Source organism: Copadichromis virginalis, linkage group LG1 (genome assembly GCF_057382275.1).
Source record: "Copadichromis virginalis isolate Kocher_CV1m ecotype Utaka linkage group LG1, C_Virginalis_male_GT1.1, whole genome shotgun sequence".
NCBI lineage: Eukaryota > Metazoa > Chordata > Actinopteri > Cichliformes > Cichlidae > Copadichromis > Copadichromis virginalis.
This window is the reverse complement of record NC_140618.1, coordinates 28,928,517-29,000,605: the sequence shown is the minus strand read 5'-3', so window position 1 is coordinate 29,000,605 and position 72,089 is coordinate 28,928,517. Positions and strand designations below refer to the sequence as shown.

The 72,089-nt window shown below is 40.4% G+C and overlaps 1 protein-coding gene and 1 long non-coding RNA gene across 2 annotated transcripts; both read right to left on the bottom strand.

The window, feature by feature from the left end:
- Positions 1 to 31,450: 31,450 nt before the first annotated feature.
- On the bottom strand, positions 31,451 to 32,864 carry LOC146718971 (uncharacterized). Its single transcript, XM_085458137.1, has 4 exons — positions 32,763 to 32,864; positions 32,507 to 32,664; positions 32,001 to 32,091; positions 31,451 to 31,795 (listed from the first exon to the last, which is right to left on the bottom strand). Exons 1-4 carry the CDS (start codon positions 32,862 to 32,864, stop codon positions 31,451 to 31,453), a joined length of 696 nt encoding a protein of 231 aa, XP_085314263.1.
- A 3,231-nt stretch (positions 32,865 to 36,095) lies between these two features.
- On the bottom strand, positions 36,096 to 36,527 carry LOC146718970 (uncharacterized). Its single transcript, XR_014919521.1, has 2 exons — positions 36,310 to 36,527; positions 36,096 to 36,230 (listed from the first exon to the last, which is right to left on the bottom strand). It is a non-coding gene; the product is annotated as an uncharacterized LOC146718970 (long non-coding RNA).
- Positions 36,528 to 72,089: the final 35,562 nt, after the last annotated feature.

Genomic DNA, 72,089 nt, shown 5'->3' with positions numbered 1-72,089 from the left:
ATATGGCTGCACCCTGCCAGCAGGAACAAAAATGGTAAGAGGTGGGGGGGGGGGGGGGGGATGGGGATGGAAGAATGAGGAAATATCAGTGGCAGAGGCCATCGAGAGAAACTGCCAAACAGACTGGAGGAATAACGCCGCGATCAGAAATTTTCCTTTGGAGATGAAACAAAGCAAAGGAGTATATTTGTACTGGACATAGGGGAAAACTGAAGAGGTTGAATAAGGAGAGGAGTAAAGCACGGCTTATCAGGCAGACTGGCAGGAGAAGTTTCCAGCCCTCCACCCATCAGAGATCTCGGCTGTTCAGATGTTTGGTTGGCGTTAAAGGCAGACAGACAGATTGCAGCCAATGATATGTGTTGGGATTCATCGCAGAGATGGGCTAATGACAGGAGGGGAGAAGCCGGCAGATGGCTCCCGTCAGGGAAATGCGCTTGCAGCACTGTCCCAGTGGTCTTCACTGAGACTGCATGAACGTTTGGGATTGAAGGGAATAAGTAATGGTTAGTAAAAAGGAAGAAACTTTTCAGACGAGGTGGAGAGAGACTGTCCTCTGCTCGACCTCCTGTTTTAGAGAAGGAAAAGATGCTGGGAATTAATGACGCTCATACCGTGCTCTTCTTGTTTGTATTGGAACATATTAGCGAATAACAAAGAGAACCTCTCCTGGGTCTCTGCACGGAGAAGTTGAATGCCTCTGAAGTTAATGATATTACCTGATATTGGAAGCTAAAAAATGACCCAATATCTTTAATTTCACCATAGAGCATAGTCTCCTCTTTTGGCAGAGGGCAGGGATTATACTTGAAACAAACTAGTTCACAGTTGTTGAATATGTTCGACTGCAGATCTATTTACAGCTGTTTCAAACTGCCACACGCAGCTGGTGATAAATATTGTTGAAACAGGTATAACAGCCTGCAGTGCTTCATTACCAGTATCTTAAGGGTGTTTGGTCACACCTGGCCACATTTAAAAAAGCAAAATAATTACAAGTCAGTAAATTAATAAATGGCTAATTTAAAAGAAATTTTTACACTCCCTAGACACTTTATTAGGTACACCTTGCTTGTTCTGGGTTGGACCCCTCGTTTGTCTTCAAGACACCTTTAATTCTTTGTGGCACAGATTAGGTGAGGTGCTGGATCTCACAGTTGCTGCAGATTTGTCGGCTGAACATCCATGATGCGAATCTCCCATTTCACCACAACCCAAAGGTGCTCTATTGGTTGAGAGGCCGTTTGAATACAATAAACTCATTGTCATAGAAATGAGTTTGAAATGATACGCACTTTGTGACATGGCAGATTATCCTGCTGGAAACAGTCATAATAGAATAAGATATGCATGTTTGAAACAAGTGGTTTTTTGAGTCAGTTTGCCTTCCTATCAGTTCGAATCAGTCTGCCCTTTCTCCTCTGACCTCTAACATGAATAAGGCATTTTCACACAGAGGAACTGCTGCTCACTGGGTATTTTTTTCTCTGTAAACTCTAGATCAGAAATTTCTAAAACATTTGTTTCGGGCGTACCTAACAAAGTGGCCATTGAGTGTATATGTGTAATGTGTTGAATGATTCTTTGACCTCTATCCAGCTTAGAATTAACTCTCTGAAGTGGGCGTGTCTTTCTGAGTATGACTTTTTGGAAGTTACAAAAGCTTCCCCTCCACTGTTCCGAAAATGTGGAAGAGTTTTGGGTGAGCTTGGCCGATTGTAAACTGATTTCTCCACTGAATCCACAAAGATAAAGTTATTTGTTTCCTCCGCTCAACTCCCAGTGAGACATATTATCACTCTACAGATACATAAAATGGTACTTGCTACTCTGGAACAAACTGATCAGCAATGAATCATTCCTGAGTAACTCAGGTCCAATGACTAAATAATAGATAGCCATGAAACAGAGAACAGACTGGGAGCTGCTATTAATGAACTAATAACTTTTTATTATTATTAATTTGATTTTATTAATTAGATCATAGACATCAGCCCTGTGTCAGGCTGTCCAAGATGTACCCCTGCCTCTCGCCCTATGACTGCTGAGTTTTCTGTGCCTCTCTGTCACTCCCTGCCCTTCTCTCCCCAGTCTCTGACTGCCACGGTATAAAGGGTTGCAAGTGGCAGCTTTTGTCAACAATTCCTTAGTATTCGAGTATGTGTCATCTTCTCATGTGGGCCCACAGTCCCCTGAGTAGAGGCTAAACAGATCAAAACGGACTAATCTGGTTGCGGTTCCGCTTGTTCTGACAATCTGGGATGCTTCAGTTCAACGTGTTGTTCAGCTCTGTTGAAGAGTTCTGGATGAGTTGGTTTCAGATCAGCTGTCAATATGGCAAGTGAGCTGAAATTCCAGCAACAGATTGACAGTGACAGTGCTTCTCCTGGGCAGATCAGATGCACAAATCACAAACAGACTGAAACTGAATCTTTTGTTTATTTATGGAGCAAATGTGATATTATGTTTTACAAAGGACACGCCACCATGTCTGTCTTCTTCAGTTTGCCAGAGTAATATGAAGAGTGATATCTTCTTCCTCTATTTACATTTCTTTTCTTTGCTCTGCATCAGATCATACAGCATCGTTCACGCAAACCAAGAGGTCTGCAGAGCAGGATATTCGGTAAGATGCGAGAATGGCTAATGTTCGCTACATTTCAATTATCCTGAGTGAGTCATTGTGAGTGGCCCTCTACTACATCCTGCTAGTCTGTGTGGGCGAATATATCTGAGTGTGTCAGACTCAGCTGATGCTGGCTTATGAATTTAGCTAACGCCATTGCACCACAATGAGGGGAAGCACTTTTTAATGCAGTCGGGAAATGGTCTTTAGTTTGGCAGCTTCATCATCATTAGGAGTCTTAAATAGGTCAGCCGCTGACTTCAGGAGGGTGAACATGCTCTCGTTCACAAGAGAAAAAGGGAGACTTGGTCTGTGTATTCAGTAAACCCTGCGGTCTATGAATATTCATATGCATTAAAGTGAAACTGAATTTGTTAATTAAACTTGTGTTAGCAGTTTAATACGTAGACATGCAGCACTTTTTATTTTCAACGTCATTCAAAACAAAGTTGCCAACAATGTATAACAGCTTGTGCCCAGACATTTGTAACCTGCAGCTTGTTCCTTCATGACAAAGTAGCATCAGGCAGCTACAGTGTAAAACTTATACCCCTCAGGAATATACTATGCTGTGCTCCCAGAGTGAGCAAACATGCATTCACACACACCAGCCACAGCTTTAATTCACTCCACCTGTTTGATAATGCTCACACAGTGGCTCATATTGTGATTTTTTTTTTCAGGCCTGAATTGGACTATTTATGGCCTGAACAATAATGGAGACAAAATATGGATTACATAGAAATTCATCATACACTGCAAAAGAGCGTGCAGCAATGTGCATATAAATATGTATTTTCCTCAGCCATAGGGATAAACAGGGCTGTATATTTAGAAAAATATGCTTATTATTATTCAGGCATGAGATTCATCTCAGGGTGCTTCACCCAGATGAAAGCAGTGTTCTTTGATGTTCAGAGTTAAGCTAAGAGTCATTGTTTTATGTTTTTGCCCATGAATATCTGTAATTCACAGTATGCCAATTGTGCATTTAGCTTTATATTCTAAAGGTTGATGTTTCGAGCTTTTCCAGTATACGGAAGAACAATAAGCAGAGCAGAAGAGAGAAAAAGCATCCAGTTAAATCTTTGTTTTATTTTGGTGAATGTTAGAATATTAAGTGAGCGCTAAGAAAGTCTCATATTAAATCACTACTTTTTAAGTTAAGCAGTAAAATAATAGTTTGCAACCTTTTCCAGCATGCCTTCCAGAGACGGAATATTTTTCCAACTATGTATTAATAGTCCTCTTCACCTTCTGATGGTAAATTAATTCCACTTACTCAGTGCTGTTGTTTTTGTATGCTCTTTTCAATCTTTTAGGATTCACCATTTTCTTCCTAAAAAAACTAAACTAAAAAAAAGTTTGGACATTTCTAACCAACTTGAAAGTCAATATTTGGTATGACCACCTTTATCCTTGAACACAGCCTGAACCCTTGTAGGGAAGCTTTCTTGTCATTTATTGAAGAAGTCTTAAAGAAAAGTTCTCCAGGCTTCTTGAAGCTTTCACAGCTCTTCTTTGGATGTTGGCTTTCTGTTCCGTTCTCTGTCAAGATGACCTGTCACCACTCCATAAGACCTGTTGTCACTGATTTTCAATCCAGTTCTTGTCTAATTTGGCATGTTTCAGACTTCTCCCTATTTCCTTTCCCTAACAATGGCTTCTTGACAGCCACCCTTCCACTGCGACCATTTCTGATGAGGCTTCAGTGAACACTAGATGCATCAGCTGAAGGGTAACGTGTGTCTCTCAGGTCCTCTGGCAGGTCTTTGCTGGATTTATTTCTTAAAGACTTTAAGATACTGCTCATCAGACACTTTTTGTAGGCCTACCCCTTCTTTTGTCCTTGTGTCCTTCTGTGAGAGGCTGTTTGCAAGAAAGTGCCTAAAGATACAATTTAAAATTGTTCTATGTTGTCTGTTGTATGCAGACACAACACCGATTCATCCCCGGATTGAGGTCCCTTTTTATGCTTTAATGATTTATAACTCAGCATTAAATGGCTTAAAAAGAGGTGGCTCAAGTGTGTGTGTGTGTGTGTGTGTGTGTGTGTGTGTATTTGACAGAAGAGGCAGCATATATTGTATGGATGTACACATGCAGAGACAGGAAAAGCTGACCTTGTGGTTTTAGTTTCAAGGACACTGCCATCGATCTTCTGGTGAAGGGGGGTCACTCTGCAGGTGTATACTGGATTAGTCTGAGAGGGCTGGGAAGGGAAAAAATACAGCTTTAGCATTTGTGTGTGTGTGTGCGTGTATGGTGTGGCTACATATATATATGTACAGTACAGCCTCTTTGTTCCATCAAAAGTCTTTGTCTTCGTTACAGAAGAGAATTTGAGACCTTATTACACGAGAGTGCACACTTGGGACACACACAGACCTACTTCAGCACAAATTACCTAATGAACATAAATATGCAGAAGTCTTGTGCTGCAGTGTCTGCTTTTTGATATTAGTGTTGCCTTCGGGGGCAAAGAGAATCTCCTTTTGTTTGAGCAATAGGACATTTCCTCATGTAAAATGCAGCAGAGTAGAATATTGAGCGGTAGCATTTCTTCTGCCACAGAACGAACAGTAAGTCAGCGAGCATTGATTACATATCACTTCATCAAAGTGTTTATGATAGAAAACAGTTGCAGTGCAGGGTGTGGCATCACACTTCAATTTGCCATCTAAAAGAATACAGTGTGGTAAGCGAATGTCACTTTGCCCCGCTGGCTGCGGAGCTGGCAAGTAGTGGCTCGGGGCAAACTCTTTGAAATATCTCTCTGTGACAGTGCAAACCTTCACCTCAGCTCAGATCTGCCTAAATGATTTTAGGTGAGAAATCCCAGCTTTTGATTTAGCAAGGGAGCATGCAAGTAAAGATTTCCCAGTGGAGGGCAAGTTCACAGATATATATCCAGAGAGGTAAATGTCTAGCTCATTTCCAATTATGGTTTAACGAGACGGATTGAGGTCAGAGCCAGAGAGCACGGCCACGGGAACCAGCCATGAGATATACTTGTGGGAATGCCAAGGGGGAAAAGGGGGCACAAGGGGTGGTGAGAAAAATTGGAAGTCCTAGCACGCCACCCTGAGTGAGAGGAATGATTTTTCTCTCTTTTGCCCTCCTTTTCTTTCATATACGCACTCAAGGAGCAGTCGGAGGCAGGGGCCTGAGATGGTGCCAGCCGCCCATAAAGGCTCCAGTGATTCTGTGTGGAGAATTAACCTAGCAACCAAAGAGAGAAAGTGAAGCAGCCGGCTCCTTTCTCTGAGGTCCACTTTAAGACTGTGTTTCAGGAGAATATTGTCCTCTATGATAACTCCTCCAGCACAATGCATTATTTCAAAGGGGCTTGGCAGAAACTGCTCTCAAGTCAGTCGAAAGTCAATGATATGGAGAGGAGGGAGGTGACAGCGTAGTTCAGACTGACAGCTCAGTGACTAACTGAGAGAGGTGTCACTGCCACTCTTTTCGAAAGGCTGACTGTTGTCTTAGCTTGTTTGTTCGCTCGCTCTTTTCACCGTGGCTTCCTGCAGACAAGGCAAGAGAAAGCCTCAGTCCTGCTACAAATCCCTGTTTAAACATCTTGTAATAGTTTGGGATTCTACCTCGAAACAAACATGCATCTTTGTTTCTCAGCAGATGTAATCCCTGCGGTGGGGTTCTAATTGAGAAATGCATAAAAGATTAAACACCTACAAGTTTAAAGGATTTACAAGCCATACAAGTAAGTACCATTAACACATACGAGGAGAGCTGCGGTCACACGCTTTCTTTGAACAGATGCTTATGAAAGCATCAGTAGTAGCAGCTGTAAAAGCAAACTTTTTTTCATCATGATTTGAAATCTGTCACCTAACGCACACAACAGCTGGGTTTATGGCGTGATATTGCACAGCACGTCGCCTCTTTATTAAAAAAAAACTTTTACAAAGTAAATATATTGTTCAGTTTGCAAGCTGCACTTGCAGCAGGTGTTTAGCTGGTAATCTCATTGTCAATATAGTAACTCCTTGATTTGATCTGCCAGTCATATGGAAAGCAGGGCCTGTATTTGGGCTTCAGATTTCCCCTACTGTATTTTTTCTTCGTCTTGCCAAATGGAATGGAAAATGGAGAAGATACAAAAGTGCTTCGAGGACAAAAGATATATCTTTGCAAAGGTCAGGGTGTTTGTTCCTCCAAGATATTGCTCATGATTTTGCATACGGTCGTCTGGGACAGAGTCATGTGTATGTGTGAGCAATTGTGCATGTGTGTGCCTGTAGGTGAGGGAATATATGTGTGCACATAAAGCATGTCCGTCTTCAAGAGAGTGTGTTTCTTCAAGGCCTGCTGCTTGTATCAGTTTACGACAGCCCCGGAGCTAATGCGATTCAGAGCAGAGAATAAGGCTGTGCATTTTAACAGCTTGGCCAGTGGCGCACAGCGGCCAGCAAAGCGCGAAGGAGCAACAGTAGCCGAGCTATATGTTTGTGCCAGATAGTCTACCAGGGCTGCTTAGTAAGGAGCTGCAGTTCCAGCCTGTCTCTCCAAGGGACCAGGCCAGGCTGAGAGATGAGATGAGGAAACAATCTGAGAGGGAACAGAAAATCATTCACCTGTTTATATCTAGTAGCTCACAGGTTGCTTTCTGCTCCAATCTCCTTTGCTTTTCGTCCTTCTCCCAATTCCATACTTCCTCGCAAGCTCACCCATCACTCCAGCTGTCAGTGTGTGTGTGTGTGTGTGTGCGTGCGAGTGTGTGTCCATGCATGTATGCTCGTAAATCACCAGGAAAGCTACTATCTTGAGTAAAACCATTTTATCCATCAGGGAGTAGAGACAATTCTGCATGATCTACATGTGTGCAACCTTCGACACGCACATACACATACATGCAAAAAGGACACTGCATGACAGACACCTCACACAGCACAAAGTAACATGATAGACAGTCGGGGTAATTAATGTAGACAAAAGGACAGATATTTTCAGTCGGGACAAACCATGTGAGAGCAGGGGAATGGGAAGTCGTACATCATGTCTGAACAGTATCTGTCAGTCTAAACCTGTATGTTGGACACTAAATACAAACCTGCTCAGGGCTTACATTTTCCCATCATACGGCCAGAATTGGATGGACTAATCGTGATACTGTGATGTATTAACACAATGAAATTGCTTATATTGTCCTTACAGTAGTAGTTGAAGACGTACTCAGATTACCTTTTACTTGTACTAGAGATATAAGTGCTGTTCAGTCTCCCCCAGCTGGTCATGGCAGACGGCTGCCCCTACCTGAACTTTGTTTTGCCGAACTTTCTTTCTTTCAAAAGGGAGTTTTTCCTTCCCACTGTCCCCAGGTGCCTGCTCACAGAGGGTCGCCTGATTGTTGGGGTTTCTCTCTATTATTGCAGGGTCTTCATATTACAATATTACTGTATGTGCCTCAAGGTGACTGTTGTGATTTAGCACAATATATGTGAATAAGCTGGAACAACACAAGCAGGTTGTGCATTTAAAACAAATTCTGAACACATTTTAATGACCACTAAATGATTTTTACTTTCCACAATAATTAGTTAACACAACAAAACACAACTTTCAATGTGACATACAGTAGTGAATTTCCCCCCAAAAAATTCAGTGGGCTACATAACTCAGGTAGAGGATAGAAATAAATGATCAGTCCTTTTGTACAAATATTGATCCATTATCAAAACCAGCATTTAGATCAGGACATCCACATTTATTACTCACAAGGGGTCATCACAGAATGTAGCTCCACATGTTGGATCTGGCAGATTTTTAACCCACCTGTCCTTTTCTGATGCAGCCCCAGAAGGATTTGTGTTGCTTCTTAGGATTGAACCAGGGATCCTGGTACAGTACAGACCCATTTGACTATGTTTGGATATTTGGATAATGTTTACTGGAAAAATATTTCTAGGTGTGTCTGTGACATATTCAACCACTTTGTCTATCCAAATAAATGTAGTCCATTATCAGAAGAAACTCACTTATTTATTATTTATTTGGTTCTCACAATAATAAACCTTATTCGTGTATTTTTTCATGGAATAAATCAGCTGAAACAGACTACCTCACATTGTAAAATCATTACCTTATTGGCCTCATAAACTGCACTGACAGTAAAAATTGTACAGGTCTAGCTTAAATGTTTAAACATCATTACAACACAACTGAAAGTTGTCATATTTGCTACTAGAAATACATAAGTTTTCTCAAATTTAAATACTAAAGCAAACTTGAATATAAGTAAAATGGACCTGCACTTGATTGCCACTCTACTTTCAAATCTGCACCAATGGTACTGCCCGAATAAAAAGAATGATACTTTATATATTATTTTAATGTTGCACAGTGAAACAAACTTAATTTTTTTTTAAACGCTGCAGTGAAAAAGGAAGCACATAATAAGAGAAGGGATAGAGAAGAGGACGGGAAAGTGTGTAGGAGAAGATTGCACAATAAAAGAACGATTAGGCACAGCAGATCAGAAAAAAGGGTTGAGAGTACATTGCAGCAGGGAGATGAAAAATAGAGAGGGAGAGCCGGGAGAACAGCGAGAGGAAATAGCTGAGAATCAGGGATGGAGAAGGTTGTATTAGCAAGCTCAAAATAATGCAACAGCAAAGGGGATTGTCGAGAGAGCCTTTCATCATAGGAGGCGGCGATGGCAGCGTGACCGCTCGCTCCTTCTCAGATCCTGACCCCGTGTTATTACAGAGCAGCTCTCACCAGATCGCAGGCTAAATGAAGCTATTGTGCTCACTGTGACTGGCTTGATGTTGTTCTAATGAAGACAGAGACACATGTCATATGCCAACCTGCAATGTTACATGTCAGCATGTCATAAACACCAAATTTACAATGTTTCCAGACAGATGCAAGACCAGTTGCTGTGCATTTATTTAACCTGCAGCTGATGTAGCCTGACATCAGATTTTGAAACTAGAAACAGAAAACGTGAGCAGAGACTGAAGTTACACTACATTAATATCACAAATTAAGGACATGTGGTCTGTAATATAATGTGTGGTTGTTCTGCCAGTTGCAATCATCAACAATAAGAAATTTATATTATATTTAGTTTATAGTTTGACTCTTCCGCTCTTTAAATTATTTCCGCCTTCCTCTGAATTGCCCAACTCCACTGTTCCCCTCTGTTATTTTTTTCAAACTGATGCTTAAGTAGCAGAGTAGGTTCTTACAGCAACTTTACTCTGTAAATTAGAAACTGCATTTTAAAAGGTTAATGAATACACATCCTTCATACTGATACAGATCCTCCACACCCTATTTTCCCCAAACAGAGGCCAGAAATGTTTGAAAAAGGTCCAGTGGGTTCCTCTGGTTATGTTGACTCATCCATGTGTGAAGAGGAGACCAAATATTTGCTCTGCGTGGCTTCAGCTTCTCAGCACACCTGCTGCATCGGAACCCCACGGCCATCAGCACCACAATAACAGACATATTCATTAGATTTTTGCTCATCATGCCGAGCATCTGGACTGTGAGGGGAAAAAAAGAGAAAACTGAGCCAGGTAGGCACAAAACAGGCTGGCAAGTAAAACTACATGTAGACCTTGGAATGACAACAGAACTAATGAAGTGTTCCAGCTTTTTAAAGCTGATATAGTTCTGTCTTTTGATCAATGTGAAAAAGAAAATTTCGATAACCTCGTTTTTCTTTTCTTTTTTAGGATATTTTTTAAATCCATTAGAAACCAGCCAAGACAGAAGGTTTATTATAAATCAGAAAAATTATAAACTAATTTTATAATGTTATTGAACTGCATCTCTTAATTATAAAATATATAAATGGTTGTCAGAGGTTTTGCATAACTAATACCAAACATCTATCAATCCATTTTCTTAAGAGCTTGTCCAGTTCATGGTCATGGAGAGTTTGGCATGGATCCCAGATATCACAGGGTGGGGGAGATGACTGTAGCTCCTGGACATGATTCCAGTCCACAGCACGACTTATAGTAAACAACAGTGGTAAAATAAATCCAAGTCAAATGGCTTTCTTTAGCAAAAATACATTGATATGTACTGGGCTAATGAACTGTGCCAATGAGGAAGTGCTTAATTACTCACTGGAGAAAGTACAAACGTACGAAGTTCATTACACTACTTGTTACTTTGTTTTGCGTTAATCTATAATAAGACCTGGAATGCGCTGTCGCATTATCAGCTATCAATATAAACACGAGGCTACAGTCCCGCACACCAACACAAATCCCTATCCTAATGAAGACGCACTTAGGATCGTGAACACAAAGCCGACAACCCGAAGCTAATCTGAAAAACAGCCCTGTCTGAAAAAGTTGCTGAAACATAGCTGAAGCTGTGTTTGCAGTATAACACAGTTGTTTCTGCCTAGGACACAGTTTGCACTTTACCATTGGACTCTTATTCTTTTATGCAATAAAAATAAAAGTAAGGTCCATACCTCCACTCCTCAAAAGTTGTCGACCATGCCACCATTTTTCTCTTTTCTCCATTAAACCTTACATCAGCTGATTGCAGCACAAGTGCAAGCACACGTCTGATGATTATTTTTCATTCTATCCAATCATCATGCAGTAAACTGAAGAACTTTTGTAAAGCAAGTGACAATAGTTGTAGCTAAAATTGCAAAGTATTGAATTTTGTAAGGATATTACAGTATGTGTGTTACATTACCGCCTTTTTGAGAAATGTAGTATAATTACAGTATGTATGTATATATACTTTAACCTAATTCCTTAAATTTAAACAAGCTTGAAGTGTACTTATGGTTTAGTGCCTTAAAACATGGTGAAAATCATGAATATTACCTGCTAAACATGAGCATGACAGAATTGTCATTGCCTAGCTCAGTCTCTGTTTTGTCTATTTACTGCCTCACAGAGCTGCGGGTGTGGCTGTAGCCTTGCTTGTGTGAGTAGTGACAACACCTACATGTGCCCTGAGCTCGAAGTTGGATGTGTGTCGCTAAGTGATCCAGCCGTGATACAAGGGGGCTCAGTGAAGCTGTCAGACACACTTTGCGTGGCAGCATGGCTCCCAGGTCAAACACAGGGCATCTGTGCCTGTCACTTCTCCACACCGTGTGTGTGTTTTTGTGTGTATGCATGTCAGAAGTGCTAAACCCAAGGTAGCTTCATCCATGAACCAGCGTGACAAACCTTTGGGAAAAAGTATGGGCTGAACTGGTCCTCTTTCAAAACCCACAGAGCAGCCATGAAGACAGATGCAGTCAAGAGAGGTGACCTCAGCCAACCTTCTATCAGACAAAAGGAGAAAAGGGATAAGCACCAACTCAAAAATCTGCTTTTCTTTCATCTGCCAACACTGTCTTCACTTTCAACACTTTCCTTTGGTCTGTGAGAATACTGCAGTGTAAACAGCTGTGTTAACCATTCCACTATGATTAAACTGGATTACAGTAGCAAGCAAACGCAACACGATGTAGTGTTAGAGCCGAAAGGGTTTAACATGCAGCGTTAACGACAACATTATTTTTTCACTGGTTAGATATAAATGTTTAATCACCCTGTGGTGAGATTTTTTTAAATAATACATTGGGACTTTTTCAATCATAAAATGCAAGATGCTTAATTTAAAAGGGTGTTGTTCCAATTGTAATTATTTATGAGAAAGTAAAAGCTTACTCTGAGGAAAAATGAGTAACCGATTATATGCACACGCTATTTGCTTTGGGCCAAAAATAAGCATGGGAGGCCATAAAATGAAATTAGTCCCATCATACACATTGCAGCAGAGAGTGAGAGTGCTTCATAGTCGACTCTGTGGGACATAGAATGAGAGGGTACTGGTCAAACAGACACAGACACACATATTTGTGCTGTATTCACTTCAGAAGGTCTTTCCTTAAGAACTGTGAATGGTAAATGGACTGATTCTTATATAGTGCTTATCTACTCTCCTGGAGCACTCAAAGCACTTCATGCAAGCAAGTACTTTCCTCAAAATGAAAAGATTTGTCACTTTTTATCCAAAAATGGAAGCAGAGTCAAGCACACACAGACTAATATCCTCAAAACACGAGTAATGGATGTGCACAGACACGCACACCCAGGCCCATCAGCTGCAGTGTTATTCTTTAATGCCCTCTTTCTCTTTTCATCTCGGCTATGTAAGAACTTTGAATCAGAGATTTCCTGGACAATAAAGTTTTCCCAGATTCCACAGACTGTAAAAAAAACAAAACAAAACAAAACTTCAAGATTCTTGTTGATCTCGCATTATTTTATTGAGTCAGTGTGCTTCATGAAGCTGTAGCAACTTGTGATATATATAAGTTTTGGTTTTCATTGTTTGAAAATGGATTCCACCGTGTGTTTTGTCTTGAAATAAACTGCATACATTATAAGAATGCAAATATTTTATGGGTGATGTCACCATCTTCATTAGGGAATAAGCATAGCATTTAATGATTCATGATGGGATGTTATATTATGCTATTTTTTTCCAAAATTAAAATGACTACTTTTTGCCTAAAAGTGTGTAAATAATTAATTTAGCCATTTAGCTCCATTAATTAATTTTCACTGGGGAATATCTTGTGACCTCCAGTTAAACCGTAGCCAGTTTCAGTACTATGACATTCACAGGAAATGCTCAAAGCCTCCTTACACAGGCTTTGGCAAGACTGTTGTTTGTTTTTTAGGGCACATATAACTAACTCTTAATACAAACTTGCTCCGTCACACAAACATTAAGTTTTGAACCAGTATATAAGGGAAAAACAACTGTATAATTCTACACAGATTGAAAGTTAATATTTGGTATAACCACCTTTACTCTCCTACATGTAGGCAGCTTTCTCGCCACCTCTTTGCGTAGTTTTCAAGAATATTTCTCCAGGCTTCTTAAAAGGACATTAAAAGCTCTTCTTTGTATGTTGGCTGCCTTTTGTTTTGTTCTCTGTCAAGATGATCCCACAGTGCTTCAATAATGGTGAAGTCCGGGCTCTGGGGAGGCCAACCTGTGACTGATAGTGTTAATGATTGTGTGTTTTTCTATCCAGTATGCTTTTACTGCACTGACAGTGTGTTTGGGATCATTGTCATGCTGAAAAAAAATTCCAGATGGTATTGGATCTGGAAATATTGCATCCAAAACTGGCAGCACGTTTCTGCCTTCATGATTCCATGAATTTCCACAAGATCTCCAACACCACTGGCTAAAATGTAGATCCAAACCATGACAGAGCCTCCACCGTTTTTTACAGATGGCTGTAAACACTCTAAACACTGTTGTACATCTTTCCTGACCTCCTCCATATATGCTAATAATAGCTAGCATGTATGCAGGGAGACACCTTTGTCTCCCTGGAGTTTCCCTTCCTTAAGAACGCATTCTTGACAGCCACCCTTCTTCTGAGACCATTTCTGATGAGGCTTCAGTGATCACTAAAAGGATCAACTGAAGGGTAACATGCATCTCAGATACTGTTATTCTGCTGAAGATAGATTTTTAGGCGCATTTCTCCTTCTTTTATCCCCCACTTGTTCCACTTCTTTAATTTCTTTAAGGACACACTGCACCCCATACTGAGATATGCAAGGTTTTTGGCAAATAACACTTTGGGAATCACCTTGTTTTTGCAAAACTCTGTTATTGTTGATATTTTTTGTAGATTGAAAGAAATGGGAACAAAGTTAATTAGACTGAAAATAAGTGAAATAGTACCAATAATGAGAGATTAACTGTGAAAGACCTTCAGTTACTACGGCTCAACATCACTTTAAAAAGTTAAAGTGAAGTTGGAAGTGAAATATAAAGACATTGGGGTGGCTCAAAACTGTTTACAAAGTTACAACTTTGAGAGTAATGAACATTGCTCTTGCTTCTACAATGTGCTATGTGTTCTGTTTCCCCTATAGGATGCATTTCACATCACTTCCTTAGAGACATCATTGCTGTAATACATCTTTTTTTTTTTATCAGCTATGGAGCGCCTCCCCTTTGCTGACTCAAAAACTTCTTTCTGCTGACTTTGTCTCCTTCTTCTCATTTGCTTAAAATGGAAGTAGCAATGCATATGTTGTAGCTGCCAAGCACCCAGCTAGGTGACATTCGATGGAGTTTTATGTACCCGAGGCCGAAGTTGTGCTCTCATCATCTGCTCATCAGCATGTTTACCCTGAGTGAACAATGTGCCTCCCAGCTTTTTATATTCAGACTGTCACTCTTCCGGTATACACACTCAGGTCCAGGAGCAGAGGCTTTAAAAGTTTGTAGGATTGGCTGGGTTTCATACTTTTTGGCAACTTGCTGTCACTCTTGAGAAAACAATAAAGTCTTTGCAGACCACTTTTTTTTTGAGATACAGAAGAACGGATGGATGAATGGATAGATGTGTAGATGGGGGGGGGGTAAACAGGAGAAGCAGGAGGCTGTTTGGCTGAAGCAGATGGAGGAGCAGCAGGTGTTGGAGCGGGGAGGGACTAAGGTTCCCATCGTCAGCGTTCCACCATGATGCTCCTTGACAGGATGGGGAATGGATGTGTGGGAGCATATACTCTCTCCCCATTAGCACAACTTCAACTCAAACCCGTTTCTACTCCCGTCTCCACTCACTCTTCTGCTTCCAACAAGTAGGAACAGGTGGAGGAGGTGGTGGTGATGGATGAGTGGTAAGGCTAGCGATGTGTCACAGGGGTCACCGGCTATGCCAGCGATTGTCTCAATTATCATCGGATCACCCAGGGGTACATTACGTGACAGGTGTGAAAATGAAATTGCGTGCATGATGTCGTACTCTTTACTGACTTGCTGCCACAAAAACACAAGAAATGACAGCATCGTCTTTTAAACAGTGTTGTTTTGATGCTCCTATGACTGTACCCTTTGCTTTTTGAATCATATAGTCAATAAAAACAAACGGAAAGAAAGCCATATATGGCATTTCCAGAGGCAAGCCTGCAGTGTTCCTTATTTCCTTATTGAAACTAAACGAGACCTGTTTCTGCTTTACAATAAGTATATTTAAACTAAAATGTGAAAAAAGCATGTTTGTGTGTTTAATGTATCTCTTCTAGTATTTCTCAGAATGATTTTCACCTAAAAATTTGTCCCTGAACAGTGAAACATCTGGGTCAGCAGAATGTGATTAAGCAATATTTAATTCAGAGTCAGCACTAAGGAAACACAGTTGAGTTACAGCTGTTCTCATAATCAGGGTGAGTAAATGAGAAGAAATATATGAGTGGTGTGAGTTCATTTATGCAATCATTTCAGGAAGGGTTTTAAAAGGAAAGCCATTAAGGCCAAAATGCATGCATGGAAACACTGAGCATACTGAGAGTGACTGATTAGTGACATCTCCATAAACAACATGGCATGGCAATCACTGTACTGATATACAGAATTAACCTCAATAAGAAAAAATCTGTACACCGCTTTAACTCTCGTCTCTGTTTCTTTCTCTGTGTCTTTCTTACTCCCGCTCTCTTGCTGTATTTTTCACTCAAATATTCCTGTGTTTGTATTCATATCTCATCCTATATTCATGAGATATTACTGAACCAAAGCATGAGATCCAAATGAATGGACAATTTATTCAATATTCAGTGAGACCAGGCGTCATTAATGAAAATTACCATTCTAACTGATGAATGACTATCTTCCTCTAATGAAATTATGGGGTGAAAGCTAAAGAGTTATTTTAGGAGAGGAGGATAAGGTGCTTTTGTGGTAATACCCTTTTTTTTTTATCATGAAAGATAATGGGCAAGCTCTAATTGGAGTGTTGACGAGGACACTACAATAGGTCTTCCCTTGAGGAGGGATTTCTGGGGGTCTATCGTTTAAAGATAGGCCCACCAGTTTGCATAGCTTTTAATTGAAATCCTGCAAAAAAAAAAACGAAAGAAAAACTTAATAGCTTTTGCCTGAGCACTCAACCAATCAGAGAGATAGTGGCACCCATTGACTTGGGTAATTATTTCGCAGTTTAACTCTTGTGTGCAGTGAGCGATTGTACTCGTTCTTTACTAAGGAGCTATCACTAAATAGTAACTATACTTAATACCAAATAATATGTCATGTTTGGAAGCTTCAAGCAGGGGGGCTGTGCCAGATGGAATTGTTTTTAATGGACGCTAAGTTGCTAATTTGCATTGATATTTCAGACGATTTGATTGGAGATTTTCCACCAAGCTGAGACCAGAGAATACGATAAGCTGCACAGCGATGCTAGCGCTCCACTGACAGGGTTTGTTTAAGATGGATGGCAGTGATATATGTCTGGATGTGTAATTTAATCAGAGGTCTTCTCTGGCGCTGGGTGTATAGTGTAACCAATATGGTGATATTAATGTATGCCGATTATTGGCCAGATGTCAGCAGCTGGTTGCTTTGACAAAAGCCACCAGGATATTTAGCCAACTGTAATCTATGAGCTCTGAGGGACTGTGCCACTCACAGAAAGGTGATGTGCAGTGAAAAGGACATTTTATGTTACTGTAAGAGAGATATAAAAGCTCATGGACCAGTTCTAGGCTTACAGGAGCGGTGGAGCAAAGCGCAGTGAAGAGACCAGAACCAGAAAAACCTTTAAATGACAATTCACCATCTTTAATAAAACAAAAACATATGAACAAAACAAAAATAAGTGACAGTTAAATAGGTCACACTTAACTTTTCACAGTTCAAGATAATTTTAGTTAACTCAACCTTTTTCCAAATTACACACTTAGGTTATTCTTTAAGCTTTAGTTCTTGATTCCAGACTGTGGCGTGGGTGTGGTCCTTGGCCAGCTGCAGAGGAGGCGTGACGCAGTGAGCTCCCGGGGCGGCGCAGGGGCGGGGTGAACAGGTGTGCTGGGATCTGACAGTGATTGTGTCTCTTTATATGTTGGCAGTGACAGACGGAGACGGGGGTGACAGCAGAGAAAGAGAGCGCGGAGTATATGTGTCCACGTACAACCCCGAGTTCAATAAAAAGTTCTGCACTGTCAAAGTCGCTCCGGCTGGTATTTCTTGGGTCCACCGTTACACAGACTTTATATAAAACCTTTAGTTTCAGAATCTACTATTTAAAAGAATCTTAGAATTTACGGATTTAAGACCAGTCCGATCTGTGCATGGCTAATAAAGCCAACTTAGTTGTATGAGCTCATTTAACTTATGCCCATTACTAATCACTCTGAGTAGTTTCAGTCTTTCATTTTATGAGCAATAAATTGTTATCAAAATCTCATGGGTGTGTGAGTGTGTGCCTCACCACACATGCAGAGGGGGAGAGAGGGAAGTTCAGTCTGAGGGCTGGAAAGCTCTTCTGCGGGGAAAAAAACAAAAACTGGCCTGCTCAACAGGCCATACAGAAAACGTCCTTTATATTCGTAACAAACTTCATTTCCAACACAAAAATCACAATAAAGAAACAAAATTAATGGTTTCTGCCTCTGGGTGAAAAAAAGAAAATTGTTGCAGTTTTATGCATTTTTTAAATAAAGCCATTTTAATCAATGTGACCATTAAATATATATTTCAGTTCTGTATGTGCTTTACTTTGCCTCACGTGGTTTCTGTCATGTAATACTTCAAACAGGTACACTATGCTCCTTACTCTTGGATCTACAATATCATGCTAACATGGTCCTAGTTTATATATCTTTTGATCTATTTCTTTTTCTTGAACTGTAAAATGTCTTCAAGGGGTGGCACAGGTGGCTACTTGGACTGTTGCTTAACGGCAAGAAGGTCTGGAGTTTTGAGCCAGGCTGGAGCCTTTCTGTGTGGCGTTGGCATGTTCTTCCTTTGTCTGTGTGGATTCTCTCCAGGTAATTTGACTTAATCCCACAGTCTAAAAATATGCAACTGCAACAGGCTCCAGCACCCCCAGGTTCAACACTGACTTCTGCTTTATTAATCTGAGACAGCTAAGGGAGAGCACTGAGCACACATGATTTGAAGTATGGCACCTACTATCATGCTATCATGTGACGGTACACCATCAAAGAATAACTAATGTGGATGCAGGCTTTTAGTCTGGTTTCTAATCATATTTGAACATGCACTCTTGTACTTAATTCTGATCCATTCCCAGCTAAAATGCATCTAGAAAAGGAATTTGAGTTCCATCACGACACCTGAAAACAACAACTGTCACATGTGCTCTATATAATGAGCTCCCCAACAACAGGGGACCTTTAAAGCAATATAATAAAAAAAGAAATAACTTCTTTTGCTATTAAGCTTTATTTTCCTCCGAAACACTCCCCACACCCCATCTCCATCCCTCACCCTGCTCCGGCTTACTTTCTCATTACTTACTAGAAGAGAAATCATAGTTATATTTAGCCTGCTGCTGAGAATATCACAGAATGTCATTCTCAAGTGAATTTGATGAGAACCTTAATATAGGATAGTAGGTGAATGCCGTTCATTTCTCGCTCAGCTGAATACTTATAGCCTCTGAAGGCTAACAGGCTGTATAATACAAGTCTGGTATAACAGGAACAAGTCGAGGCTGACAGAATGCATTCTTAGTCAGCCAACTCCCTGCAGTGAGAAGGTCTAAAATACAACACATCAAACAGAAGAAAAAGCAAAATAGTTTCTTTTTTTTTGTCTCAAGAGGCAACCAACAACATTAAAACTACTTCAGCGTGAAAAAAGCTATGTTCTTTCTGGCTAATTTAAATGTAAAAGTATTATGGAATATTTTTAAGTAGCAGTGTAATGCTGTTCCCCTCGGCAGGTGTTCAATAAAAGACGGGGACGCGTATACATCAAATTCTTATTATAATCTTCAGTCCATTATCACACACTTGGGAAAACGATACCGGTGCATCTCTTCGTTATCTCCTCTCAACCTGCTCTCGTTCCCGCTGCCAACAGCTTCAACAGATCTTCCTTTTCACTTCTTCTCCAACCGTGAGATCAGTTTGTGTCTCACTGACTGACAAACACAACTCCCGGTTTTTACAGAGAAGATTATTTTTCCGGGTGGCCCTCCCAACAGTGGGGTTAGAGCACAGCTACACACACACACACACACATACACACACAGATAAAAAGGAATCTACCTCACAGATAGACACACAGCACATTGACTGCATTCATAATTAGAAGTATTGATGTCCCAATTAATCTGGATAACCTTATCGTTAATACAGCTAATTGCATCTACTTTTGATAGATGGGTGACTCCTGCATTAAAAATAACACGTTTCATTTGTGAATGAGAATTTTATGTTGTTGTTGTTGTTGTTATTTTTTGTGAACAGATGCTTTATTCATTCCTTTTCTACAGATTACCCCCAACATAATAGTAATGCCCAGCAGGACACGGTGGTCTTTCGGGTTCCTTCTTGGTGGTTGGCTAAGTAGCTGTGCATTTACTCATACAGTCTGCCCACTGTACACATAATGATTGTGTATTTCTTTCAGAAAGGGCCAATTAAGCCTTCATGTGTCTCTGCTCTGTTAGCTTCTCTCCATGCAGTTTATATTTGGTGCTTATTGTTCCATTCTCCTCTCTTCTGCTCTCTTCAGGCCTTTTTGCATGCAGTTTTTCAAGGCAGCATCCAGTTATTTATCTGCTTTTGTCTAGGGGTAGGAGTTTGTCTTTTTCTGTCACCTCTTCCTGTCGAGGGGGTTGGGGGGGACTTGTCTCAATTGGGCTGCTCACCTGAGACTGAAAAAACACAATAATTCTCTCAGAGGAAGCGCTCTCGCAGCCAAGACTGCCTAGTTGTCCAGTTTCTCTTCCTGTCAGACAGAGAAAGACTTAAAAATTGACATTTTGTCACTTGGGAATCATCATCACAGAAGCATCGCGCAATTTTAAGTAGTGATAATTTGTCACTTTTCTTTACCCTTGTGAACTCTTTCACCACACACTTTGACTTTACACTTTGAGTCATCCTTTGATGCAAAGAGCCATTATGCACCTGTATTGATCATGCTAATGAAGCAAAAGAGCAAAGTAAGTATGCAGATGTGTAGGTCAAGCAATTACACGATTGGCAGATATGTGACAAGGACAGGAGACACTATGTGTGTGTGTGTGTGTGTGTGTGTGTGTGTGTGTGCGTGTGTGTGTGTGTGTGTTACCATATTACATTGCATACATTAAGGATGGTACACAGCAAATCCAGCATGTCCAAATTAACACTGTCGGATTTGATTTCAACACTATTAAAGTGTCTATATGGGTCCACACCAGAGAGTGTTAATTTAACTCTTTTTGGAGAGTTGGTACGTTAACTCTGATTTTGTGTTAAACACCAAATCTGTCTGGAGTTGATAATTTAACACTTGGAGTTAAGAGTTTATATATTAACTCTCAAAGAGTATTTTAGTTTAACTACGTAAGAGTTATCTTCTAATTCATTCTAAAAAGCGGGAATTTTACTGTTCTGAACTTCTAGAAATTTCTTTTGGAAATAAACATTTACTAAAAAGATGCAATGGTTTTTGAAAAACATTTATTCTGAACTGTGCACCACAATTTCAAAACATTTTCTGAAAGATGTAACAGTGTACATGTTCTCACTTTCATTAGAGTTTTGTTTATCAAAAGGTCTGACATGGTAAATTTGACCAAAAATTTGACTGAAAATTCACATGCAAGCTTTTTTCAAGGCTGTGGTATTTGCCCGCAAACAATACCTTTCAGCTAGCTAAAACAGAATATTATGCTATCACCGAGCAACATGGCTAATGCCTTTCACACAGCTTTGTCTCAACTCCAAAGAGCCACAGAAGTAAAAGCTAATAACAATTGAAACAATCTTTGAAAAAATGACTTACCAAGCATGGCAAACAACTCAAATATGTAGAGCAAAATGTTCTGAAACGGCTTCACTTCAGCTTCGATTGGAGCCGTGCTGGGGGCGGAGTCTGTGAATTTACTCTGTTGGTGTCATAGCCCCTCTAGGAGTTCAGAGTTAAGAGGTCATGTAGATAACCTGCTGTTAGTTTGGTATTTTGTCCTAATCCGCTTTCCGTACCTCCGTGTAGGTGTGTGTATGTTTTGAGTGGTATAGGCGCCATTCCGTTATTGAATCCAAGCATGTAAGTTCTCTGCTGCTGTGCTGGTTAATAAAACCACGTTAACTGAGATTACTGCTTCATCATTATCATACTGGTGAACATACAACATGGTGTCAGAAGCGACGGAACACGTACGTCGTAGTTGACGGTGTTTTTTTTTTCCCCGTCTCAAGTCTATTTTGTGGGTGCGTTTTTTGTATCCGGACTGCAGACAACATGGCGGAAGGATTCAGGAGGCCCGACCCGCTTGTTTTCGATGGTAAATTTGCTGAAAATTGGCGCATTTTTGAGCAAGAGTATGACATTTTTATAGCGGCGGCACACTCTGACAAGCCAGCGCGCACACAAGCCTACATATTGCTCAACTTAGCAGGTCCCGAAGCTATAGAACGGGAGCGGTCTTTTGTTTACGCGCCAGAAGTGAGAGAGCCCGGCGAGGGAGGACGAGTCCTCATTCCTGCAGAATCGAAGGAGGATCCTGAGTGCCTCAAAAGGAAATTCAGAGAAACGTGCAGCCCTCAAACCAATGTCACGATGGAAAGACACAAGTTCAACACGCGGAATCAGAGGACTGGCGAGACTGTTGAATCCTATGTAAGTGATTTACGGATTAAAGCAAACAGCTGCAGATTTGGTGATCTGAGTGAAGAACTAATAAGAGACAGACTAGTTTGTGGCATCAACAATGACAATTTAAGGAAAGTGCTACTGCGTGATAGTGATTTAACGCTAGCAAAAGCCATATCTGTCTGCCAGATTCATGAAATGACTGAAGAGCATAATAAAACACTTGCTTTTCCTCAACAATCTGCATCAAATGTTGATGTGCTCCAGCCCACATTTACGAGAAAGCACAGAGGAGATAAAAAGAAAATACAAGGAGACAGGTCTGAAACACAGCATGTCACTAACTGTACTAACTGTGGGGGTGCTCATGCTGCAAAAAAGAGCAAATGTCCAGCTTTTGGGCAGCAGTGTCATGCATGCAAAAAGTGGAATCACTTTAAGAAACGGTGCAGAGCTGTTCGGCCTACCCAAAACGTAGCAAGACACAGAAAGTCAGTTCATCATGTGGAACCAGACCAAGCTGATGACAGCGGAGACGACACATTCTACGTTGATGGTGTAAATCTGCAATATGCAATCCATGCGACTGATGTGGATGTGGAACACAAAGAGGAAGTTTTTGTCACCGTACAGATTAATGGGATTCCTGTTGAAATGAAGGTGGACACAGGTGCTAAATGTAATGTGCTTCCCAAGAAAACGGTTAACATTATAAGAGCAGATAAACAAATGAAAGCACACCCCAAGTCCGTTAACCTAGTAGCATTTGGAGGCAGCAAGATTCAAACCTCAGGTGTAATTAAGCTGCAGTGTTTTCTGCATGGGCAGCCACATGTGCTATCATTCTTTGTTATTAATGAAGATGTTCAGCCAATACTTGGACTATGTGCATGCAGAGAAATGGGACTTGTATCATTCAGCAATGACGTCCACCAATTGAGCATGTCTGCAGATGACCTGTCACAACAGCTTATCACAGAATACAGCGACTTATTTTCTGATGAGCTTGGGAGGTTGCCAGTCACCTATCGCATGACACTGAACCCAGATGTGAAACCAGTTGTTCGCCCAGCACATCGCATCCCTTTGGCCATGAAAGACAGGGTCAAGGCAGAGCTGGTCAGGATGGAGAAATTAGGCGTCATTACTCCCGTCTCAGAGCCGACGGACTGGGTGTCTTCCATGGTAGCCACCAACAAGAAGGGCAAAGATGAAATCAGGATATGCATAAATCCTCGAGATTTAAACACTGCTCTGAAAAGACCACACCATCCCATGCGCACAGTAGAAGAAGTGACTGCAATAATGTCAAACGCTACTGTGTTCTCTGTTTTGGATGCTAAGAACTCTTTTTGGCAGGTGTCATTGGATCAAAAATCATCCATGCTAACCACCTTCAGCACTTGTTTTGGTCGTTTCAGGTTCCTCAGAATGCCTTTTGGTCTTAACGCTGCCAGCGAGGTGTTTCAGAGAGCCATGGAGCAGATATTCGCTGGGTATCCATGTGCCATCATTGTTGATGATATACTCATCGGCGGAAGAACCATGAAAGAACATGACGACAACCTGAGAAAAGTCCTTGATCGTGCCAGAGAAGTAAACCTGCGACTAAACCCATTAAAGTGCAAATTCCGGCTGAATCAGGTCAGTTATGTCGGACACATTTTCACAAGCGAGGGGCTTAAAGCAGACCCTTCCAAAACAGCCGCAATCAGAGAGATGCCAGTTCCAACAGATGTCCAAGCCCTGCAGAGGTTCCTGGGGATGGTCAATTATCTTGGAAAATTCATTCCAAACTTCAGCCATCTGTCAGCTCCTCTGCGACAGCTCACACACAAGGACAGCGAGTGGATGTGGGACACACAGCATCAGACTGCGTTCAAAGCACTTAAAGAGCACATGTCTAATCCACCTGTTCTGTCATATTATGATGTCAGCAAACCTGTGACACTAACGTGCGATGCATCACAGTATGGTCTTGGTGCAGCTTGCTTACAGGAAGGGCGACCTGTGGCATATGCTTCACGTACTCTGACAGACACTGAAACCAGATATGCTCAGATAGAAAAGGAGCTGCTGGCTGTTGTTTTCGCATGTACAAAGTTTCATGACTACATATATGGCAAGCCTGTGGTCGTAGAAACAGACCATCAGCCACTGGTCACCATACTAAAGAAACCTATTCACGCTGCACCAGCCAGATTACAGAGGATGTTGTTAAGGCTCCAAAAATACAACATCACCCTCACATATAAATGTGGAAAACACATGTATCTGGCTGACACACTGTCGCGTGCTCCCAACAGCTCCACTTTCCAGCAGCCTGAAGAAGAGGACTACTTTGATGTCATGACGGTGAGCTGCATCTCTTCTTCACGCCTGGAGGAACTTAAAGGACACACAGCTGAGGATGAGACACTGCAAGCGCTCAGCTCGTTCATCAAACATGGTTGGCCACAACGACTCCACAACCTTCCCACAGCAGTTCGTCCATATTTTCCTTTCAGGGATGAGCTGATTGTGGATGATGGCATCATTCTTAAAGGTTCCAAAGCTGTGATCCCAAAATCACTGCAAGGAGACTACATCACCATCATGCACAGAGGACATCCCGGCGTAGAAGCTACCAAGCGGAGAGCACGGGGGATCGTCTTCTGGCCGTTCATGTCAAGAGATATTGAACAAACAGTTACTTCCGGCTCGGTGTGTAACAGCACTAAACCTCATCAACAAAAAGAGCCCCTTCATCTGCATGAAGTTCCAGAGCTTCCTTGGTCAACTGTGGCTACAGATATCTTTGAGTGGCACTGTCAGCACTATTTAGTAGTAGTCGACTCATACTCAGGCTGGTTTGAGATTGACCTGCTAAAGGATTTGACATCAGCGACAGTCATCAAAAAGCTGAAAAGACACTTCTCAGTTCATGGTGCTCCACACACTCTGATCTCAGACAATGGCAGGCAGTTTACAAGCCAGCGTTTCAAAGACTTCGCTTCACAGTGGGACTTTCAACATGTCACCAGCAGTCCAGAGTATCCTCAATCCAATGGGCTTGCTGAGAGAGCAGTGCGCAGTGCTAAACAGCTGATGGAGAAATCACACAGAGATGGCACTGATGTATTTCTCAACCTGCTGAACCTCAGGAATGTTCCACGTGATGTGAACCTGGGTTCCTCTGCAGAACGACTTCTATCCAGACAGACTCGAACTACGCTCCCAATCACAACGAAACTGCTCGAACCACAACACCTTGAATCTGAGAGAGTGAAAGCCCAACTACTCAACAAGAGACTGACTCAGAAGGTCTGTTATGACAGATCCAGCCGACCACTTCCACCTCTCAACGAAGGACAAGTAGTGAGGTTACAGACCCCACAGGGTTATGACCGCACAGGTGTGGTAAAGGAACTTTGTAAGGAACCTAGATCCTACCTGGTACAGTCAGATGGAAACACTTACAGGAGAAATCGCAGACACATATTGCCTGTGTCTGAGCCTGTTACTGTTCAGAAAGACACTGATCATCATCATTATGATGGACTGCAGGTTGTGGGTGAAAACAATGATGTAGAACAGTTTAAAGACAGCACTCATGTTGAGAGCTCTTCTGATGTTTTGCATTCTCCAAGACCTTCCAAGAGTGATGGTGTTTACAGGACACGCTTTGGTCATGTGTGCAAACCAAATCCAAGATATAAGGATTAATTGGGTACTAGTTAAAACACAGAACATTTTCAGGTTTGATGTTTGAGCCATCAGTAACTGATGTCAATGCTTCAAGTTAAATTCTGTTTGAGGTGATTTTCAGTAGTAATCATATTTAACTTTATACAGCAAAATGATATTCTTGTCATGTTTATTTCTTCCATCTGGTTGCAAATTTAAATGTTCCTAAGGGTCAGCGTATGTCACCTTTTATGCTGTGATTATTATTATTCAGTATGCATTAAACTTTATGTCCGGTTGGGGATGTACTAAAGAAGGGGGATGTAGATAACCTGCTGTTAGTTTGGTATTTTGTCCTAATCCGCTTTCCGTACCTCCGTGTAGGTGTGTGTATGTTTTGAGTGGTATAGGCGCCATTCCGTTATTGAATCCAAGCATGTAAGTTCTCTGCTGCTGTGCTGGTTAATAAAACCACGTTAACTGAGATTACTGCTTCATCATTATCATACTGGTGAACATACAACAGGTCAAGAGTTAATGTTTCCATTTTAACACCTCCAGATTTGACAGAGAAACACTAATTTTTAACACTCGATTTTAACTACTATCATTTTACACCTCAGAGTTACATTAAAAGAATGTGACTCTGCTTAGCGTAAAATTAACTCTACTTTTGCAAGGAGACTATTAACACCAAAAAATTTAACACTTTTGAATTTGCTGTGTATATAGTACATGAAGCACATGCTGATTGGTAACAAAGACGTATGCTTTGCCCAATACTTTGCAAATATTCCCACAGACATACACACACGCTTATAGGGACACTTCTTGGAAATTAGTAGACCTTTTTTTTTTAACATTGTTTGTTTTGAGACAGTCGGCAGATGAGATGAGGTGGTTGATGGGTGACGGATGCTGTCACCTTGTGGTGTCCCCACTGGGATGGAGGGAAACAGAACAAGAATTATCTCCAGAAAATGTAAAACAGCAGAAACAAAATGTCAGAGCTGGGAATTGTGAGCAGGCGGCAGAGTGCTCAGGCATTGTTGTGCACGTTATGTGCAAGTGTGGTGGCTGTGAATGTCAGAGGGAAAAAGTGTTGTTTCCCCCATGCTACAAATAAATCACATCCATCAGGCAGATTGTCTTATAAGACATGAGGTATGACGGAGAAACACCACACATCTGCTGTTGCTTCCCTGCGCTAGGGAACATTACCCTCCTAGAGCTACAAGACTGTAATTAGGATCATAAAACTTACTCCAAGTCCGTTAGCATGACCCCCTTGGTGATATATATCTGTAATTAGCATTTATATGTCTGACTTTATATGCCTGCTTGTATTACTGCTGGCAAATAATGAAGTGTTAGTTTGTTCTAGATATTGTTCAACTTCAGAGCAAGGATAAAACTAGTTATAAAACAAGCACTGAATTACCAGAAGAGACTCACTTTGATACCAACAAGCCGCTACACAGGTTTCCAGTGCAATACAGGCGACACACAATGACGCTTTTACTAGATATTTATTTGTATATTATTTATTTATGTTTTGCAGGGCTTATGGGAAAGGCTGTTTATGGTTCAATCTGTAATAATTACCTTGCATATATTGCTGTATATTGTACACATTCTCTCTACAATACCTCCTGAATCCTAAATCAACATGTTACGGCTAATTTCTCACACTGTACAGGACGCACTGTAAGGCAACAAAGTATTACCTTACAGTGTGTGCTTAAAAATCCATTACAAATCTCAGTGGATTGTCATGTCACAGCTACTATCTGGTACATTTACTGTGGAGTTTTAAAAGTAAAAGGAAAGAGCCTATATAGGGGCAATGCATCAATAAATACACACCCATTCCACAACATCAAAACCAATGATTTTGATCATTAAACTCCACAGATTTTAATCCAATCAAGCATACTGGAACAGGCCTGATTGGTTGCGCACATCTAATGTCCTTACACTAGTCCATACACCGATCAGACAAAACTGTTTATCATGTTTATTACAATATTAGGCAGGTTGGTTTTAATGATGTAGCTGACTGGCATATATCTGCTTTATATGACTAAAAGCAGAGCAAGAGTCAAGGTTGCTATTGGCAAGTTGTAGCTTCTAGTGATACAACAATTTTTATAATATAAACAATAAGGGACTGATAACACACTGAGCACTGTGGTGTCGCTTTGCTTGATGGTTCACCTCTTGATTTTTGCTACCTGGCACATTGCACTGTTGCCGCAGGGCAGCTGGCTTAAAGACACGAGTATGCGATCGCGTTGATTTCTATCACCAAGTGCTGATGTGGTGGTATTGTCTGAGTGGGGACACCTATCATTTAGGAGAATACTGCAGCAGTTACCTGCACTTTCTGGCATAAATAGAAGTGACTGTGTGACAAAGCAACCAATGCAGAGGCTTTACTGGCTCCTCAATCAGACCCATAGAATAGAATCTTTTCGAACCTTATTTTATACTTCACTCTTTACAATACTTACAAAAAATGAACCAGTTTCTGTAAGTATGAAGTCACTATTGCATTTACATTTCACAGCTGCAGATAGCTTATCGGTATGTAGAAGAAAAAGTAATCACTGGGACACAGGAAATACAACATCCTCTGCCCTTTTTTTCTGTGAACATGACTGGCATCGGTGAGGCCTGCTCAGTATTAAAGCAAAGATGGGAGGCTCGGGAGACTTGATGAGATGCACTGAATGAAAAAGCCCACTTGACATTTAAAACCCTCACTAATTTAACACAATCTTAAAAACCTAACTGGAACTTCTTTTTTTTTTTAAGACATAACATTTAAAAAAAATCATTAATGTCCTGGAATGGATATTTAAAGGATTTAATGGTCAGTGGATTAACTTTGTAGCTCAGTCATATTATGCTGTCAATAGCAACAGTTAATACTCCCAAAGATAAAATGCCGTAAATACACAGTGACTTATCTGAGTAAGTAATTACACCTGTGTTACTATGAAAACCTTCATAGACTGTTTTGGCATTTCAGTAGTGCTGCTTTAGGAATTGAGGGAGTCGTCTGTCTAATTGCAATGACTGCAAACTCTACTCCACGTAGTCTGTTGTGATGTCACATCCAAAGATTAGTTTCATGGTAAAGCAACTAATGCAGCTTTCGACCAAAGACGTTGGTGCGAAAAGAAAGGAGGAAAGATTGGCATCAGAGGGAAGAGCTCAACAGAACATTTAGTTTTAATTGTTTAAGAAAAGACTTTCTCTGTAAGCTCATATGATTATGTGATTAAAGTCAAACCACTTTAAATTGTTAATCTAGCAGTCGGTTCATTTAAAAGCTGAAGGCATTCAAATAATTTACTTTACAATTTAGTTTTACCCACCGACTAAAAGGAGCTATCACATTAAGTTTCAGTTAGATCCACTGTGCTGATTTTGCCTTGGCAATAATAATTATGGTTAGTCAGTCAAAACTGAATTAGAATTGAGAGAAAGCTGGAGAGTGGTGGGAAGGCGGGGGGTACACAGTCTCAAGGAAAGCCTGACAGTGTGGGGTACCCTGAGGGCCTCGAACCTATCCTTTCTTCATATTAATTACTTTGTAACTACATTAACTTCCTCCCCCATAATTTGCAGAAAAGAATTTTTATGTGCACTTTCATGTGTGTCCTGGTTGTATATATGCATGGACAGACTCACGCACATACACACTCACATATGTATAATGCTGTTCATATCAAGAACACTGATTATGTCCAACAGGACTTCATTACTGATTTGTTGTTCCCAGCTGGCACTGATTTTACACATGCAATCTTTTTCAGTGGATGAGCAATGCTTATATGCACCAGTATCTAAAAGTAATACTCGCGCTTCACTTTGTTAAGTTTCTGCCCCACTGTGAGACGAAATGATGACTGCTTTCTTCTGAAATAATTACGGACCAAGGTTAGCGGCGCTTTTGTGTTTTCCTTTGAAAACAGCCGCTGTGTCGTTCCACGTATGGCTAAGTAATCATCACCTTATCTCTGTTCTGTCTATATAAAAGATTTAAAACAAGATATTAAAAATCAACAACATTAAAAGTACCTCTCAGAAGTTAAATAAACTTGAAATTATCTTTTCATCACAACCAATCTTTTACCGATGTCAGCCTTTAATTTTGAATCTGGCTCTGGAAAACAGAGTGATGATTTCCTGTTTAGTAAAAATAATAATAATAATAATGATAATAAAAATACATTGAGATTTGATGAAATTCTAGATCTTACTGAGCAAAATGATAAACAACAGGACACTAAAAAAAGATGTCCAATTGAAGCATTTCTTTTTAAAAACAGGAACAAAATCAGAGGCATTAAAAGGAAAACTCTTTTTCGAGAGAAGCTTTCTAGGTAGAAGACAATGTTCGGGTCTCACCTGTCTGAAGAACAAACGTTAGTTCCACATGGCCTTAGAGCATGATGTAAAAGGTCAGCACACTGATATAGATATCGAGTATTGTGGAAATGCTGTTTCGTAAAAGGACAATGTGATTACTAAAACCTGGCAAAGCCTAAAAAGAATAAAATACTGAGCAATTTTTCAGTCAATGGCAGACTGAAATGCACAAACAAGGGCGTGAGTGGCCATGGCAATACCATGCTCTAGATGAGTGCTCAGAGCAGAGAATATGAGGACAAATTTAAAAAAAATAACAATAAAAATGTTGAATGAATTAAGAAGCAGAACAGTGCTGATCCAAACCATCCAGTGTCACACGTTGCTTTAGTGCTCAGTGGTAATTAAAACTGATCCTGGCCTCCCACCCCCACCAGCTGCATGAAATTTAAATCTTCTTCCAGAGTTCCCAGTGGGGTTCTTTTGGCCACCCAGTGACATGCACGTCAAATGAGCTGAAAACACTTCACTTTTCATGTTCACTTTCTTTCCCACTGAACTGCATCCTTTACCAGGCATTGCTGTCATAAATTAATAATGAAGTTTTTGTCTTGCTGGTATAAACCGACCAATTATACACTGTAAGAAGTCATCTATAGAATCTACCCAATAAATCTGAGGTAACAATTTGCATTGACTTTTTTGGGGTAGATTTAGTTCAATATATTGTGTATAAAATAACTTCAATAAAAAGCTATGAAATACTTAATTAAATTGGGTAAAATTTACCCCATATTTACGTATACATTCAACAACTACTTACTCATTGAAATTAGGTAAAATTATCTCTTGTTTGCTAGTTGGTAATACCTGATAATTAGTAATAAAATTTAATTATTATCAGTTGATAAACATTACCTATTCATATAAGGTAAAATGTACCCCCCAAAAAAGATATTCAAATGGTTCATCATCTCAATGTTTTTATTCCATAAAAATACAGAATAAAGTGCAACACAACGGCTAATGCAGACAACACTTTCAAAGGCCACTCAGTCCATTTTAAAAGCCAAAAGCACATACAGAAACTCTACAAGGTTGTTTCTGTGCATGTACGTTATCAAACATATGGAGAACACTAACACCAACATTCAATAGTTTCTGTGCTTGCTGTCAGAAGAAAAATTACAGCTCCATCAAGCTATGTCCTCTGGGAACAAGAGGGGAAAAGTGTGTGCATTGCATAAGCTTATTTTTGAGGCCGTGGACCTTTTTCAGTAGTTTGGCCCCGTCAAGTTCCAAAAACAGTTTTTGAAAAGTGTCAAATGTGTTCTTCAGCTCCTTCGGATATTCGAGGTTGAGGGCATATATCAGTCCCATCAGCAGTACACATGCCTTTGTTCGGCTTCCACATCCATCCATCACTTGGTTTCCCTCAATCACAATGGACACATCTGATGGATCCACCTCAGCCATGATGTTGTGGATCACTATCACCTTCATCATATTGTCTGTGTAATCCTCACATTCCTACGTGTTAAAAAAAAGAAAAAAAAAGAGCATGCACACATTTTATTTTATTTAAGATGCTTTTTCAATATATTTCAGTTGATCTAAAGAGGGGAGTGGACAGAAGATGAATGGAGAAGGGGAGAACAGGGGATAGGAGAGGACAGGAGAGAAGAACATTAGGATCCCTTGAGTTAATAAGTAAACTGTTATCAATATGACAAACCTGGCAGTCATGAAAAAGATCTTCTTGTCTTTCCCTGAGGTAGCTAATGAGGCAGCAGATAAGGAGATCCCTTTTCTTCTCAATGCTCTGTGTCTGTAGGGAGATACAATTTAGTGAAAAGACTAAGTCGAGTGATTTACTTACATTAAGACTGAATTACTTAAAAACAAAAACATGGCTGATGCCTCTCTCCAGCTTTCAACAGGTGAGAGGCTGGGTACACCCTGGACAGTCAATCACAAGGAAACAGAGACAGACAGGATAAACAACCATGCACGCACACACTCAAGCCTAAGGACAATTTAGAGAGACCAATTAACCTAACAGTCATGCTTTCTGACTGTGGGAGGAAGCCGGAGTACCCGGGGGGAACCCACACATGCACAGGGAGAACATGCAAACTCCATGCATAAAGACCCTGGGCCGGGATTTGAACCCAGGACCTTCTTGCTACCCACTGCAGCCCTCCATAATTACGTATTTGTGTGAAAAAAGTCAAATAACATAGGTCATTCAAAGTGTTCAGCAGAGGTCTCATCTTGGAACCAGCAGCTCCTCCTTTGGCAGGCATAAGCTGCAAAAGACCTGGTGTGTACTCATCAAGTTTCAGCATGAATGTCTCCACCAAAGAAACTGTGGTGATGCGTCTGAACTCTTTGATGAGCTAAGAAGTAAGGGGACAAAAACATAACATTTCAATTTGTTGACATTTGTTTGACTTTTGTTTTTTGGTGGATAGGAATAGTTATCACACATACTTACCTGAGCCTCAGTGAATAATGCTGGCCACCTTTCTTTTAACTCACCCACAGAGGGGCAGAGGCTGACCACTCCAAGTCTTCGGCTAGAGAACGTTTTATTCATTTTATCTGCAATTATATTTGCATTGTTTTTCTTTGTTATTTCATAAATTAATTCAAGCCTCTCTTTCTCCAGTGTCTCTTGGGTTTCTCCAGTAGGATGCAGAGGGAGATAATTAACCTCTGCTTTTTTTTTGTGGCTTTTTTACATTCTTTGATGGCACTACATCAGCTGGATGCTTCCTTTTTAAGGCATTAATTTCAATTTCTGGGTAAGAAAATTTTCGAGATCTTAGCTTGGCACGGTAATTGTGCATCATGTTTTTTTATGCGCTGCTGCCAGCCATATAAGACGGCAAATGATCTTGGCTCCTTAAGACACGGAAACTTTGAAACCAAGGCTTCAGCCACTGAGAGGATCTGCTGATTGGTTGGGTAAGCAGTGTACGAAAAAATTACTTTTGCAAGGTCTTGCATTGTTGCTGATTTAAAACTGGCATCCATGAAAGGTCTTCCAGTGTTGCGATATGAGTTGTTTGCCTCAGCGAGGATTAGTTGTATGTCTCGGGAAAACTCCGGTACTTGAAATGGCACTGGCCACGTAGCAGGGCGACATGAATCAGGGAGAATGATGGTGTCACTGGAACTTGACGATGCGCAGTCGGACACCTGTGAGGGTGCATCATGATTGGCAGGGCAGATGTCCGTTTCAGTAGTACCTGCAGGATGAGTGCTCACTGAAGTCGAAGAGTTCAATGCAGACGATGATCCTGATTCACATACTGGTTGTAATTCAAGGGTGATTACTGGCTCTTTAAGGATCACTTTAACAGTGGCCTTGTCATACAAGTCAGCAGTTGAGATGACACTGAAAAACTGATTGTCAAAGTCTTTGTCTTGGTATAGCAGTCTAAATTCCCCATGCAACTGGAAAGTTTCAGTAATTATGGAAACAAGATCTTCCACTGTATTAGGAATTCCTGTTGGAAGTGTCAACTTATGAATGCTGTGTTCTTCTAAAATGACTCTTAACTGGACTGCCATTGTTGTTTGGTTTGTGTTTCCTCAGCTGTAGAGACAGAGAAAGAAAAGAAATTGAGACAGGTTCTTAATAGTTGATAAGCTTACATGCATATATTTTCTTCATTATCTTCTGCCAGAGAAATAAAAGCAGAGATTTAGTTCAGTAGAATTTTGAATAAATAATTTTTGATTGTCATTTTAAGAAGAGGGAGATAAGGGCAATAGAATAGGAGGGTTAAGTATGCATCACATGTTTCCATTTTCTTTTTCAATGTTGTATGTATTGTTCCTGTTAAATAAACATTACAATAAACAAATAAGACAGGACGCCTGCCCATATAGTTGTTGGTAAAATAATATATTTTTTCAATAATTTCAATAAGTGCACAAACATTTGATAGAACAGAAATAATCAACCCATTACACTTACTCTGATGTGCAGATGAAGTGTTTAAGGGACACCATACAGCCATCTGCTGTATTGTATGCAGCCATGTTTCTTTCAATTCAGAATGTTTAAGGATTTCTGTCTCTCCTGTGGGCTCTACTTTGAAACTCCTCAGGTGTTCACAGTACCAGCCTCTAAGCAACTTCAGAACAAACACAGGAGTTCTGTGCACAATCACTATTTGATGGATTTCTGCAAAGTCAGGTAGGCCTCCTGTTGAGCCAAACGGCAGCATCATGCCAATATTATAGTCTGTGCCTAAAATGGTTGCTTTATTTGTCATGTTCACAAAGTCTTCTTGGGGAACTTCCTTGCAAGGGACTCCTTAATGCTGTCTTTTAGAACATCGACTGCCACTTGAGCCTTCTGGGACACTGACAGTGCTGGCCTTTGGTGGTTGTAATCGTGGGTATGATACGCAATCATCGATTGGTGTTTTCTTGCCATTATCATGAGGATGTTTCTACACCCAGTCTGCCTCACAATCCTTTTAAAGAATCGATGTTTGGCTTCAAATCGCATAGTCCAGAAATGTACAAGTGGCCCATAAACAGTTGTAAGCAAAGGATAGTGCTCGAGAAAGTGATGTTTTGGTCTCAGTTTCTCCTCTGGGAACACTTCTAAATATCTGTAACGGTGTTCTGAGATCTTACTTTGCATGTATCCTATTGTGTGATCTGTGTGGAGAGGAGCCATGACAAGCTCAACAACATCTTTCAGGGTCATTAAAACCTCCCAAGCAGGCTCATCTTCTGGTACTTTGTCACCAATCACGAGTGGTATCATTCTCAACAAACACCAGTTTTCGTGTGCATTACCTCCTACACTTTTTCGCGCTGTGAAATTTGGGGCAATGGGTTGTGGACAGTTTGTTTTGTCACTCCATTTGTAAGGAAAGCAACGGATGGAACGGTTGAGCTGCTCAAGAGATATGCATTTCTTCCTGATTAACACATCAAGACAGAGTGAAATTTCAACAGGTACAATCCCTTCAAGCAAATCATGCAAAGCATCTGGGGGATAACCTGATGTAGCATGAAAGTGACTGAGTCTGTCTGAGATTGGACACTGTCTTTTAACTCCACAGTGGTGAGCTTCTGCAGGATCAGACAGTGCTGCTTTGACATGGATGGCATAGTTGGACTTAGTCCGTAGAGGAAACAGTCCTTCTCCTACTTCATGCTCCTGGATCTGTGACCTTTCGCCAATGCAAAAGCGACAGAAATGTGAAGCTGAAAAGCTTTCAACAAACCCGCCTATTGAGTGAGTGCCAAGATTGTCAGCGACTACAGCAAGTACAGTGCCCTTGACCACTTTGCCCAGACTTGAAACAAAAATACCATTATCTTCAAAGGACTTCAAATCTTTGAGCAGTGGGTCCAAAACTTTTGCATAGCCAAACTGGTTGACATCATTTGCCTTGTATAAAATGGTTAAGTAAATGGAAGTCAGTGTAGAGCTCAATGTGGCAGGTATGTCTGCAAACACCCAATACACAGCTGTGACTTTATGCTTCTCGCGGGATGTTCCCAGAGGGTTGCATATCTCAAAGTCATCTATATAAAGGATGAGTGAGAGTTTAAGTTCGTCTTCACATAAAAAGCTGTTTTCTCTTAGTAAAGATCCATCATTAAATGATTTGTATTCCGAAGAGACATCAGATGGCCTTTTGTTTTGTAATATTGTGTTTTGAATGTCTCTGTTGTCCACAAGTTGAGATAATAATGGGAGGATTGGTATATACTGAAATGTTTTATTATCTGTACTATCAAGTATGTACTTAACTGTCACGGAGGAGCAGGGAGGACTCGGCGCAGACTGAAGTCTCAGAAAAACAGGTTTATTTACACACTCCAGGTGCACTATATACAGGTGAGGGAGAAGGGGGCCAGGGTTCCCAGGGGTGCAGAGCGGGGTCGGGAAAAGCGTCCAGAGTCTCCAAACCAAAACACGAGAAATCTGCATACAGAGAACAAGGGTTAGCATGGAACTTTTACGGACAGAGCTCAAAACTGGCTGAGGCTAAAGTAGCACTGACGAGCGTTATTCAATAGTCCAGCGGCGAGGTGCTCTCAGTCACTGCCTTAAGTAGCGGGAGCAAACAGGGTGAGGAGCCACAGGTGATTGCCTACAGGTGGTGGAGGCCGGGAGCTCACAATGAGCTCCGCCCAGGCAGCGAGCAGAGAGAGAGGAGAGAGAGAAAAGACAAAACATAACATGTAGCCACACAGGGCCAGCCGAGCAGGCACGGGGACCGTGACATTAACAGGTTCAGTCAATGAGAGATGCTCCTTTCTAAATTGCTCTCTCCTGAACTGACTGCTTAAAGGCCCTTGCACTCTTAAAGCAGCACAGACGGGGCTTAGCCGGCAAAGGTCTTTGACCAGTTCTGAAATCACTGAGTCTTCCAATGTACAGCCATGTTTTCTCAAAGTGCTCAGAATTATTTCTTTACTGACCTCCTGACCCAGTATGAACCTTCCAGATCCCTCAGGTCATCTGGATCCGGTCTTTTATCAGTTCCCAGAGTCAGAACCAGACACGGAGAAGCTGCATTCAGCTTTTATGCTCCTTATATCTGGAACAAACTCCCAGAAAGCCTCAGATCAGCTGAAACACTCAGTTTATTTAAATCCAGGTTGAAGACTCACCTGTTCTCAGCTGCATTTGAATAAAGCACCAAATCCACACTTTTAAGCTTAAATTTCAAAACTTACACTAACTACTGATCTTATCTATTTCTGATTTTATCTGTTTTGATTTTATATACTGTTTTGTTTGTTTGTTAAGCTTAAATTTCAAAACTTACACTAACTACTGATTTTATCTACTGTTCTGATTTTATCTGTTTTGATTTTATATACTGTTTTGTTTGTTTGTTTGTTTGTTTGTTTGTTTGTTTGTTTGTTTGTTTGTTTGTTTGTTTGTTTGTTTGTTTGTTTGTTTGTTTGTTAAGTGGGTTTAGAGCTCTGGGTAGCTCCCCAACTGGGTCTAGACTGGGTCTAGTGATTTTAAATTCAGGGAATTTAAAATAGAAAGTAGCTCGTCCACAGAAGGACTGGTAGCTCCCCTTACGATAAGGGTTCAGATCGCGCGAACAGGTGTGAAATGTGTGTGTTTAGTTAGTTAGTTTGTTTGTTTTAATCAATTTTAAATCATGCTTTTTATTTGTTTTTGTTTCTAATGTCTCTGTAAAGCACTTTGAATCACCTTGTTGTTGAATTGTGCTATACAAATAAATTTGCCTTGCCTTGCCTTACTGACGGGACCAGATGCAGATGCTGTAAAGAAATGAAGTTCCTCTACTAGTTCGTCAATGCATGAATTGGAGACATTGAAAATGCTCTCGATTTTCAGGAGGAGTAGCCCCACTTTATTAGTAATAATTTTGTTTAAGTCCTCATCCTCCTCAAGGACTGAGCCACATTCATTGTCATCATCAACAATGTCACATTCTTCATCCGGGTTCTTTTGGTATTGATGAAGAACATTAGTCTTGAAATCTTCCAAGGAATGTGGGTTGTGTTTTCTACTCTTGTGGCTGTGGAATGTTGTGTATTTGTTAACCTTATAATCATAATCCTCAAAAACACATGGCACAGTTTCAAACTTTTTTAGATTCAATTCAATTCAATTTATATAGCGCCAAATCACAATGATGGCCACCAAGATGTTCAAATAACTGCCTCCCACTGTCAAAAGAGCATGAATTACAGACAATGCACGTGAATGAAAGGATGTTGCCTGGCTGGGATGACTGTGAATGATGCCTTGACAAATGTGTCCTTAATGCACCCCATGTCTTGACAGTGCAAGGGCAATCTGCATGAAGGCAGGGTATGGAGTGGACTTGGAGTGCCCATGCATTAGCCTGACGTGTTTCAGCAGGTCTAATCTTTTTGTGGTTGTGAAGTTGCACAACTTGCAGTTCCAGTTTATTTTCCCATAACTGAGGACTTTGGTCAAGATTAAACACATTTTTAAGGTCAATGTGATTTATTTCATTTAGAAACTTGCATACCTATAAAGGATACACCGGGGGTGGGGATGTGGGTGGGTGCGTCAGCCCTAGAACTGGTAACAGAGTTGTCTATCAGTGAGTCTCTGCTTGTAAAGGACACACGTGAGGACCTGAAAAAGAGGGCAAATAGTGAGTGTCCACATACACAGATTCTTCATGCAACAAAAATAAGAAGATACATTACACAAAAGAAATTTTCAGATATGTACCTGGTTACAAGTTATTTATCTAACCTCAAAATTTCTGAGTCTCTTTAATGAAGGTAGAAATTAAACATAAGGTGAATATTGTTGTTCAGTTTTTCTTTGCTCCTCTCCTTCATCGTTCTGTCTCCCTTTCCTATTCCTCAGTCATGTCTGTCCCGTCTGTAACAACTGAAAATAAAATAAATAATAACAACAAAGGTCGATCAAATGGACCAATACGGCAAGGCTGTGATGATCAATTTGGGAAAGTAAATCCATTGGGTCTCCTTGTTGGTCTTCAGACAACAATTCTGATGGCTAAAGAACCAAATGGGACAGGCAAAAAAAAGTGAAGTTGACTAAAAGATCTCAAAAAGCAACATCGTGGACATCTAAAGAAACAGCTACGAAACACTGAACTCTATCAGTCTGGAAAGGGTTACAAAGGCATTTCAAGCGCTTTGGGAATCGAACCACGATGAGGGCCTTAATCCAGAAAATGTGAAAAACCTGAAGGCCTCACTTGTCTCATTTAGTGTGCCCTGAAGCTCAAGTACACCAGGACAATAATGCAAAACACAGCAGCAAGATCATCTCTGAATGGCTCAAAAAACAACATGGAGGTTTTGACCTGGTCAAAGTGCAGACTGCAATCAGATTGAGATGGTTTAGCATGACCTTAAAAACTCAACCTATGCTGGAAAACCCTCCAAAGTGGCCGAATGAAAACAATTCTGCAAAGAAGAGAGGACCAAATTTCCTCCACAGCGCTGTAACACACTCATCACCAGTTATTGCAAATGCTTGATTGCAGTTCTTGCTAGATGACAAAACCACTTATTAGGTTTAGAAGGAAATGACTTTTTCTACATGAGGTAAAGTTGGAGAGCTGTTTCCCCAAACTAAACGAAATCATCATTTAAAAAACTACAATCTGTATTTACTCTGATCATCTGTGTTAACATTTGAAATTGGAAACATGTAAGTGTAACAAACATGTTAAAACATAAGAAATCAGGAAGGGGCATGTATAGGAATTTCTTTTACTTATGTATTAATCACATTATTTTATTGTATGATACCTTGGTGCCACTGGATTTTAACATGTCTCACACCCATACAGTAAGACAAATGGAGGGGGTGTAGTAAGGAAGTTGGGGGAAGCAGACAACTCTACAGGAAGAGTCTTTTGTGTCTTCGAGGACTCTGGTAAGTAGCAAGGGAGTGTGAACCTTAAGGTGTGAAACAGCTGTGTACTGCCTTTAGTTCCTGGAGAAGGTACTTAACTGAGAGCAATGCTAGGCTCAGGGAGACTCTGCTGACCATCTGTCCCGCGGTCATGCAGGGACTTCATCAAGCTTGGTTGTCTGTTCTATGTGTGTTTGGATTAAAGAATGTTAGCTATCACTCACCGCTCGTCTGCAGCTTTATTTAAATGGAAAACTTCCACAACAGGCAAAAAAAAAAAAGCTTTTTGCTAAAAAAAAGATTTAGAGCAGAAGTTTTTTGCACTGCATTTTAAAATGAAAACATATTGCATTTATTTACAATTAAAGACACACAGAGCAGGAGGTGTGTTACTGTTTTACATCCACAGACACACAAGAAAAGAAGCAGGCAACATGAGGTCAAGTTATGGTCATTTTATTTGTGTATTTCAGTACATGTATTTAGATTAGAGTTTTTTAAAAAACAAACAAACGTCCCAAGAAGAAGGATGGGGTGAAAGAAAGGTGGAGAGAGGAGGAAGAAACTATTGATGTCCTCAAACGCGATGCTGCTGGGTCAGTTCTTTCTCAGCAGTCTGCTCCAGAATCCCTTCCTGTCCTCGGCTTTCTTTTCTTTTGCCTTCAGTTCTTTTAAGGTTTTGTTGAGCTGCTCCTCGGCATCTTTAAATTTTTCTTTCAGCTGCTGTTTGGCGAGTTTCACTTTGTGTTTGAGGAGCTCTTTAGCTTCCTTTTTGTGCTTTCCTATTTCTTTAAGTGCGTCTTTGCAGTCTTTCTTGGTCACCACAGAGCCGGTCATTTCTTTCTTGAATGCCTTCACCTCAATTTTCTCTTCTGCAAGTTCTTCTTGCACTTTCATCAGTTCCTTCTTCATGTTTTGATTGTAACTCTTTGTATCTTCCATTTCTTTCTTTGCTTCCTGTATTTTAATTTTCTCTTCCTCCAACACTTTTTGAGCTTCCAACAATTCTTTCTTCATATTTTCAATCTCATTTTCGGCCTCGTGTTTACGTTTTTTCTCCTCTTGAAGTTGTTGCTTCATGTGCAGTAATTCCTTTCTTAGTTTTTCAGCTTCAGCCATTACATTTGCAGCTTCTTGTGTTGCCAACTGCATTTTCCTTTTTTCCTCTTCAAAAGCTTCCTGCACCTCCTGTAATTCCTGTATCACATTTCCTGCCTCCTTCCTTGCAGTTAGATATTTATTTTTGGCTTCTTGTGCTGTGGTTTTCTCTTCCTCCAATGCTTTTTGAGCTTCCAACAGTTCTTTCTTCATGTTTTCATTCTTGTTTTCTGCCTGTTGTTTTCCCATTTTCTCACCTTTAACTTTGAGACCCACATGCAGTAATTCCTGCAATGCTACTTCAGTTTCAAACTTTGAATTTTTAGCTTCTCCTCTTGATTTTTCTGCCTCTTCTTTTAATTTGACATTTTCAGCCTGTATCATTTCAAATTCTTCTTGCAGGTTAATCAGCTGTACTGAATTGTGAGGTGAAGCACTCGCCGATCCTCTTCTCGTTCTCCCTCGATTCATTTTGGCCTTTTAAACAAAGGAACCAACGTATTGTAGAGGAGTGAAGTGAAGTTTTTGATGTTTTCTTTGTCAACTGTCGTTTGTCCTGCACAGAGATGCTGCTGTAGATGTGTCTCTAGCTGTGTCTGGATACAATGAACAATGCTGTAACTAAGTGCTTGTGTTGCACAGTTCTACTAAACATTCCATTCCATGCATGCTCCGCCCACATGGTCAGGAATGTCAGGTGCTGCATCACCAAATGCTGCTCCCGTTGCCTAGCAATAACAGCTGTTTACTTTTTGGGGTCTGGTTCATTATATAATAAAGAAAACATATCCAAGTACTGGGTGCTGAGGCTCAGCGCATATTCTAGCCTGCTGTCTGGGTGGGCAGCTAGAAATCACTGGTGGGCAACATGAGTGAGGAGAAAACTGGAGCAGCCAAGCAGGGAGCTGCAGGTTGCTGGTTTGAGTCTCTGTTCAGATGCTGGTGTCTCCTCTCTCTGAGATGTCTGCAAACAGTCCCAGATAAAACAATAAGGATAATAAACAAACACGTGACTAAAATAACAATTATGACTCTGATGTGTTTCATGTGTAGCAGGATGGCCTCTATACAGCAGTCGCTGCAAGCATCCACATCGCCACACTTACTTTTCTTTAAGCAGGCGTGCTGGGGTCCTCCTAAGGGAAGTTTGAAACTTAATTTCCTTCATGCTGGTGAACTTTTTACCAAATATTTTCATCAAAGCTTCTCCATCACTGACAGGGATTGTTTGGATCTTCACACTCATCTCCACCAACCCTAAAAAATGAGTCTCACTTTGTTCATATAATGCCAGGAGTGTCTCCATATTTCACAAAAGTCTATGCAAACATGTAACAGTATCCCTTATTCATAGAAATATTATTGATATTATAACAAAAGCTGTCACCAACACAATTGTCAAGTGCTTTTTTATTAGTTATTGCAAATGCTTGATTGCAGTTCTTGCTAGATGACAAAACCACTTATTAGGTTTAGAAGGAAATGACTTTTTCTACATGAGGTAAAGTTGTAGAGCTGTTTCCCCAAACTAAACGAAATCATCATTTAAAAAACTACAATCTGTATTTACTCTGATCATCTGTGTTAACATTTGAAATTGGAAACATGTAAGTGTAACAAACATGTTAAAACATAAGAAATCAGGAAGGGGCATGTATAGGAATTTCTTTTACTTATGAATTAATCACATTATTTTATTGTATGATACCTTGGTGCCACTGGATTTTAACATGTCTCACACCCATACAGTAAGACAAATGGAGGGGGTGTAGTAAGGAAGTTGGGGGAAGCAGACAACTCTACAGGAAGAGTCTTTTGTGTCTTCGAGGACTCTGGTAAGTAGCAAGGGAGTGTGAACCTTAAGATGTGAAACAGCTGTGTACTGCCTTTAGTTCCTGGAGAAGGTACTTAACTGAGAGCAATGCTAGGCTCAGGGAGACTCTGCTGACCATCTGTCCCGCGGTCATGCAGGGACTTCATCAAGCTTGGTTGTCTGTTCTATGTGTGTTTGGATTAAAGAATGTTAGCTATCGCTCACCGCTCGTCTGCAGCTTTATTTAAATGGAAAACTTCCACAACAGGCAAAAAAAAAAAGCTTTTTGCTAAAAAAAAGATTTAGAGCAGAAGTTTTTTGCACTGCATTTTAAAATGAAAACATATTGCATTTATTTACAATTAAAGACACACAGAGCAGGAGGTGTGTTACTGTTTTACATCCACAGACACACAAGAAAAGAAGCAGGCAACATGAGGTCAAGTTATGGTCATTTTATTTGTGTATTTCAGTACATGTATTTAGATTAGAGTTTTTAAAAAACAAACAAACGTCCCAAGAAGAAGGATGGGGTGAAAGAAAGGTGGAGAGAGGAGGAAGAAACTATTGATGTCCTCAAACGCGATGCTGCTGGATCAGTTCTTTCTCAGCAGTCTGCTCCAGAATCCCCTCCTGTCCTCGGCTTTCTTTTCTTTTGCCTTCAGTTCTTTTAAGGTTTTGTTGAGCTGCTCCTCGGCATCTTTAAATTTTTCTTTCAGCTGCTGTTTGGCGAGTTTCACTTTGTGTTTGAGGAGCTCTTTAGCTTCCTTTTTGTGCTTTCCTATTTCTTTAAGTGCGTCTTTGCAGTCTTTCTTGGTCACCACAGAGCCGGTCATTTCTTTCTTGAATGCCTTCACCTCAATTTTCTCTTCTGCAAGTTCTTCTTGCACTTTCATCAGTTCCTTCTTCATGTTTTGATTGTAACTCTTTGTATCTTCCATTTCTTTCTTTGCTTCCTGTATTTTAATTTTCTCTTCCTCCAACACTTTTTGAGCTTCCAACAATTCTTTCTTCATATTTTCAATCTCATTTTCGGCCTCGTGTTTACGTTTTTTCTCCTCTTGAAGTTGTTGCTTCATGTGCAGTAATTCCTTTCTTAGTTTTTCAGCTTCAGCCATTACATTTGCAGCTTCTTGTGTTGCCAACTGCATTTTCCTTTTTTCCTCTTCAAAAGCTTCCTGCACCTCCTGTAATTCCTGTATCACATTTCCTGCCTCCTTCCTTGCAGTTAGATATTTATTTTTGGCTTCTTGTGCTGTGGTTTTCTCTTCCTCCAATGCTTTTTGAGCTTCCAACAGTTCTTTCTTCATGTTTTCATTCTTGTTTTCTGCCTGTTGTTTTCCCATTTTCTCACCTTTAACTTTGAGACCCACATGCAGTAATTCCTGCAATGCTACTTCAGTTTCAAACTTTGAATTTTTAGCTTCTCCTCTTGATTTTTCTGCCTCTTCTTTTAATTTGACATTTTCAGCCTGTATCATTTCAAATTCTTCTTGCAGGTTAATCAGCTGTACTGAATTGTGAGGTGAAGCACTCGCCGATCCTCTTCTCGTTCTCCCTCGATTCATTTTGGCCTTTTAAACAAAGGAACCAACGTATTGTAGAGGAGTGAAGTGAAGTTTTTGATGTTTTCTTTGTCAACTGTCGTTTGTCCTGCACAGAGATGCTGCTGTAGATGTGTCTCTAGCTGTGTCTGGATACAATGAACAATGCTGTAACTAAGTGCTTGTGTTGCACAGTTCTACTAAACATTCCATTCCATGCATGCTCCGCCCACATGGTCAGGAATGTCAGGTGCTGCATCACCAAATGCTGCTCCCGTTGCCTAGCAATAACAGCTGTTTACTTTTTGGGGTCTGGTTCATTATATAATAAAGAAAACATATCCAAGTACTGGGTGCTGAGGCTCAGCGCATATTCTAGCCTGCTGTCTGGGTGGGCAGCTAGAAATCACTGGTGGGCAACATGAGTGAGGAGAAAACTGGAGCAGCCAAGCAGGGAGCTGCAGGTTGCTGGTTTGAGTCTCTGTTCAGATGCTGGTGTCTCCTCTCTCTGAGATGTCTGCAAACTGTCCCAGATAAAACAATAAGGATAATAAACAAACACGTGACTAAAATAACAATTATGACTCTGATGTGTTTCATGTGTAGCAGGATGGCCTCTATACAGCAGTCGCTGCAAGCATCCACATCGCCACACTTACTTTTCTTTAAGCAGGCGTGCTGGGCTCCTCCTAAGGAAAGTTTGAAACTTAATTTCCTTCATGCTGGTGAACTTTTTACCAAATATTTTCATCAAAGCTTCTCCATCACTGACAGGGATTGTTTGGATCTTCACACTCATCTCCACCAACCCTAAAAAATGAGTCTCACTTTGTTCATATAATGCCAGGAGTGTCTCCATATTTCACAAAAGTCTATGCAAACATGTAACAGTATCCCATATTCATAGAAATATTATTGATATTATAACAAAAGCTGTCACCAACACAATTGTCAAGTGCTTTTTTATTAGTTATTGCAAATGCTTGATTGCAGTTCTTGCTAGATGACAAAACCACTTATTAGGTTTAGAAGGAAATGACTTTTTCTACATGAGGTAAAGTTGTAGAGCTGTTTCCCCAAACTAAATGAAATCATCATTTAAAAAACTACAATCTGTATTTACTCTGATCATCTGTGTTAACATTTGAAATTGGAAACATGTAAGTGTAACAAACATGTTAAAACATAAGAAATCAGGAAGGGGCATGTATAGGAATTTCTTTTACTTATGTATTAATCACATTATTTTATTGTATGATACCTTGGTGCTACTGGATTTTAACATGTCTCACACCCATACAGTAAGACAAATGGAGGGGGTGTAGTAAGGAAGTTGGGGGAAGCAGACAACTCTACAGGAAGAGTCTTTTGTGTCTTCGAGGACTCTGGTAGGTAGCAAGGGAGTGTGAACCTTAAGATGTGAAACAGCTGTGTACTGCCTTTAGTTCCTGGAGAAGGTACTTAACTGAGAGCAATGCTAGGCTCAGGGAGACTCTGCTGACCATCTGTCCCGCGGTCATGCAGGGACTTCATCAAGCTTGGTTGTCTGTTCTATGTGTGTTTGGATTAAAGAATGTTAGCTATCGCTCACCGCTCGTCTGCAGCTTTATTTAAATGGAAAACTTCCACAACAGGCAAAAAAAAAAAGCTTTTTGCTAAAAAAAAGATTTAGAGCAGAAGTTTTTTGCACTGCATTTTAAAATGAAAACATATTGCATTTATTTACAATTAAAGACACACAGAGCAGGAGGTGTGTTACTGTTTTACATCCACAGACACACAAGAAAAGAAGCAGGCAACATGAGGTCAAGTTATGGTCATTTTATTTGTGTATTTCAGTACATGTATTTAGATTAGAGTTTTTAAAAAACAAACAAACGTCCCAAGAAGAAGGATGGGGTGAAAGAAAGGTGGAGAGAGGAGGAAGAAACTATTGATGTCCTCAAACGCGATGCTGCTGGATCAGTTCTTTCTCAGCAGTCTGCTCCAGAATCCCCTCCTGTCCTCGGCTTTCTTTTCTTTTGCCTTCAGTTCTTTTAAGGTTTTGTTGAGCTGCTCCTCGGCATCTTTAAATTTTTCTTTCAGCTGCTGTTTGGCGAGTTTCACTTTGTGTTTGAGGAGCTCTTTAGCTTCCTTTTTGTGCTTTCCTATTTCTTTAAGTGCGTCTTTGCAGTCTTTCTTGGTCACCACAGAGCCGGTCATTTCTTTCTTGAATGCCTTCACCTCAATTTTCTCTTCTGCAAGTTCTTCTTGCACTTTCATCAGTTCCTTCTTCATGTTTTGATTGTAACTCTTTGTATCTTCCATTTCTTTCTTTGCTTCCTGTATTTTAATTTTCTCTTCCTCCAACACTTTTTGAGCTTCCAACAATTCTTTCTTCATATTTTCAATCTCATTTTCGGCCTCGTGTTTACGTTTTTTCTCCTCTTGAAGTTGTTGCTTCATGTGCAGTAATTCCTTTCTTAGTTTTTCAGCTTCAGCCATTACATTTGCAGCTTCTTGTGTTGCCAACTGCATTTTCCTTTTTTCCTCTTCAAAAGCTTCCTGCACCTCCTGTAATTCCTGTATCACATTTCCTGCCTCCTTCCTTGCAGTTAGATATTTATTTTTGGCTTCTTGTGCTGTGGTTTTCTCTTCCTCCAATGCTTTTTGAGCTTCCAACAGTTCTTTCTTCATGTTTTCATTCTTGTTTTCTGCCTGTTGTTTTCCCATTTTCTCACCTTTAACTTTGAGACCCACATGCAGTAATTCCTGCAATGCTACTTCAGTTTCAAACTTTGAATTTTTAGCTTCTCCTCTTGATTTTTCTGCCTCTTCTTTTAATTTGACATTTTCAGCCTGTATCATTTCAAATTCTTCTTGCAGGTTAATCAGCTGTACTGAATTGTGAGGTGAAGCACTCGCCGATCCTCTTCTCGTTCTCCCTCGATTCATTTTGGCCTTTTAAACAAAGGAACCAACGTATTGTAGAGGAGTGAAGTGAAGTTTTTGATGTTTTCTTTGTCAACTGTCGTTTGTCCTGCACAGAGATGCTGCTGTAGATGTGTCTCTAGCTGTGTCTGGATACAATGAACAATGCTGTAACTAAGTGCTTGTGTTGCACAGTTCTACTAAACATTCCATTCCATGCATGCTCCGCCCACATGGTCAGGAATGTCAGGTGCTGCATCACCAAATGCTGCTCCCGTTGCCTAGCAATAACAGCTGTTTACTTTTTGGGGTCTGGTTCATTATATAATAAAGAAAACATATCCAAGTACTGGGTGCTGAGGCTCAGCGCATATTCTAGCCTGCTGTCTGGGTGGGCAGCTAGAAATCACTGGTGGGCAACATGAGTGAGGAGAAAACTGGAGCAGCCAAGCAGGGAGCTGCAGGTTGCTGGTTTGAGTCTCTGTTCAGATGCTGGTGTCTCCTCTCTCTGAGATGTCTGCAAACTGTCCCAGATAAAACAATAAGGATAATAAACAAACACGTGACTAAAATAACAATTATGACTCTGATGTGTTTCATGTGTAGCAGGATGGCCTCTATACAGCAGTCGCTGCAAGCATCCACATCGCCACACTTACTTTTCTTTAAGCAGGCGTGCTGGGCTCCTCCTAAGGAAAGTTTGAAACTTAATTTCCTTCATGCTGGTGAACTTTTTACCAAATATTTTCATCAAAGCTTCTCCATCACTGACAGGGATTGTTTGGATCTTCACACTCATCTCCACCAACCCTAAAAAATGAGTCTCACTTTGTTCATATAATGCCAGGAGTGTCTCCATATTTCACAAAAGTCTATGCAAACATGTAACAGTATCCCATATTCATAGAAATATTATTGATATTATAACAAAAGCTGTCACCAACACAATTGTCAAGTGCTTTTTTATTAGTTATTGCAAATGCTTGATTGCAGTTCTTGCTAGATGACAAAACCACTTATTAGGTTTAGAAGGAAATGACTTTTTCTACATGAGGTAAAGTTGTAGAGCTGTTTCCCCAAACTAAATGAAATCATCATTTAAAAAACTACAATCTGTATTTACTCTGATCATCTGTGTTAACATTTGAAATTGGAAACATGTAAGTGTAACAAACATGTTAAAACATAAGAAATCAGGAAGGGGCATGTATAGGAATTTCTTTTACTTATGTATTAATCACATTATTTTATTGTATGATACCTTGGTGCTACTGGATTTTAACATGTCTCACACCCATACAGTAAGACAAATGGAGGGGGTGTAGTAAGGAAGTTGGGGGAAGCAGACAACTCTACAGGAAGAGTCTTTTGTGTCTTCGAGGACTCTGGTAGGTAGCAAGGGAGTGTGAACCTTAAGATGTGAAACAGCTGTGTACTGCCTTTAGTTCCTGGAGAAGGTACTTAACTGAGAGCAATGCTAGGCTCAGGGAGACTCTGCTGACCATCTGTCCCGCGGTCATGCAGGGACTTCATCAAGCTTGGTTGTCTGTTCTATGTGTGTTTGGATTAAAGAATGTTAGCTATCGCTCACCGCTCGTCTGCAGCTTTATTTAAATGGAAAACTTCCACAACAGGCAAAAAAAAAAAGCTTTTTGCTAAAAAAAAGATTTAGAGCAGAAGTTTTTTGCACTGCATTTTAAAATGAAAACATATTGCATTTATTTATAATTAAAGACACACAGAGCAGGAGGTGTGTTACTGTTTTACATCCACAGACACACAAGAAAAGAAGCAGGCAACATGAGGTCAAGTTATGGTCATTTTATTTGTGTATTTCAGTACATGTATTTAGATTAGAGTTTTTAAAAAACAAACAAACGTCCCAAGAAGAAGGATGGGGTGAAAGAAAGGTGGAGAGAGGAGGAAGAAACTATTGATGTCCTCAAACGCGATGCTGCTGGATCAGTTCTTTCTCAGCAGTCTGCTCCAGAATCCCCTCCTGTCCTCGGCTTTCTTTTCTTTTGCCTTCAGTTCTTTTAAGGTTTTGTTGAGCTGCTCCTCGGCATCTTTAAATTTTTCTTTCAGCTGCTGTTTGGCGAGTTTCACTTTGTGTTTGAGGAGCTCTTTAGCTTCCTTTTTGTGCTTTCCTATTTCTTTAAGTGCGTCTTTGCAGTCTTTCTTGGTCACCACAGAGCCGGTCATTTCTTTCTTGAATGCCTTCACCTCAATTTTCTCTTCTGCAAGTTCTTCTTGCACTTTCATCAGTTCCTTCTTCATGTTTTGATTGTAACTCTTTGTATCTTCCATTTCTTTCTTTGCTTCCTGTATTTTAATTTTCTCTTCCTCCAACACTTTTTGAGCTTCCAACAATTCTTTCTTCATATTTTCAATCTCATTTTCGGCCTCGTGTTTACGTTTTTTCTCCTCTTGAAGTTGTTGCTTCATGTGCAGTAATTCCTTTCTTAGTTTTTCAGCTTCAGCCATTACATTTGCAGCTTCTTGTGTTGCCAACTGCATTTTCCTTTTTTCCTCTTCAAAAGCTTCCTGCACCTCCTGTAATTCCTCTATCACATTTCCTGCCTCCTTCCTTGCAGTTTGATATTTATTTTTGGCTTCTTGTGCTGTGCTTTTCTCTTCCTCCAATGCTTTTTGAGCTTCCAACAGTTCTTTCTTCATGTTTTCATTCTTGTTTTCTGCCTGTTGTTTTCCCATTTTCTCACCTTTAACTTTGAGACCCACATGCAGTAATTCCTGCAATGCTACTTCAGTTTCAAACTTTGAATTTTTAGCTTCTCCTCTTGATTTTTCTGCCTCTTCTTTTAATTTGACATTTTCAGCCTGTATCATTTCAAATTCTTCTTGCAGGTTAATCAGCTGTACTGAATTGTGAGGTGAAGCACTCGCCGATCCTCTTCTCGTTCTCCCTCGATTCATTTTGGCCTTTTAAACAAAGGAACCAACGTATTGTAGAGGAGTGAAGTGAAGTTTTTGATGTTTTCTTTGTCAACTGTCGTTTGTCCTGCACAGAGATGCTGCTGTAGATGTGTCTCTAGCTGTGTCTGGATACAATGAACAATGCTGTAACTAAGTGCTTGTGTTGCACAATTCTACTAAACATTCCATTCCATGCATGCTCCGCCCACATGGTCAGGAATGTCAGGTGCTGCATCACCAAATGCTGCTCCCGTTGCCTAGCAATAACAGCTGTTTACTTTTTGGGGTCTGGTTCATTATATAATAAAGAAAACATGTCCAAGTATTGGGTGCTGAGGCTCAGCGCATATTCTAGCCTGCTGTCTGGGTGGGCAGCTAGAAATCACTGGTGGGCAACATGAGTGAGGAGAAAACTGGAGCAGCCAAGCAGGGAGCTGCAGGTTGCTGGTTTGAGTCTCTGTTCAGATGCTGGTGTCTCCTCTCTCTGAGATGTCTGCAAACTGTCCCAGATAAAACAATAAGGATAATAAACAAACACGTGACTAAAATAACAATTATGACTCTGATGTGTTTCATGTGTAGCAGGATGGCCTCTATACAGCAGTCACTGCAAGCATCCACATCGCCACACTTACTTTTCTTTAAGCAGGCGTGCTGGGGTCCTCCTAAGGAAAGTTTGAAACTTAATTTCCTTCATGCTGGTGAACTTTTTACCAAATATTTTCATCAAAGCTTCTCCATCACTGACAGGGATTGTTTGGATCTTCACACATCTCCACCAACCCTAAAAAATGAGTCTCACTTTGTTCATATAATGCCAGGAGTGTCTCCATATTTCACAAAAGTCTATGCAAACATGTAACAGTATCCCTTATTCATAGAAATATTATTGATATTATAACAAAAGCTGTCACCAACACAATTGTCAAGTGCTTTTTTATTAGTTATTGCAAATGCTTGATTGCAGTTCTTGCTAGATGACAAAACCACTTATTAGGTTTAGAAGGAAATGACTTTTTCTACATGAGGTAAAGTTGTAGAGCTGTTTCCCCAAACTAAACGAAATCATCATTTAAAAAACTACAATCTGTATTTACTCTGAACATCTGTGTTAACATTTGAAATTGGAAACATGTAAGTGTAACAAACATGTTAAAACATAAGAAATCAGGAAGGGGCATGTATAGGAATTTCTTTTACTTATGTATTAATCACATTATTTTATTGTATGATACCTTGGTGCCACTGGATTTTAACATGTCTCACACCCATACAGTAAGACAAATGGAGGGGGTGTAGTAAGGAAGTTGGGGGAAGCAGACAACTCTACAGGAAGAGTCTTTTGTGTCTTCGAGGACTCTGGTAAGTAGCAAGGGAGTGTGAACCTTAAGATGTGAAACAGCTGTGTACTGCCTTTAGTTCCTGGAGAAGGTACTTAACTGAGAGCAATGCTAGGCTCAGGGAGACTCTGCTGACCATCTGTCCCGCGGTCATGCAGGGACTTCATCAAGCTTGGTTGTCTGTTCTATGTGTGTTTGGATTAAAGAATGTTAGCTATCACTCACCGCTCGTCTGCAGCTTTATTTAAATGGAAAACTTCCACAACAGGCAAAAAAAAAAGCTTTTTGCTAAAAAAAAGATTTAGAGCAGAAGTTTTTTGCACTGCATTTTAAAATGAAAACATATTGCATTTATTTACAATTAAAGACACACAGAGCAGGAGGTGTGTTACTGTTTTACATCCACAGACACACAAGAAAAGAAGCAGGCAACATGAGGTCAAGTTATGGTCATTTTATTTGTGTATTTCAGTACATGTATTTAGATTAGAGTTTTTAAAAAACAAACAAACGTCCCAAGAAGAAGGATGGGGTGAAAGAAAGGTGGAGAGAGGAGGAAGAAACTATTGATGTCCTCAAACGCGATGCTGCTGGATCAGTTCTTTCTCAGCAGTCTGCTCCAGAATCCCCTCCTGTCCTCGGCTTTCTTTTCTTTTGCCTTCAGTTCTTTTAAGGTTTTGTTGAGCTGCTCCTCGGCATCTTTAAATTTTTCTTTCAGCTGCTGTTTGGCGAGTTTCACTTTGTGTTTGAGGAGCTCTTTAGCTTCCTTTTTGTGCTTTCCTATTTCTTTAAGTGCGTCTTTGCAGTCTTTCTTGGTCACCACAGAGCCGGTCATTTCTTTCTTGAATGCCTTCACTTCAATTTTCTCTTCTGCAAGTTCTTCTTGCACTTTCATCAGTTCCTCCTTCATGTTTTGATTGTAACTCTTTGTATCTTCCATTTCTTTCTTTGCTTCCTGTATTTTAATTTTCTCTTCCTCCAACACTTTTTGAGCTTCCAACAATTCTTTCTTCATATTTTCAATCTCATTTTCGGCCTCGTGTTTACGTTTTTTCTCCTCTTGAAGTTGTTGCTTTACATGTAGTAATTCCTTTCTTAGTTTTTCAGCTTCAGCCATTACATTTGCAGCTTCTTGTGTTGCCAACTGCATTTTCCTTTTTTCCTCTTCAAAAGCTTCCTGCACCTCCTGTAATTCCTCTATCACATTTCCTGCCTCCTTCATTGCAGTTAGATATTTATTTTTGGCTTCTTGTGCTGTGGTTTTCTCTTCCTCCAATGCTTTTTGAGCTTCCAACAGTTCTTTCTTCATGTTTTCATTCTTGTTTTCTGCCTGTTGTTTTCCCATTTTCTCACCTTTAACTTTGAGACCCACATGCAGTAATTCCTGCAATGCTACTTCAGTTTCAAACTTTGAATTTTTAGCTTCTCCTCTTGATTTTTCTGCCTCTTCTTTTAATTTGACATTTTCAGCCTGTATCATTTCAAATTCTTCTTGCAGGTTAATCAGCTGTACTGAATTGTGAGGTGAAGCACTCGCCGATCCTCTTCTCGTTCTCCCTCGATTCATTTTGGCCTTTTAAACAAAGGAACCAACGTATTGTAGAGGAGTGAAGTGAAGTTTTTGATGTTTTCTTTGTCAACTGTCGTTTGTCCTGCACAGAGATGCTGCTGTAGATGTGTCTCTAGCTGTGTCTGGATACAATGAACAATGCTGTAACTAAGTGCTTGTGTTGCACAGTTCTACTAAACATTCCATTCCATGCATGCTCCGCCCACATGGTCAGGAATGTCAGGTGCTGCATCACCAAATGCTGCTCCCGTTGCCTAGCAATAACAGCTGTTTACTTTTTGGGGTCTGGTTCATTATATAATAAAGAAAACATATCCAAGTACTGGGTGCTGAGGCTCAGCGCATATTCTAGCCTGCTGTCTGGGTGGGCAGCTAGAAATCACTGGTGGGCAACATGAGTGAGGAGAAAACTGGAGCAGCCAAGCAGGGAGCTGCAGGTTGCTGGTTTGAGTCTCTGTTCAGATGCTGGTGTCTCCTCTCTCTGAGATGTCTGCAAACAGTCCCAGATAAAACAATAAGGATAATAAACAAACACGTGACTAAAATAACAATTATGACTCTGATGTGTTTCATGTGTAGCAGGATGGCCTCTATACAGCAGTCGCTGCAAGCATCCACATCGCCACACTTACTTTTCTTTAAGCAGGCGTGCTGGGCTCCTCCTAAGGAAAGTTTGAAACTTAATTTCCTTCATGCTGGTGAACTTTTTACCAAATATTTTCATCAAAGCTTCTCCATCACTGACAGGGATTGTTTGGATCTTCACACATCTCCACCAACCCTAAAAAATGAGTCTCACTTTGTTCATATAATGCCAGGAGTGTCTCCATATTTCACAAAAGTCTATGCAAACATGTAACAGTATCCCATATTCATAGAAATATTATTGATATTATAACAAAAGCTGTCACCAACACAATTGTCAAGTGCTTTTTTATTAGTTATTGCAAATGCTTGATTGCAGTTCTTGCTAGATGACAAAACCACTTATTAGGTTTAGAAGGAAATGACTTTTTCTACATGAGGTAAAGTTGTAGAGCTGTTTCCCCAAACTAAATGAAATCATCATTTAAAAAACTACAATCTGTATTTACTCTGAACATCTGTGTTAACATTTGAAATTGGAAACATGTAAGTGTAACAAACATGTTAAAACATAAGAAATCAGGAAGGGGCATGTATAGGAATTTCTTTTACTTATGTATTAATCACATTATTTTATTGTATGATACCTTGGTGCCACTGGATTTTAACATGTCTCACACCCATACAGTAAGACAAATGGAGGGGGTGTAGTAAGGAAGTTGGGGGAAGCAGACAACTCTACAGGAAGAGTCTTTTGTGTCTTCGAGGACTCTGGTAGGTAGCAAGGGAGTGTGAACCTTAAGATGTGAAACAGCTGTGTACTGCCTTTAGTTCCTGGAGAAGGTACTTAACTGAGAGCAATGCTAGGCTCAGGGAGACTCTGCTGACCATCTGTCCCGCGGTCATGCAGGGACTTCATCAAGCTTGGTTGTCTGTTCTATGTGTGTTTGGATTAAAGAATGTTAGCTATCGCTCACCGCTCGTCTGCAGCTTTATTTAAATGGAAAACTTCCACAACAGGCAAAAAAAAAAAGCTTTTTGCTAAAAAAAAGATTTAGAGCAGAAGTTTTTTGCACTGCATTTTAAAATGAAAACATCTTGCATTTATTTACAATTAAAGACACACAGAGCAGGAGGTGTGTTACTGTTTTACATCCACAGACACACAAGAAAAGAAGCAGGCAACATGAGGTCAAGTTATGGTCATTTTATTTGTGTATTTCAGTACATGTATTTAGATTAGAGTTTTTAAAAAACAAACAAACGTCCCAAGAAGAAGGATGGGGTGAAAGAAAGGTGGAGAGAGGAGGAAGAAACTATTGATGTCCTCAAACGCGATGCTGCTGGATCAGTTCTTTCTCAGCAGTCTGCTCCAGAATCCCCTCCTGTCCTCGGCTTTCTTTTCTTTTGCCTTCAGTTCTTTTAAGGTTTTGTTGAGCTGCTCCTCGGCATCTTTAAATTTTTCTTGCAGCTGCTGTTTGGCGAGTTTCACTTTGTGTTTGAGGAGCTCTTTAGCTTCCTTTTTGTGCTTTTGTATTTCTTTAAGTGCGTCTTTGCAGTCTTTCTTGGTCACCACAGAGCCGGTCATTTCTTTCTTGAATGCCTTCACCTCAATTTTCTCTTCTGCAAGTTCTTCTTGCACTTTCATCAGTTCCTTCTTCATGTTTTGATTGTAACTCTTTGTATCTTCCATTTCTTTCTTTGCTTCCTGTATTTTAATTTTCTCTTCCTCCAACACTTTTTGAGCTTCCAACAATTCTTTCTTCATATTTTCAATCTCATTTTCGGCCTCGTGTTTACGTTTTTTCTCCTCTTGAAGTTGTTGCTTCATGTGCAGTAATTCCTTTCTTAGTGTTTCAGCTTCAGCCATTACATTTGCAGCTTCTTGTGTTGTCAACTGCATTTTCCTTTTTTCCTCTTCAAAAGCTTCCTGCACCTCCTGTAATTCCTGTATCACATTTCCTGCCTCCTTCCTTGCAGTTAGATATTTATTTTTGGCTTCTTGTGCTGTGCTTTTCTCTTCCTCCAATGCTTTTTGAGCTTCCAACAGTTCTTTCTTCATGTTTTCATTCTTGTTTTCTGCCTGTTGTTTTCCCATTTTCTCACCTTTAACTTTGAGACCCACATGCAGTAATTCCTGCAATGCTACTTCAGTTTCAAACTTTGAATTTTTAGCTTCTCCTCTTGATTTTTCTGCCTCTTCTTTTAATTTGACATTTTCAGCCTGTATCATTTCAAATTCTTCTTGCAGGTTAATCAGCTGTACTGAATTGTGAGGTGAAGCACTCGCCGATCCTCTTCTCGTTCTCCCTCGATTCATTTTGGCCTTTTAAACAAAGGAACCAACGTATTGTAGAGGAGTGAAGTGAAGTTTTTGATGTTTTCTTTGTCAACTGTCGTTTGTCCTGCACAGAGATGCTGCTGTAGATGTGTCTCTAGCTGTGTCTGGATACAATGAACAATGCTGTAACTAAGTGCTTGTGTTGCACAGTTCTACTAAACATTCCATTCCATGCATGCTCCGCCCACATGGTCAGGAATGTCAGGTGCTGCATCACCAAATGCTGCTCCCGTTGCCTAGCAATAACAGCTGTTTACTTTTTGGGGTCTGGTTCATTATATAATAAAGAAAACATATCCAAGTACTGGGTGCTGAGGCTCAGCGCATATTCTAGCCTGCTGTCTGGGTGGGCAGCTAGAAATCACTGGTGGGCAACATGAGTGAGGAGAAAACTGGAGCAGCCAAGCAGGGAGCTGCAGGTTGCTGGTTTGAGTCTCTGTTCAGATGCTGGTGTCTCCTCTCTCTGAGATGTCTGCAAACAGTCCCAGATAAAACAATAAGGATAATAAACAAACACGTGACTAAAATAACAATTATGACTCTGATGTGTTTCATGTGTAGCAGGATGGCCTCTATACAGCAGTCGCTGCAAGCATCCACATCGCCACACTTACTTTTCTTTAAGCAGGCGTGCTGGGCTCCTCCTAAGGAAAGTTTGAAACTTAATTTCCTTCATGCTGGTGAACTTTTTACCAAATATTTTCATCAAAGCTTCTCCATCACTGACAGGGATTGTTTGGATCTTCACACATCTCCACCAACCCTAAAAAATGAGTCTCACTTTGTTCATATAATGCCAGGAGTGTCTCCATATTTCACAAAAGTCTATGCAAACATGTAACAGTATCCCATATTCATAGAAATATTATTGATATTATAACAAAAGCTGTCACCAACACAATTGTCAAGTGCTTTTTTATTAGTTATTGCAAATGCTTGATTGCAGTTCTTGCTAGATGACAAAACCACTTATTAGGTTTAGAAGGAAATGACTTTTTCTACATGAGGTAAAGTTGTAGAGCTGTTTCCCCAAACTAAATGAAATCATCATTTAAAAAACTACAATCTGTATTTACTCTGAACATCTGTGTTAACATTTGAAATTGGAAACATGTAAGTGTAACAAACATGTTAAAACATAAGAAATCAGGAAGGGGCATGTATAGGAATTTCTTTTACTTATGTATTAATCACATTATTTTATTGTATGATACCTTGGTGCCACTGGATTTTAACATGTCTCACACCCATACAGTAAGACAAATGGAGGGGGTGTAGTAAGGAAGTTGGGGGAAGCAGACAACTCTACAGGAAGAGTCTTTTGTGTCTTCGAGGACTCTGGTAGGTAGCAAGGGAGTGTGAACCTTAAGATGTGAAACAGCTGTGTACTGCCTTTAGTTCCTGGAGAAGGTACTTAACTGAGAGCAATGCTAGGCTCAGGGAGACTCTGCTGACCGTCTGTCCCGCGGTCATGCAGGGACTTCATCAAGCTTGGTTGTCTGTTCTATGTGTGTTTGGATTAAAGAATGTTAGCTATCGCTCACCGCTCGTCTGCAGCTTTATTTAAATGGAAAACTTCCACAACAGGCAAAAAAAAAAAGCTTTTTGCTAAAAAAAAGATTTAGAGCAGAAGTTTTTTGCACTGCATTTTAAAATGAAAACATCTTGCATTTATTTACAATTAAAGACACACAGAGCAGGAGGTGTGTTACTGTTTTACATCCACAGACACACAAGAAAAGAAGCAGGCAACATGAGGTCAAGTTATGGTCATTTTATTTGTGTATTTCAGTACATGTATTTAGATTAGAGTTTTTAAAAAACAAACAAACGTCCCAAGAAGAAGGATGGGGTGAAAGAAAGGTGGAGAGAGGAGGAAGAAACTATTGATGTCCTCAAACGCGATGCTGCTGGATCAGTTCTTTCTCAGCAGTCTGCTCCAGAATCCCCTCCTGTCCTCGGCTTTCTTTTCTTTTGCCTTCAGTTCTTTTAAGGTTTTGTTGAGCTGCTCCTCGGCATCTTTAAATTTTTCTTGCAGCTGCTGTTTGGCGAGTTTCACTTTGTGTTTGAGGAGCTCTTTAGCTTCCTTTTTGTGCTTTTGTATTTCTTTAAGTGCGTCTTTGCAGTCTTTCTTGGTCACCACAGAGCCGGTCATTTCTTTCTTGAATGCCTTCACCTCAATTTTCTCTTCTGCAAGTTCTTCTTGCACTTTCATCAGTTCCTTCTTCATGTTTTGATTGTAACTCTTTGTATCTTCCATTTCTTTCTTTGCTTCCTGTATTTTAATTTTCTCTTCCTCCAACACTTTTTGAGCTTCCAACAATTCTTTCTTCATATTTTCAATCTCATTTTCGGCCTCGTGTTTACGTTTTTTCTCCTCTTGAAGTTGTTGCTTCATGTGCAGTAATTCCTTTCTTAGTGTTTCAGCTTCAGCCATTACATTTGCAGCTTCTTGTGTTGTCAACTGCATTTTCCTTTTTTCCTCTTCAAAAGCTTCCTGCACCTCCTGTAATTCCTGTATCACATTTCCTGCCTCCTTCCTTGCAGTTAGATATTTATTTTTGGCTTCTTGTGCTGTGCTTTTCTCTTCCTCCAATGCTTTTTGAGCTTCCAACAGTTCTTTCTTCATGTTTTCATTCTTGTTTTCTGCCTGTTGTTTTCCCATTTTCTCACCTTTAACTTTGAGACCCACATGCAGTAATTCCTGCAATGCTACTTCAGTTTCAAACTTTGAATTTTTAGCTTCTCCTCTTGATTTTTCTGCCTCTTCTTTTAATTTGACATTTTCAGCCTGTATCATTTCAAATTCTTCTTGCAGGTTAATCAGCTGTACTGAATTGTGAGGTGAAGCACTCGCCGATCCTCTTCTCGTTCTCCCTCGATTCATTTTGGCCTTTTAAACAAAGGAACCAACGTATTGTAGAGGAGTGAAGTGAAGTTTTTGATGTTTTCTTTGTCAACTGTCGTTTGTCCTGCACAGAGATGCTGCTGTAGATGTGTCTCTAGCTGTGTCTGGATACAATGAACAATGCTGTAACTAAGTGCTTGTGTTGCACAGTTCTACTAAACATTCCATTCCATGCATGCTCCGCCCACATGGTCAGGAATGTCAGGTGCTGCATCACCAAATGCTGCTCCCGTTGCCTAGCAATAACAGCTGTTTACTTTTTGGGGTCTGGTTCATTATATAATAAAGAAAACATATCCAAGTACTGGGTGCTGAGGCTCAGCGCATATTCTAGCCTGCTGTCTGGGTGGGCAGCTAGAAATCACTGGTGGGCAACATGAGTGAGGAGAAAACTGGAGCAGCCAAGCAGGGAGCTGCAGGTTGCTGGTTTGAGTCTCTGTTCAGATGCTGGTGTCTCCTCTCTCTGAGATGTCTGCAAACAGTCCCAGATAAAACAATAAGGATAATAAACAAACACGTGACTAAAATAACAATTATGACTCTGATGTGTTTCATGTGTAGCAGGATGGCCTCTATACAGCAGTCGCTGCAAGCATCCACATCGCCACACTTACTTTTCTTTAAGCAGGCGTGCTGGGCTCCTCCTAAGGAAAGTTTGAAACTTAATTTCCTTCATGCTGGTGAACTTTTTACCAAATATTTTCATCAAAGCTTCTCCATCACTGACAGGGATTGTTTGGATCTTCACACATCTCCACCAACCCTAAAAAATGAGTCTCACTTTGTTCATATAATGCCAGGAGTGTCTCCATATTTCACAAAAGTCTATGCAAACATGTAACAGTATCCCATATTCATAGAAATATTATTGATATTATAACAAAAGCTGTCACCAACACAATTGTCAAGTGCTTTTTTATTAGTTATTGCAAATGCTTGATTGCAGTTCTTGCTAGATGAAAAAACCACTTATTAGGTTTAGAAGGAAATGACTTTTTCTACATGAGGTAAAGTTGTAGAGCTGTTTCCCCAAACTAAATGAAATCATCATTTAAAAAACTACAATCTGTATTTACTCTGAACATCTGTGTTAACATTTGAAATTGGAAACATGTAAGTGTAACAAACATGTTAAAACATAAGAAATCAGGAAGGGGCATGTATAGGAATTTCTTTTACTTATGTATTAATCACATTATTTTATTGTATGATACCTTGGTGCCACTGGATTTTAACATGTCTCACACCCATACAGTAAGACAAATGGAGGGGGTGTAGTAAGGAAGTTGGGGGAAGCAGACAACTCTACAGGAAGAGTCTTTTGTGTCTTCGAGGACTCTGGTAGGTAGCAAGGGAGTGTGAACCTTAAGATGTGAAACAGCTGTGTACTGCCTTTAGTTCCTGGAGAAGGTACTTAACTGAGAGCAATGCTAGGCTCAGGGAGACTCTGCTGACCATCTGTCCCGCGGTCATGCAGGGACTTCATCAAGCTTGGTTGTCTGTTCTATGTGTGTTTGGATTAAAGAATGTTAGCTATCGCTCACCGCTCGTCTGCAGCTTTATTTAAATGGAAAACTTCCACAACAGGCAAAAAAAAAAAGCTTTTTGCTAAAAAAAAGATTTAGAGCAGAAGTTTTTTGCACTGCATTTTAAAATGAAAACATCTTGCATTTATTTACAATTAAAGACACACAGAGCAGGAGGTGTGTTACTGTTTTACATCCACAGACACACAAGAAAAGAAGCAGGCAACATGAGGTCAAGTTATGGTCATTTTATTTGTGTATTTCAGTACATGTATTTAGATTAGAGTTTTTAAAAAACAAACAAACGTCCCAAGAAGAAGGATGGGGTGAAAGAAAGGTGGAGAGAGGAGGAAGAAACTATTGATGTCCTCAAACGCGATGCTGCTGGATCAGTTCTTTCTCAGCAGTCTGCTCCAGAATCCCCTCCTGTCCTCGGCTTTCTTTTCTTTTGCCTTCAGTTCTTTTAAGGTTTTGTTGAGCTGCTCCTCGGCATCTTTAAATTTTTCTTGCAGCTGCTGTTTGGCGAGTTTCACTTTGTGTTTGAGGAGCTCTTTAGCTTCCTTTTTGTGCTTTTGTATTTCTTTAAGTGCGTCTTTGCAGTCTTTCTTGGTCACCACAGAGCCGATCATTTCTTTCTTGAATGCCTTCACCTCAATTTTCTCTTCTGCAAGTTCTTCTTGCACTTTCATCAGTTCCTTCTTCATGTTTTGATTGTAACTCTTTGTATCTTCCATTTCTTTCTTTGCTTCCTGTATTTTAATTTTCTCTTCCTCCAACACTTTTTGAGCTTCCAACAATTCTTTCTTCATATTTTCAATCTCATTTTCGGCCTCGTGTTTACGTTTTTTCTCCTCTTGAAGTTGTTGCTTCATGTGCAGTAATTCCTTTCTTAGTGTTTCAGCTTCAGCCATTACATTTGCAGCTTCTTGTGTTGCCAACTGCATTTTCCTTTTTTCCTCTTCAAAAGCTTCCTGCACCTCCTGTAATTCCTGTATCACATTTCCTGCCTCCTTCCTTGCAGTTAGATATTTATTTTTGGCTTCTTGTGCTGTGCTTTTCTCTTCCTCCAATGCTTTTTGAGCTTCCAACAGTTCTTTCTTCATGTTTTCATTCTTGTTTTCTGCCTGTTGTTTTCCCATTTTCTCACCTTTAACTTTGAGACCCACATGCAGTAATTCCTGCAATGCTACTTCAGTTTCAAACTTTGAATTTTTAGCTTCTCCTCTTGATTTTTCTGCCTCTTCTTTTAATTTGACATTTTCAGCCTGTATCATTTCAAATTCTTCTTGCAGGTTAATCAGCTGTACTGAATTGTGAGGTGAAGCACTCGCCGATCCTCTTCTCGTTCTCCCTCGATTCATTTTGGCCTTTTAAACAAAGGAACCAACGTATTGTAGAGGAGTGAAGTGAAGTTTTTGATGTTTTCTTTGTCAACTGTCGTTTGTCCTGCACAGAGATGCTGCTGTAGATGTGTCTCTAGCTGTGTCTGGATACAATGAACAATGCTGTAACTAAGTGCTTGTGTTGCACAATTCTACTAAACATTCCATTCCATGCATGCTCCGCCCACATGGTCAGGAATGTCAGGTGCTGCATCACCAAATGCTGCTCCCGTTGCCTAGCAATAACAGCTGTTTACTTTTTGGGGTCTGGTTCATTATATAATAAAGAAAACATATCCAAGTACTGGGTGCTGAGGCTCAGCGCATATTCTAGCCTGCTGTCTGGGTGGGCAGCTAGAAATCACTGGTGGGCAACATGAGTGAGGAGAAAACTGGAGCAGCCAAGCAGGGAGCTGCAGGTTGCTGGTTTGAGTCTCTGTTCAGATGCTGGTGTCTCCTCTCTCTGAGATGTCTGCAAACAGTCCCAGATAAAACAATAAGGATAATAAACAAACACGTGACTAAAATAACAATTATGACTCTGATGTGTTTCATGTGTAGCAGGATGGCCTCTATACAGCAGTCGCTGCAAGCATCCACATCGCCACACTTACTTTTCTTTAAGCAGGCGTGCTGGGCTCCTCCTAAGGAAAGTTTGAAACTTAATTTCCTTCATGCTGGTGAACTTTTTACCAAATATTTTCATCAAAGCTTCTCCATCACTGACAGGGATTGTTTGGATCTTCACACATCTCCACCAACCCTAAAAAATGAGTCTCACTTTGTTCATATAATGCCAGGAGTGTCTCCATATTTCACAAAAGTCTATGCAAACATGTAACAGTATCCCATATTCATAGAAATATTATTGATATTATAACAAAAGCTGTCACCAACACAATTGTCAAGTGCTTTTTTATTAGTTATTGCAAATGCTTGATTGCAGTTCTTGCTAGATGACAAAACCACTTATTAGGTTTAGAAGGAAATGACTTTTTCTACATGAGGTAAAGTTGTAGAGCTGTTTCCCCAAACTAAATGAAATCATCATTTAAAAAACTACAATCTGTATTTACTCTGAACATCTGTGTTAACATTTGAAATTGGAAACATGTAAGTGTAACAAACATGTTAAAACATAAGAAATCAGGAAGGGGCATGTATAGGAATTTCTTTTACTTATGTATTAATCACATTATTTTATTGTATGATACCTTGGTGCCACTGGATTTTAACATGTCTCACACCCATACAGTAAGACAAATGGAGGGGGTGTAGTAAGGAAGTTGGGGGAAGCAGACAACTCTACAGGAAGAGTCTTTTGTGTCTTCGAGGACTCTGGTAGGTAGCAAGGGAGTGTGAACCTTAAGATGTGAAACAGCTGTGTACTGCCTTTAGTTCCTGGAGAAGGTACTTAACTGAGAGCAATGCTAGGCTCAGGGAGACTCTGCTGACCATCTGTCCCGCGGTCATGCAGGGACTTCATCAAGCTTGGTTGTCTGTTCTATGTGTGTTTGGATTAAAGAATGTTAGCTATCGCTCACCGCTCGTCTGCAGCTTTATTTAAATGGAAAACTTCCACAACAGGCAAAAAAAAAAAGCTTTTTGCTAAAAAAAAGATTTAGAGCAGAAGTTTTTTGCACTGCATTTTAAAATGAAAACATATTGCATTTATTTACAATTAAAGACACAGAGCAGGAGGTGTGTTACTGTTTTACATCCACAGACACACAAGAAAAGAAGCAGGCAACATGAGGTCAAGTTATGGTCATTTTATTTGTGTATTTCAGTACATGTATTTAGATTAGAGTTTTTAAAAAACAAACAAACGTCCCAAGAAGAAGGATGGGGTGAAAGAAAGGTGGAGAGAGGAGGAAGAAACTATTGATGTCCTCAAACGCGATGCTGCTGGATCAGTTCTTTCTCAGCAGTCTGCTCCAGAATCCCCTCCTGTCCTCGGCTTTCTTTTCTTTTGCCTTCAGTTCTTTTAAGGTTTTGTTGAGCTGCTCCTCGGCATCTTTAAATTTTTCTTGCAGCTGCTGTTTGGCGAGTTTCACTTTGTGTTTGAGGAGCTCTTTAGCTTCCTTTTTGTGCTTTTGTATTTCTTTAAGTGCGTCTTTGCAGTCTTTCTTGGTCACCACAGAGCCGGTCATTTCTTTCATGAATGCCTTCACCTCAATTTTCTCTTCTGCAAGTTCTTCTTGCACTTTCATCAGTTCCTTCTTCATGTTTTGATTGTAACTCTTTGTATCTTCCATTTCTTTCTTTGCTTCCTGTATTTTAATTTTCTCTTCCTCCAACACTTTTTGAGCTTCCAACAATTCTTTCTTCATATTTTCAATCTCATTTTCGGCCTCGTGTTTACGTTTTTTCTCCTCTTGAAGTTGTTGCTTCATGTGCAGTAATTCCTTTCTTAGTTTTTCAGCTTCAGCCATTACATTTGCAGCTTCTTGTGTTGTCAACTGCATTTTCCTTTTTTCCTCTTCAAAAGCTTCCTGCACCTCCTGTAATTCCTGTATCACATTTCCTGCCTCCTTCCTTGCAGTTAGATATTTATTTTTGGCTTCTTGTGCTGTGCTTTTCTCTTCCTCCAATGCTTTTTGAGCTTCCAACAGTTCTTTCTTCATGTTTTCATTCTTGTTTTCTGCCTGTTGTTTTCCCATTTTCTCACCTTTAACTTTGAGACCCACATGCAGTAATTCCTGCAATGCTACTTCAGTTTCAAACTTTGAATTTTTAGCTTCTCCTCTTGATTTTTCTGCCTCTTCTTTTAATTTGACATTTTCAGCCTGTATCATTTCAAATTCTTCTTGCAGGTTAATCAGCTGTACTGAATTGTGAGGTGAAGCACTCGCCGATCCTCTTCTCGTTCTCCCTCGATTCATTTTGGCCTTTTAAACAAAGGAACCAACGTATTGTAGAGGAGTGAAGTGAAGTTTTTGATGTTTTCTTTGTCAACTGTCGTTTGTCCTGCACAGAGATGCTGCTGTAGATGTGTCTCTAGCTGTGTCTGGATACAATGAACAATGCTGTAACTAAGTGCTTGTGTTGCACAATTCTACTAAACATTCCATTCCATGCATGCTCCGCCCACATGGTCAGGAATGTCAGGTGCTGCATCACCAAATGCTGCTCCCGTTGCCTAGCAATAACAGCTGTTTACTTTTTGGGGTCTGGTTCATTATATAATAAAGAAAACATATCCAAGTACTGGGTGCTGAGGCTCAGCGCATATTCTAGCCTGCTGTCTGGGTGGGCAGCTAGAAATCACTGGTGGGCAACATGAGTGAGGAGAAAACTGGAGCAGCCAAGCAGGGAGCTGCAGGTTGCTGGTTTGAGTCTCTGTTCAGATGCTGGTGTCTCCTCTCTCTGAGATGTCTGCAAACAGTCCCAGATAAAACAATAAGGATAATAAACAAACACGTGACTAAAATAACAATTATGACTCTGATGTGTTTCATGTGTAGCAGGATGGCCTCTATACAGCAGTCACTGCAAGCATCCACATCGCCACACTTACTTTTCTTTAAGCAGGCGTGCTGGGCTCCTCCTAAGGGAAGTTTGAAACTTAATTTCCTTCATGCTGGTGAACTTTTTACCAAATATTTTCATCAAAGCTTCTCCATCACTGACAGGGATTGTTTGGATCTTCACACTCATCTCCACCAACCCTAAAAAATGAGTCTCACTTTGCTCATATAATGCCAGGAGTGTCTCCATATTTCACAAAAGTCTATGCAAACATGTAACAGTATCCCATATTCATAGAAATATTATTGATATTATAACAAAAGCTGTCACCAACACAATTGTCAAGTGCTTTTTTATTAGTTATTGCAAATGCTTGATTGCAGTTCTTGCTAGATGACAAAACCACTTATTAGGTTTAGAAGGAAATGACTTTTTCTACATGAGGTAAAGTTGTAGAGCTGTTTCCCCAAACTAAACGAAATCATCATTTAAAAAACTACAATCTGTATTTACTCTGATCATCTGTGTTAACATTTGAAATTGGAAACATGTAAGTGTAACAAACATGTTAAAACATAAGAAATCAGGAAGGGGCATGTATAGGAATTTCTTTTACTTATGAATTAATCACATTATTTTATTGTATGATACCTTGGTGCCACTGGATTTTAATAAGGGTCTGTTATGCAGAAATAACAGATTGTGTACTTACCTCACTAAAATAAAGGCATTTGCAATTGCATAAATTAATATTCATGCTTCATGGTGAAGAGGGAGCTGAGTGTAAAAGCGAAGCTCTCAATTTACCGGTCGATCTACGTCCCTATCCTCACCTATGGCCACGAGCTGTGGGTAGTGACCGAAAGAACGAGATCGCGGATACAAGCGGCAGAAATGAGCTTCCTCCGAAGGGTGGCTGGCCTCTCCCTTAGAGATAGGGTGAGAAGTTCGGCCATCCGGGAGGGGCTCAGAGTAGAGCAGCTGCTGCTCCACATCGAAAGGAGCCAGCTGAGGTGGTTCGGGCATCTGACAAGGATGCCCCCTGGGCGCCTCCTGGGTGAGGTGTTCCAGGCATGTCCCACCGGGAGGAGGCCCCGGGGCAGACCCAGGACACGCTGGAGAGATTATATCTCTCGGCTGGCCTGGGAACGCCTTGGTATTCCCCCGGATAAGCTGGAGGAGGTGGCTGGGGAGAGGGAGGTCTGGGCCTCTTTGCTTAGGCTGCTGCCCCCGCGACCCGGCCCCGGACAAAGCGGATGAAAATGGATGGATGGATGGATGGATGCTTCATGGAATTAGCTTCATAGATCATATTCATAGATGTTATATGCTTCACAGAACATGCCGTATTTCTCCAAATTATAGCCCAGACATATAATATTCAAAATTAATTTGGACCCCAGGTGTTTAAAAGAACCAGGTTGCTATATGTGGTCCGCTGAATAATTGGAGACGTATGATTATGAAAACAATTATTAAGCACTGATGTTCTAACACTACCCAATACAATATTAAATCAATTCAAAAATATTTTACTCAATCCCACAATTCCAAAAAACAAAACAAAACGTAGATGCAGCAACAGTGGGTATTTTCACACATACTAGTGGGATACAGTAGTACTTTGTTTTATTTTTTAACATCTGCCTTCCCTCTCTCAGACACACTTGTCCCGCCCCGTGAGCGAGTATCTTAATCATCAGTAAGTAGGAGAGACTTTCTATCCAATCAGAGGTGAGGAAGGCGGGACCTGCCCCTACTTATTGATGAGTAAGATACTCTTTAACCACACATCAATAAATACAGTTAATAATTCAAACTCTCAGAGCAGTCTTTGTTTTTTACTGATCGTTTCACGTTGGCTTTATTTGTTTTGCTGCTGAAAAATCTCCCTATAGCTGGAGTTCATGATGCTGCTGTGTCGCAGTGTTTCCCCGCAGTGCGAACAGCTGAGCGGATCATGAAGCAGATACGGGAGCAAAGAGGTATATGCATGACAGAACAAGCGACTACTGCCGCGCACATTTTTAAATACAACCAAACATGCTTCAGAGCTTTTTCAGAAAGTTCTGGTGCTGCTAAAACAAAGCTCCAGTTACAGCTGGGAGAAAGCTTTCAGTGAGCTCTCCGGGATGATGAGCTACAGTGAAGATCAATGGGGAGATGCAGACGGATGCAACAGCTGTTTTTTAAGAGTTTTAAAACACGACTGTTGGGAATAATCTGCCCAACAGTCGTGTTTGATGGCAATGTGGCATGTTGTATAGAGCGCTTTGAGTACTCCGGGAGAGTAGAAAAGCGCTACATAAGAATCAGTCCATTTACCAGTGTTCATAGAATCTCAAAGACATACCGGATTTAAGTTTGTTTACCTGCTTTATTTGTTGACCCAGAAGCAGAGCCACCACAACTTAAGGATTGCCGCTCTCATTTCTCAAAAAAAAAAAAAAAATTAAAAATCGTCTGACGTCCATTTTCTTTTTCATCAATGCAGGAAAGTAGTTTGCAAAGACCGCGATTGTAATTATTGGGGGTGTCCAAATTCATGGGCTGCATCCTCCCAGGGACGCATTTGTAGACCGATTACGTCACAGCGACGCGCCGAAGGCTGACCAATGCGTCCTCCTTTTCCCCGAATTTGAAGGATGGGTCGGGTGTGTCCTTCGTGGCCCACCATATCCCAGAATTCATAGCGCGGCCCAGCCAAACTCCAGTTTCCGGCAATGGCGGCCGCTACTAAGTTTTAAAATTACTCTTATTATTCTTTCTGGGTCATATAATAAACTTTTAACATATTTTCAGGCGAGAATGTGGGTGTGTAAACTTGAAATATCTGCTCGGTTTATCAAGATATTGCATATTTGCAAAAGTGCTTCAACGTTTTCGGAGACGTCTGTTACCCAACAGCTCGATAGCTAGCCGGGAGCTCGAGGGTCACTAGAGCCGCCGAGAACGGCACAACTCCCGGCACATCATTTTCAGATCACCGCTGTCTTTCGCTACTCAGGTTAAACGTAGGTTTACATCCGGCCTACCCGACCTTCTGAGGACCCGGCCCACATAGCCCACGAAGGCCGGGTCCTCAGGAGGATTCAGCCCATGAATTTGGACACGACCTCAGTGTTCCGATTACCAGTCCGGGACTGGTCATGCATGCTGACTGATATAAAAGCGCACCATGAACACATTTCATTGCAACTTACCGGCAGTTGTCTAGACGGTTAACAGACAGCAACAGATTCAAAGTTTCATTTCAAGTAATGGTGCATTACACAGACCTAAGCAATACAAGTAGTGTAATAGCTCATCACTTCAAAAATTACCATTTGCATGCGCTATTATATATCATTCACCCTGTGTAAATAGCTTACCTTCACTTCTGTGGTTCGATCGGGTTCAATGGAAGCCGAAAAAAAGACTCAGAATTACCTTGCAGTCCCTGTCACTACCCGATCCGTACCGGAAACCCGATCGGTACCCCGCATGCGCAAATCTTACGTCACTTCCTCTCTTTGCCAACATTGCAACATTCCCTATAGCTGGAGTTCATGATGCTGCTGTGTCGCAGTGTTTCCCCGCATATTTGAATGATACGGTTAGCACCCAGTTAGCTCCTAGCATTTCTCAACAGCTCTGCCTCCTTTTCGACTACCAGGACATTTAAACAATGGATAATCCGTATCCGCAACAAATTTTTGCTTTTCTTCTCAACAGAGAGCGTTCCCCGATTGAACAACAGCGCCGTAAAATAAGAAGAATGGTGCCTAATGACAGAGTTAATAATACAGACTTTATAATATGTCACGTGAAGATTCAGCAGCCAGATGAAGTGTTTACTGGCAATTGACAGTGATAGCGGACATTATCATCACTTTTCCAACAATCCTCTCCACACAGACAAGCATAAACACACTCGATTATCACTAAATCAAATTTAACACACGTTTGTAATGACGCTAATTCAATTTACAATAGGGTTCATTCGCTCAGTCAGCAGGTGGCGGTATCCTCGTACACTGGGGAGTACACTGCCATTAAACGAACAGAAGAAGAAGAAAACCCCTGCACATGCGCGGTACGGATCGGGTAGACCCGATTTTTTTTTTTTGGTAGACCCGATTTGTATGGTCCGACTTTGCACATGCGCAGTAAGGATCGGGAGTCCCGATCTGTCACTATCTTTTTATTTTTTTGTTTTTGTGTACATTATATTAAATGTTTCATTATCGGAAACATTTTAAGAGATACTTGTTATTCTTAACATCTTAACAGATACTCTGACCTGTAACTATCGTAAAATGCTTCGACCGGAAGTAGACACCTTTCGCGCATGCGGGGATTGGGTTTCTGGTATGGATCGGGTAGTGACAGTCCCGCTCAGTCAAAAAGCACGGTCTGGCGCATGCGCAATTAGGAACATAAGACTCACGGTTTGGGGGTATATTTACTGCATTTTTTAATGTAATGTTGTTACTCTTAAGAAAAGGGTATAATAAACCCATTACTTTATAATTCCTTGGCTGAGTGCAATAATAGAGTCAATTTTATATGATTTGCATAGATTATATATACCTCTCTCCAAAATAGCTTTTATCAGTGTACTTCTGTAAACCCAGCCTTAGAACTGCTGGGGCTCCAAACATGACATTTAAAAAAATGCATGTTTCTTTCAGTATTTCAGTATTTTTTATTTTTTGGACTTGGAGCAGTTGTGTATTTGTTTCAGCATTGTGGAGTACAGTAATTGTCTGTGTGGCTATAAATGAAAAGCATAATTAAAGGAAACATGATTTATTATATACAGTATATATATATATATATATATATATATATATATTCTACGTTGACTTGACAGAACGATATTCAATAATGAAATACATACATTAGCTGATAAACTGGGTTTACAGTTAATTAACAGGAATCTTTATTGCCGTATGTGTTGACGTCTTAACAGTGTATATAATGTATGGCAGATATACTGGGTGAAATTTGCTTAGTAGCTGGTCCATATTTTGAGGCTTTCCCTTGAATAATAGGTGAATAATTCACTTTCTTGCTGACTGTACAGAAATATAATGAGACAATAAAAGGAAGAAGTGGAGGAAAGTTTCAGTGGGATCAATAAAATACAGAATTCATGCTCTGGCTTCAGCTGATCCACAAACACATGTAGTCTAAACACCAGTTATTCATATAACAATCTATTCTTCCTCACTCAGTCTTTTCATAACTGCATTAAATGTCCAGTATCGCTCCTTGGGTTCGAGTCTGCCCCTAAGCCATTTACCACATGCCTTCCCTCTCCTCTCTTCTGTCTTTCCTGACTTATCTCTGCTGTTCTGTTGTAATAGGTGACAGGTAGCTCTTGAGCTGTGTAACTTTTATACATAAGAAGACTTGTGTTCTAAAATGTAACATATACTCATAAATCCAGCTGGTAAACATGCTAATATCTCTATTATTAGATAACCCAAATCAATTCTGTGGTGATAAAACTGTACTGGCTCATCATTTTGTGCAAATGTGATCACATGTGTGTGCATATATAACACCTCGACTCCCCCTCTCAAACACCTCATCCTGAACACAGCCCCAGTCCCAGCTTTCAGTCAGACCACATGAATCCTGTAACACATGCATGTGTACACCCACAGACCTTGGCTAGCTACACCATGAGCCCCCAGGTCACAGATGTCTGTATGTGGCAGTAATGAATATTGAATAAGTTGAGTGATATCATTTCCATTCTGCCTCATGTTGCCTTCCACTCTTACCCTCCAGTCTCGAAGCTGACCCCACCCTTTTCCTCCAGATGGCAACCTTTGGTCCCCCTGGCGTGCCAAAGCTGTCAAGCAGGAAGGATTTCCCAATTATTAACATTGCTGTTTCAGAAAATGGCCTTGAACTATGGGGACAAAAATCTGATTTTTTTGTTGTTGTTTTTGCTTTCAGTACACTGAAGCTGTGGCTCATGTTTTTGCTTTCACTACACAGAAGCTGTGGCTCATGTTGCCATGAAATGATAAAGATTGATAATAATTGCAAATCAGTGTTACAGTTATCTGCTATTTGACAGTTACATCAATTTGACTGGTAAGTCTGGCAATCTGTGATGATGTGTAAAATCATGATTTGTAGAGCTTACAGTGTTTCAACATATGGCACCCATTCAAAAGATTTTGAATTGTGTTTGTAGGAAACTTTCAGAAACTTTCATAATGGATAAAAACAACAGAGACTGTTTGTTACCAGAAACCTTTTCTTATGATCTCCAGGAGACCACAGCTCAGGCCCTAATGTCCTTCCAAAGATCGGCTGTCAGTGGACACATTTACTGTTTAAACTATGTTGATTATATTCTGTAATAACCTCAGCCATCTGCTGCAAATTATGCCAATATCGCTTTTGAAAAATGCGGGGCAGAAGAATTCCAAAAATCATTGAAAACACAAAAGTTTGACTTGGTTACGCAACACAAGGTTGCTGGTTTCTGGTGCTGTTTTTATGCAGAAATCCTATGGGTCTGTACAAGGCTTTTCCACTCCCGTTGGACTGCAATTAGGCTGGTTGGAGTGATGTGGTGCCAGAGGCCTTAGTATGAGCTACTTCACACAAGTCCTCAGAGAAATAACAGAGCTTACCTCTCTCGAACTTTCCTGTCTCACTCCACACGCAGTCAGCCCGTCTCTTTCACTTTCACTTTCTCTCCTCATTTCTGTCATCACTTGCTTCTCCCTTTCTTTCTTCTTATTCTGGTCTTTCTATCCCCTTATCTCCCCTTCTTTTCTCCCCTGTCTCTCTGGTTCTACTGCCTTGTTTATGTTGTTTTTCCAAGCTGACTGATTTGAATAAACTGCCAGGCTTTAAATGAATTATTGATTATGGTGTAGACTTTTAGAGGATGGGTAAGGTCCTGTTAATCATGCTTTGCTCTACCGTTCTAGTTGTCTTTTAATTAGTAAAGGAAAAGGCCGCACCACATCACTGTGTCTTCTTGATGAT

What these genes read in the sequence shown, in the direction of transcription:
- LOC146718971 (XM_085458137.1), bottom strand. Translation starts at nt 32,864, where the DNA reads ATGAATAAAACGTTCTCTAGCCGAAGACTTGGAGTGGTCAGCCTCTGC. An exon ending in CATTATTCACTGAGGCTCAG is followed by an intron (nt 32,665 to 32,762) that starts GTAAGTATGTGT and finishes CTTACTTCTTAG; the next exon opens with CTCATCAAAGAGTTCAGACG. An exon ending in CTGAACACTTTGAATGACCT is followed by an intron (nt 32,092 to 32,506) that starts ATGTTATTTGAC and finishes CTCCCTACAGAC; the next exon opens with ACAGAGCATTGAGAAGAAAA.